Genomic DNA, 70,591 nt, shown 5'->3' with positions numbered 1-70,591 from the left:
AGATTACCAAGAGAGAAAGACAAAGGCTCCAGGAACAGATGGGTGGATGGAGGAAGACACGGCAGGGTAATTAAAACAGCCCAGGGCGAAGAGTGGGATAGCAGTAGTCAATAAAGTGTTATACACCAAAGCAAGTCAAAAGAGGAGATCTTACACTTAATGAGGAAGTGGCCATTTCATACATCAGTTAATGTCATTTAATTTGACTGAGATAGGTAAGAGGTCAACAAACAAAATGGACACAGGTTCACAGGTTCTAGTTCCTTCTAGAAGACAGGAACTTGACAGTGCAGAACAGATTGCTTCTTCAAGCTGCCAGAAGCAGAGGAAGAGGAAATTGAGGTGTCCTCTGGAAAGACAGACAGGCCTTTGGGTGGTGTGGCTTCTATTTGCACACTGACAACAGAGACTTCTAGGAAGTGACATCTTCTTTATGTTCAGTTTAGCATGTATTTCCTAAGAGCCTACTTGTTCTTTCCGTTAGCTGTGTATTTTGTTTTTGCTGACAGCATGAATAAATGCTTTTAGGAAATACACACACACACAGAGAAAAAAATACTGCTTGAAAATATTAAACTCATTCTCCTGTATGTGCACTTGTAGACTAAGGTCAAAAGGACAGAAACATTCCTTATATTTGTAAAAAAAAAAAAAAAATACCTTTTCCATGTCTTTTGCTGCCAAAGCAGACAGAAAGAGCAAACACATGCAATTGTGGAAGTGTTAGCAGGAATTAGACTTCTTTCTGAAGAAGTAAGCAGTTTTACAGTTCTCCTCTAGAATTTTCTCAGCAGTTTTCACATAAGAAAACAAGGTCAGAAAAGATCAGGTTTTATTTCTTTTCTTCTTCAACTTTAATCGTTACACCATTCTTTTTCAATACCAGACAGATCTTTTTAAGAAGATGAGTTTGGCTGTATTTGTTCTCTCAAAGGCAGTCAGGAGCTGGTCCAATGTGGGACAGAGCAGAGCAAGACCCGGTGTAATTTGTAGCCGAAGTGTGACTGTTCCGGTTTTTGTGTACAACTGTTCTTGCTGAAATCAACTGGACTGTCATGAATTAAAGAAAAAAAAAAGGCAAAAAAAATGGCTTGAGGTCACATCCATTCTGGCAGTAGCTGATCTGAAAAAAGGGGCTTTGTGAACTGGTCTCCAGCCCCTAGCTGGCTGTCTGGCTGTGGGGGTCCTGCTACTAGAGTTTACTGCCCTTCCAGATATGCCAGGACAACTGCATGTGTAATTGGTACTTACCCTCATTCTGTCAGTATGATCTGAGTGTAAAAGGTGTTTCTGCTAAACTAGGTCATTTGACAGAACCGGGCTAGGGAGCGGCTCCATGTGAAGAAATGCCAAAAGACTGGAGGGGGTAATAATTTTTGGTATAGTGGAGAAAACAGCTCCAGGTGAGCTGCAGTAACAAATTTCTTATCCCAGGGCAGCTGCACCCAAGATGGTATACTGGGCTCAGGTGATCTAGAAGATAAACATACATGTAGACAATATATTTTTTTACTATCTTTTCTTCTTCTCTTGTGGTTTACCCTTGGGGCCAACATTAAACAGTACCCTTGTTTAAAGGGGTAATTGACCCTATGATGTTTGTGAATGGAAAGCTTTATGTACAGAGCCTAGCAGCACAGGCTGTGTAAGTATGAGCTATGTACAATGAACAGTGCAGTGCCCCCCAGGTATAGGAGAATCATGTGAAGACAGAGCCAGAATCATGCCAAACTAATGGGGAGACATCAGAGAGACATGAGAGCAATAAGAAGTGCAGCTAGCCGTGACAATAATCACTTCATTGAAACAAAAAGGTCTGTATTAGTATAGGCTGCATTAGTTTATTGAACACTTGTGTGATTAGATCAAATTAGATAAATGTTTGAAAAGAATATGCTTAGAGAGCAACTATCAGTCAGCCTGTGTTAAACCAGGATATTTCAAGCTGATTCTATCCTGTGTTCTGTTCTTGTCCAGAATTATGTGTATGAAGGAGGAAAAAGTACATCTTAAAAATCTGTGAACATGTCAAGATGAAAGAGGGCTGACAAATACTTTACAATTTTGATGATCATAACAAACTGGAGAGGTAGTTTGAAGTCAAACAATCAATTTAACAATGTCCAGTGCTTTGCCCTTCAGGAAAGTGTACAGAAAAGCAAAATACAGCACAGAATAACACTGCAGTAAAGATTCTGCCCGTCCTGAAGAGCCACAAACTGAAGGTGAGTGAGCAATACGATGCTGGTATATTAGCAGAAGTGCTGTCTGTCAGATCTGAGCAACAGTCCTCTCTGCTCTGCAGGAGTACTATGTTAGCTTTGAGTGTTATTTTTTTGACAAACACAGACAAACTGGAGAGTTTAGAAGGAAAGAACCAGAGTCTGGAAGCACGTCCCCCTGAGACAGGTTCAAAAGTTAAGTTTGCTTAGTCTAGAAAAGAGAAGACTGAAAAGAGATGTTGTGGTCCCTTCATATGGAGCAGATGTTTTAAAGATAGTGATCAGCTGGGTTTTTCTGTTCCATGCTATTGCTAAGACATCCCAAAGACATCCAATCCCATTTTTCCAGGTAAACTGAATACACAAAACTTTGTATCTCCCTTTGGAATATCTTTTTCCTCTGATCAGCATCTAACAATGCAGTCCCTCAGGAATCCATCTTCTGGCAGCTACTGCTAACTAAGGAGAGTTTTCTGTCCTTTATCCCTGTAGTTATAAAACCTTGAAATGATTTACCAGTTTAGTATTATTTTTAGTAAGATTCCAAATACTTCCAAGTGAAAAGGATGCAAAAAAACCTTTATATAACTTGTCACAAGTGATTTGACACAATTCACAGTTAAGATGTTCTTGTTTTCATCAGCTTTCATGTGTTTCTTTATTTGAAGCAATACTATTGGGTTGTGTCCATGAAACATCATTAAAAAGGGATGTTAATGAGAAGAGCACCAGAGCATTTGAGTCATGGCTAAAAAGAGAAAGAACATACTTTTCAAATAAAATAAATTTCACTGGAAATGTGTGACATTAAGTCATAACTGTGATGAAAAATATGGTCAAAGGAAACAAAACCCTAGAATGCAACATCTGCTTTCCCTGTGCTGTCTGCCATTTCCCCTGAAAATTGTCTGATGGAGCACTTGCAGGAGAAGATAATGCAAGAATTTTTTGTCCTCTTGTATTTGGAGACCATTCCTAGTGCTGTGGAGTATGATGGAGATTGCTTGGAGTAAGAAACTGAATTCGGAAAATCGATGGTTATGGACTGTACCGAAGGAATGACTCAGAAATGCATTTCTTCCTTCTAATTGTGTTATGTAGGAAATTCCTCCATGTGCCACGTCATGCCATGGTGTGGAGGACTCTGCTCACAGAGAAGATGGAGGAACAGTTTGGTGACTGTAATGTGCAAATCACTACTTCTTCTGGTAAGAGAATCAGGAAGGATTTTTTTTTGGTGCTAATTATTTTTAAAATATCATAAATGATAAAATGTAACTTTTCATTGGATAGGTATTATGTAAATATATCCGGAGTCTGCTGTTACAGGCACAGAAAAGACTATTATCAGGGAAAAAATATCAGTGATATCTATAGGGAAAAAATGCTCTTCAGAAATTGGAATTCCATTATTACAAAAATATCTGAAATAAACCACATTCTCAGACTTTAAATTCTGAAATGTGCACTAAAATGAACCATAATAGTTTTTTGTTAGGGGAAAGAAGTTACCACAAAAGTCTTTTGGATTCTGGAAAATTCCATATATGGGCAAAAAAGTTTTATGTAGTAGAATAGCTTGGTGATGTTCAGTTATATTAAAGCTGCTCTTAAGGACAGTTAAGGACATGTGATTTTAATTTTTTCAGTTTATCACCCCTCCTCCTCAGTGTATGAAATTGTTAACATTCTATTTGCCTGTTTAAGTTACTGCTGCTTCACTGTTTTACCTTAACCAAAGAACAGAAGGCAGGAGGTCTGAATCCCCATCTCACAGCTCAGTCACAAGACTAAGAGTTGAGACCAGAGTGGGAGTCACAGATCCGCACTACTGCAAACAGCAAAACTTTTTCTGAGACCAGCATCCAAAAAAGATTTTAAATTAAAAACAAACAATGGTTTTATGTTTTTAAGTGCAAATCTTACTGAAAAATAGGAGTAATCTACTGCAACACTGTGAAAGGGGGACAATTTATCCTAAAGGCAATGGTTTGGAAAATATCTTAATCCTAGATATGTCACTTGGGTTAATAAATGACATTTATTAACCCCCAAAATGACATATATGAGCTCTGTGAAAAGAACACAGGAAAGATCCAAATTTAATCGAATGTATGCACACCTACCACTTTTCATGATGTGAGATAACAAAATATGGTTGACTCAGCTATAAGTATGCTAAAACTTTTCAGCCAAGAGAAGTAGGGGTAAATCTGAGATGCAGATGAAATATGAGACATGAGTTATCATTGGTATGTTTGTTCCAAAGAAGCAGAAAGCCCAATCTAGTTTTATTAGAGAAAAAAGGGAGAAAAAAATCACCCAGCATCTCACTTCTTTAGAAGGCCCAAGGATTCCTAGTAGGAGTCTGATGGTCATCTGATGTCAAGGCGTGAACATTGGTTTTAAGTTTTACCTAGAATTTGTAACCTGGGATACCAGCATCTGTAACTATGAGCATTGAAACTGGATGTCTCCTACATTTGACCAAATACAACCTGACTGTGTTTTACTCAAAAAACCTGCCTGGTAGTAGAGAACAAACTGAACCTGATTAATTTGAATACATTATCTCCACAGTTGCGGGTATGAAGAAATGGTGGCAAGAGGGGCACTTGGAGAGGACCTGCACCCTGGGACATGGGTGGGACAAGGTTGTCACTGTGCAGTGTGCTTCCAATCTACAAAAGGCCAGTAGGATTTCTGCTGTGAGTAAAGATTTTCTCATAGCAAACATGCATCTCTTCTGGAAGAAGCAGAAAAATACCTCGTAGATATGGGAAGAGCTCTTGGCACCATGAAGACTACTGGACTACATACTGTAGCGGCTGTACATGGAGCCATAATGGATATAGAAACAAGCCGAAACTGGCCTCCTTCTTTACATGAAATATCAGCCATTTTTCTTACCCTTCTAAAAAGATAACTATTTAAATAATAAGGCCACAAAAGTAGAAAAAATATCAAAAGCCAAGGCTTAGATTCAGTTTTCCTGCCATGTTCCAATTTGAATCAGTACTTCAGTTTTTTCACAGGTATTCTAATTTAATGTCAACTTTATTTTTTTATTTAACTTCACACATTAAATTTCTGAATATACATTTCTAAGCTTGCTTTACTGGACTGCTAAGAAGTCTACTGCTTTGGTGTATCAGTCCAGATAAAATTAATACAGCAGAAAACTGCACAAAAAAATTTTAATTCTCAAAGCTGAGATTCCTATATTTGCATGATTTTGTAACGAGAGCTGATAGCTCTTCACTTAATGTGGTCCTATGGAAATCTATTAGGCCTTGAATTCAAATGATATATTTTGAACCCTGGATGTAAATGGGTGGCTTTCATACAATTTGATTTTCAAATTAGTTGGGAGTTTGCAAAGTTAGTAAATACTCTACAGTGACTAGAGTTGATTTAATGTACACTAAATGTAAACAAACCCAGACATTTTACAGAAAGGCCAGTGCTGTATCACAAGTTAGATGGGTTTTCCTAGAGCAGCTGGTACAAGTAAATGGTGTAGATGTGTTACAGGTTGTGAAATATTTTTCTTAAAATATCATCTCTTTCTCCTTCCCCAGTTCTTGTATTTTCATTTACCTTTTGTTTCTCACTCTTTTTTACTCTCTTCTCCTTTTAAAAATTCTGATTAGCTTTTTCTTAGATTTTATTTTCTTAAATTTTGATTTTTTTAAATTTTGGTTTTCATTTTGATTTCATTTTGATTTCATTTTGATTTTTAGTTTTCCTAAGTGAAATATAAGCCAAATGACACTGCAATTCCAGTTGAACTTTCCGACCACATTTTTTTCCAACAAACTCCAAATGAAGCAGAAACATCCATGCATTCACCTGGTGATAATCATTAAAGCACACTGAAATCAATTTACACTGGCTTAGAGTCCGGTTGAGTTCAGTCACACATCTTTAATTACGCTGCATAAGAGTGAAGCCAGTAAAACAGTCATTTAGTTTTGTATTTTACGCCGTAAATCCTGTTATCTAAGCCCAAGAAGTGTGAGCAGGGTATCTGCAGAATCAGTTTCTCCTCAGCACAGCGTGTTTCGCTGCTGCCATCTTCTGGCAAAAGGGACAATTCTTCTATAGTTTTGACTGCTTTCGAAATAATTAATCTTTTCTCTTTAACGGTAGCAGTGCAGGTTTTTGTTCATTTTGGCGTTAGATAATTTATCTGTAAGTTGTGCTGTCTCTTAGCCAGTTGTAATTCGTCCACAGAAAAAGATTTTAGAAGATATTGCAAATCTAAAATTTAGTATTTAAGAACAAATATCCTTTGTATTCCTGAACATTGTATTGCTACACAACATCATACATATACTATTAAATCTGGCTGTTCAAGAAATGTTTTTGCCAATATTGATGCTGCTCATATTTTACTTTTAGACAGCAAATAAATTACTCATGTCTAGGCCTGATTCTGTCTTTAAGTTCATATTTACTACACCTTCCCGTTTTAATATTTAAAAAAATATAAAAATATTTGCATCATTTTTTAAGCTCCTACATTTGTGGTCAAATAATGTGATGATGTTCTCTCAACCATCCTTCACCCCTACATAACCAGTATTTGAAAGCTATACAAAACTGCCTATTTTTCCCGAACTTTTTTTGTTATAGCACTTAAGCCCGTGGAGTTTGAGGTGCTCTGATGTCATATGAGTACATTTCAGCTGACTGAAACACTCTAAAATCCCATATAATTGCTGCAGATGAAGAGGAAGTGGCTATTACAGGAAGCAGAAGTGCTGGGTGCTCTGCAGGCAGCAGAGGTCCAAGCCAAGCCATAGCTCTGACCCCCTTTTTAGACTCTTCAGAGTAAGGATGCTATGCCAAGATTTCCTGAAAACATGAGATCTTGTAATAAGCACCCTTCTTAAACTAGGCTACAGAGTGACTTCACCAAACATACCTAAGGCCTTGGGGACTGACTGCTCTGAGAGTCCATGGCCACCATGAGAATGTGCTAAGAGAAAGTAACCTTCCTAAATGAAAATATCATTATTATATAAAAACAACAGCAGGGAGAGAAGGGGAGGAAGGTTAAAAATCAAAAAGCCATGTCTGAATATCAGCTGTTAATAGCCTCCAACCCCTGACGCTAAGCCTTCTCTCAGGACAGGGCTAAGCAAAGCAGCCGGACTCCCTGAGGTCCAGATGTTACATCTTAATTAATAAAATGACCAAAAGAGTGTTGTGAAATAATGTCAGGAATTGTTAAAGGAAGTGGTGAAGCTGACAGAATGAACCTAAAGAAGAAACACTGCAATTAAAACATGGAAAAACCAAGGCAAGGGATGACACCACAGAACCATCAAGCAGGGAAATACCAAGATAAGCGCACAGGAACAAAAGCTGCTAATTGAACAAAGGAGAGAAATACTTGAACTGTGAGTGAGCTTTCCTCAGCAACATAGTAAAAACAGGCCCTTGAGCAGGAAAAAGCTCCCTACCAAGAAAAGCCCCTTCCTCACTTAACTAGTACAGTTAAAACAGGGGATAGAGGCATGTTGTTAACCCATGAGGAACAAAGTGGTAAGAAACTAACCAGTGGTCATTGCATTAGAAGATGTATTCGTGTAGTCTGAAGTGAGTAAGTATGTAATTTGCCTGTGTGGCGTGCTAGCTTTGTGGAATTACCGCCTAGCACCCGTCTCTGCGCAGATATGGATTAAACAGATCTCTCAACTCTGTGCTTTTCGGCTCATTCCACAGCAGGTAAAAGAGCCCCGACTTTTGGGACAACACTGGTCTGACAGAACCTCCTTGGAATCTCTTCCAGTTTTTTTCTCCTGGGAAATCAGACACTGGTCAATCTGATTTTTGTTTTATTTTAGAATCCTTTGTGAACAGTGCTCCCGTGAGCTGATCCCTGACTGAATCTCTGCCTCAGGACAATGGTAGCTAGGTCTCCCTAAGTGCCACCCCGTCCCTCAGCCTCTCGTGGGGCTCTACGGCCCCGCCGGCGAGGACAGGCTGGTTATGTTTCTCCCCGCAAGAGCGAAGGAAGCAGAGGTGAGGGGACACGGCCCCCGCGGCCCCGGGTCCCGCCCCCACGGGCGCTGCCAGGGGCTCCGTCATCTTCAACCGCTGGGGCCCCTCGCAGACCGCCCCCAACCCCGCCGTGCCGCCGCCCCGGCCACACACCCCAGGGCGGCGCGGCTCGGCCCAGCCCAGCCCGGGCCAGCGGGGCCGGCAGGGCGCATGCACAGACGCGGAAGGGGTGCGGCGTGACGCCGCGGCCGCCATGGGGAGTGTGGGCATTGCCAGTGAGGGGGCGGGGCCAGTAGGGCGCACGCACAGACGAGAAAAGGGTGCGGCGTGACGCCGCGGCCGCCATGAGGAGTGTGGGCATTGCCAGTGCAGGGGCGGGGCCAGGAGAGCGCATGCGCAGGACGCGGGGGGGGGGGTGTGGAGCGACGCCGCGGCCGCCATGGCGGGTGAGGGCAGCCCGTTCGGGGGCGGGGCCGGCGCGGCGTGACGGTCTCAGGGCGGGAAGGCGCTTTCTTCCCCTCAGCCGCCGCCGCCGCCGCCGCTGCTATTTTGGAGGCGGCGCCGGTCGGGCAGGCGCTGCTGCCTCCTCTTCCTCCTCCTCTTCCTCCTCCCCTCCCCACCCTCCTCCCCGCCGGCCCCTGAGGAAGGCAGGGGCTCCCCGCTGAGCGCCCCCTCCCCGCGGCACCCCCCGCGCTGGGGACGGGAGTCCCCGAGTTCTCCCTGGTACCCCCGGACCCTCACGCACCCCCGTTCCCCCCCTCCGGGGACCCCCCTGACAGGGTGGGGAGAGGAACCCCCCCGCCCACTGGGATCCCCCCCACCAGAGGGTTTTTGGGGGCAGGACCCCTCGGGGACCCCAGGTGAGGGGTGCGCCCCCATTAGTGCCACTGCTGCCCCGTTAACTCGTTATTTTCGCTGGGGAGTACTGGGAGGCACTGGGATGTACTGGGGGGCACTGGGAGGGCTCTGACTCTCCCCCTGCCCCCCCGCCCCCCCCCGAACCAGCACCGAAACCCCCAGTTCTTGACATCCTGGTGGGGGGGCTGAGGTGAGCGGGGACTGGTGGGAACTGGGAGGGACTGGGGGAAGCACACAGCTATACTGGGAGGGACTGGGGGGAGCACATGACTATACTGGGAGGGACTGGGAGGAGGTTGGGCTGCACTGGGAGGGGTAGGCGTGGAACTGGGCTATACTGGGGGTCCCCAGGGATGTGCAGGGAGGGTGGAGTGGGGGTGTCACTGGTTCATGCTGGTGTGAACTGGGAGTGGCTCCTCTTCCTGCTCCCAGGGTGGTGGGCCAATTCCCTACCAAGAACGGATGGGGACGGCCCTGCAGGTACAGGACTGGGGGGCTCTATAGGGGCTGGGGGGGCTATAGAGGGGATATAGGGGCTGCGGGGGGCTGTAGAGGGGCTCTATAGGGCCTGGGGGGCCTCTAGGGGGGCTCTATAGGGTCTGTGGGTGCTCTATGGGGCATCTATAGGGGGGCTCTAGGGGTGCTAGGGGGGGGCTCTAGGGGCTGGAGGGCCTGGGGGGGGGCTCCTGGGGTCACATGTGGGTCTGTAGGGCCCCTATACAGCCCCTATAGATCCTGAGAGTGTCCCCCCACCCCCTCCCTCCTCCAGGTGGAACCCCCCAGCCAGCCGCCATGGGGGGACCCCAGGGTACAGCCCCCCCAACCCCCCCCGATCCCCTATGGGGAATTATGGGGATCTATAGGGTCCCTCACCCTCTTTTTTTCCTCTCCAGCGCTATAGGGGGGGCCCCCCTGACTCTGGGGCTGCACCCCAATGCCAGCAACAAGGTGGGGGGCTGCGCCTGCGCCTCCTGCACCTTCCTGAACCCCAGCCCCAGCGTCCTCTGCAGGGTCTGCGAGTGCCTCCACCTTGCCTGACGGCCCCCCCCCAACCCCCCAGGTCAGTTTAGGGGAGTCCCTGCCCTTCCTGGGGGGGTCCCTGATTTTTGGGGGTGATCCCAAGCCCTGACCCCCCACACCTTTTTTTTATCTCAGAGCTGGCAGTGCCCCCATTGCACCTTCCTCAGCCAGGGCTCGGGGTGTGTCTGTGACATCTGTCATCACTCTGGCGGGGGTTCCCTGACCCTCGAAACCCCCATGTCCCCCCAACACCCCCCAGCCTTTGGGGGGGTGACCGATCCTCCCCTCTGTCCTCACCCCTTCCCAGGAGGCCGATGGGCGGCGGCAGGAGCGGCTGTGGGAGGAGGGACAGTGCATGGTCACCCTGGTCAGGGTGAGCTTGGGGCAGGGCCTGGGGGCAGTCTAGAGGTGCCAGGGAGTTCGGGGGAGCGGGGGGTGTCTGGGGGTACCATGGGGGGTCTGGGGGGCTCTGGGGATCCTCAGGGGGTGCTGGGGGGGTCCTGGAGGGGTCTGGGGTTGATGGCGGGGGTCTGGGGGGGCTCTAGGGATCCTGGGAGTGTTCTGGGGGTGCCAGGAGGGGTCCTAGGGGGGGTCTGGGAGTTCTGGGTGGGGTGTGGAGGGGTCTGGATGGTCTGGGGGTCCTGGGGGAGTCTGGGGGTGTGGGGGTGCCAAGACACATTTGAAATTTCTGAATTTTGAAATTTGAAAACCTCAGAACTTTAGATTTGAATTTTCCAAATTCCAAATTTGAAATGTCTGGGGTTATGGAATGTTGGAATTTTGAATTTGAAAATGACAAATTTTGAAATGTCCACATCATGAATTGGACATTTCTGAAATTTGAAATTTCTGACTTTCAAAATTTGGAAATCTCTGAACTTTAGATTTGATTTTTCTGAATTCTAAATCTGAAAATGTCTGGGTTTTGGAATGTCGGCAGTTTGAATTTGAAAGTGCTGTATTTTGAGATATCAGAATGTTGAATTAAAAATATCTGAAATTTGAAATTTCCAAATTTCAAAATTTGGAAACCTCTGAACTGTAAATTTGAATTTTCCAAATTTTAAATTTCATATGTGGCATCACTGGAGAACAACGAACATGTTGTGAGCGATTCAGACCAAGGGGCCTCACTGTAACAGCAAGCTGCAGCTGTGTTCAAGGACACAAACAAGGCTGAGATGGCCTGAGAAACTACATTCCCGCCCAAGAGATAAAGATGTTGGAATGTCGAAAACAGGGGGTCTACCTGGGGGGAGAGCAGCGCGTGGACACCACACCGGGACCAATCACAGAGGGCAGAAGGGCGCGTGAACAGGCAGCTTTAGCCTATTAGCAATAAGATAGTGGCGCGTGAAGCCTGTGATAGAGTGTAAATTGCTGTGTAGCCTTTAATAAAGTGGCATCAACTTGATCACATTGGTCGTCTAAGTTGTGTCCGAGACTTCCGTGTCAGCATTCATATGCCCAGGTTTTGGAATGTTGGAATTTTGAATTGAAAATGCCAAATTTTGAACTGTCTGCATCTTGAATTTGAAATGTTTGAAACTTTTGAATTTTGAGATTTGGAAACCTCAGAACTGTAGATTTGAATTTTCCAAATTCCAGATTTCAAATGTCCAGGTTTTGGAATGTGGGAGTTTTGAATTTGAAATTGCTGGATTTTGAAATGTCCACATTTTGAATTTGAAATGTATGAAATTTCAGAAATTTGAAATTTCCAAATTTTGGAAACCTCCACACTGTAAATTTGAATTTTCTGAATGTTAAACTTGAAATGTGTGGGGTTTGGAATGTTGGAATTCCAAAGTAACTCTAAAATTCCCTTGGTATTCCTGAAGCCCAGCCTGGGGCCCCTTGGGCTGGGTGTGCAGCAGTGGCTCTGTTGCTCTGGGCAGGCGCAGGGGCTGACACCGGGCCAGCGCCCCCTGGGCCAGAGTGTTTCCGGCTGCACTTCCCCGTCCCACCCAGGAGCACACGGCCTGGGCCCTCGGCTGTGCCACCTGCGCCCGCCCCGACCCGGCCGACGAGGCCCAGCGCCTCTGCTGCTGCTGCACTCTCAGCACCCAGGGGGTGCCCCCTCCCCTGCCCCAGGGGGGAGTGTGTAGGACTCAGTGCCCGCCTCCCCACAGGGAGCTGGAACGTGGGTGGCTGGGGATCCTCGAGAAGAGACCTCCAGAGACAGGCCTGACTCTTCTCTGGTTTCCTTGCCCAGGGACGGTCTCCAGCCTTCCTTGTCACCCACCCCTCGCCTCCCTGGGGAGACTTCAGCTGGGCATGTGCATCTTCGCCATGTACATACTACATGTTTCTGCTGTGGACGGGGATGGGGAGGAAGGGGATGGCTGAGGGCCAGTGCGAGCCACAGGGAGATCAGGGGGTGTTCCCCAGCCAGCAGCTCGGGACTCCCACTTGGGCATTGAAGCCGGGTGCTGCTCATGCTGTGGCCGTTCTCAGGGAGAAGCTCGAGCCAAGCCCCTCAGCAGCTTCGCTCCCGCGCGTTTGCCAGAGGCCCAAACTTTGGCTGCAGTAGTACAAAGTGCCATGTAGCCAGACGCTGGGGCGCAGAGTCGTGCCTCCGCAGGGGAAGCGGTTTCCCCAGCTCGGGCAAGAGACCGCGCAGCTCCGTGAGGGCTCTGGGAGGACCCACAGACAAGGCTCCTGCCCTTCCCAGCCGTGCGGAGAGACACCCCAACGAGGGAGCTGTGTGATCACAAGCGAGAACAGCCCTGCTTTCTCAGCAAAAGAGAGAGCAAGGTCCACGCCAGAAAGCCTGCTGAAAAGCAGTCTTCATTTACTCCACCTCTTTACTTCCGGGATTATTTTCGTTCCCTTCCAGGAGGTGCTCCTGGAGCCCTCCCTCTGGGGAAGAGCTGCTGGCAGTGTTGAACAGTGTGGATGGAAATTGTGTTTCTCCTGGGCACTGCTCTATCAGCTCTCTGTCAGCAGCAGGCTTCCAAAACAGAGGCTTTTCAGCCTGAAAACAGAAATCCACCGGTGAAGGGCTTTGCTCAAGATTTGGCTCGTGGACAGACACAGGACTCCCTCTTTTTCAGGCAAAAGATGGCCTTGCAGAAGAAGAGGGGGTGTCAGCTTTCTGCTGGCCAGCTTTCCTTCCAGGCCAGTATGTGTGGAAACTCCCATGGCCCAAATGCTTCCTGAGTATGTCCTTGACCGGGACTTGCTTTTGGACTACCACTAAGACTGGAAGTCTCCAGCCATGCTGCTGCTCTGGCCACTGGTGCAAATGTCTTGCTCAGTCTGCAAGCCTGCAAGAGAAGGGTGTAGGTATTTCCAAGCCTGAACTGGGGGCTCCCAGAGGGGCTGTGCAGGGGACTGGTGGAGAGGTGCCTCTCCTAGTCCGTGCGGCCTGGTCTCGGTGCTCACCGAAGCAGCAAGGGGAAATGGGGAGCAGCTCTGGGGCACTGAGCACACCTGAAGAGCATGGCTGTGCAGTCCCCTCAAGCCTGGGGGATGGCTCCCGGTCCGAGGCCCGTCCTCTCTCTGCACCCCATGTTACCCCACCAGGTGCCCCAGCCCCAAAGCAACAGGGAGGAGACAAGGTGACTACAGACATCGCCAGCAGCCCCAGAAAATAACTGTCTCTTGGTGATGTGAATTGCAGCTGGTGTTTACTGCTGGACCTCGCTGCCAGTGTGGAGCACATGCACAAAGGGACTGGTGGAGGTCAGTGACTCTGGTGGGACAGGGACCTCCTGCAAGGGAGTGTAGCTGACAGTGGCTGGATAAATTACAGCCTCTCCCACTTCCCTGCAGGGTGACCAACAGAAGCAACAGCTTTTGCCGGCTCTTCCTGGGGAAGCCTCTCCTGGGAAGCCCCGGCAGCTCTGGTAGCAGATACTCTAACGAAGTGTTATTCCCCTTCAGGAGCTGATACGTGTGTCTCTAGCACACCTGGAGACCCTGCGGTAAGAGACGTGTCCTGAGCTGGAATTGGGTCTGTGCGGAAGCATCGGCTGCCCTTGTGCTCCCTGCACACATTTTCCTAACAGCTGGGCGCCTGTACCTCCCTCCTGCCTTTACACGTGCAGAGGAGGGAAAGCACATGTGTCTCCTCTCTGTTGAGCTCAGACGCTCCCCACATGGGATGGGCCACTCTGACAAGAACGGCTCTTCTCTTCCTGCAGCAATCCGTCCACTTTGTGGATCAAGGAAACCCAAAACTTGCAGCTTCTGCTGGAGGAGGTGGCTCAGCTGAGGGCGGAGATCAGCAGCATGCAGAAGGTGACCCTGCACTAACCAACCCCAATATATTCCAACATGCTTAAGTACCTACACAGCCATATTTTATAAAATATGTTCAGCTTCCTGAACAGAGTCTGAACTGACAGCGCAAAAATCACCCCCCTTGCTTTTTTTACCCTTTCATCAGGGTCTGATGATGTTATAGTAGGTCTGTAAGTTGACTAAAAAGGCATGTCCTCGGCTTCTTGGTCTCATCCCACACCTCTCCTTCTCAACACTGACTGCGGATCCCTCCTCTCCCAAATCCTCCTGTGCATATGAGGGGTGAGTTGCATTTGCCACTAACCAGTCACAAGGGACAGCTGGCATGTGAATTGTGTATCTCTAAATAAAACTTGTGAGGACACAGGAGTGAGGAGATGGGCAAACTCCATGTGAGGTGGGTTCTTCTGCTCTGTTTTTTCACCCAGAGGAGACCAACACTGTAACAAACTCTGATTTTGTTCGTCTCTGAAGATTGGGCAGCATCCCCATACCACCCTCACGAATTAGAGAAAGAATGGATTAGTATTTAAGTAGCAGGTAGAACCACATCTCTGCCTAAGAAAAGACACTTTCCAGTGGCTTAGCCTTGCTTGCTGAGCTTATCTGCCAGGCTGCACTGTCTGCCAGAGCAGGCAACGTGACTTCTAACAATGAGCTCCAGTCATGCAGTGAAGAGATTAATTCACATCAGTTATCATACCTATTGAAGCAACTCATTAAATCAGCCAGGTTGTGCCATCCAGCATACCTGATGGTCTTAATCTAATGTCTCACCCTGGCCCTGGGGTCATCAGTGGGCAGCTGTAACTATAAGTGATGGAAAAGACATTTTCCCAGGAGAGTGTCTGTTTCCTGGAACTCAGGCATCACTGATTATTTTCCCTGTGTTGCCCATTCCAATCTTTCCTTTCCAATCTTCTTATCCCCTAGAGGGCCTATGCAGCTTTTTAGTGACTTGAAATCAAGGTATGAAATCAGCAATATTCTGATTACAGGCAAGTTCTGGAGGTAACACCTGTGGGCTTATGACGACACCACGCTAGCACTGTATCGATCTATGGATCTGCTATTGTCTCTGCAAAGGTAGGAGCCGATTCATCTAAGAGGTCAGATTTTGTTTCCTTATTCCTGCAAAGCCTTGAATTGTGTTACACTTGGAAGACATAAGGACTTTCAGGAATGTCAAAGCAATTGTACGTGTTTTTCAGAAATTATAGACTTCTTTAAACATGAGTCTTTTCAAAGAAAATTGACGCACCAGGTACACATCTCTCAGCTAACAGAAAGCACATGGCGTACACCACATTTTAAGACTCCCATTTGGCTAGTTGGGCCATTCCTGCTGAGAAGCACCTTGGAGCATGAGTCACACCCTGACCTGCAAAGGACCGGTGAGTTTACTCACTGAGATGAGGAGTCTTTCCAGGCAGAGCACGCCACATGTGCATCTCCCATCTCTGTTCTTAGCACTCAGCCAAGGGTGCCCACAGGGTACCAACCTGCAGGACAAATTAGAGAGGCTTATTTTTTTTGGCTTTCCTCCGGTTTCCCTTCAGCTTCAAGGACTGGACTTGTACCACCATCTCATTTTGACGTGAGCTGCAGGCAGCTGTCAGATGGCAACACTGCTCACTAATACGTGAATGGGAATTGAGTCAGCAACTTGGGAAGCAAAGGTTTAGCTTCTGTAACTGTTCCTTTAAACCACCCAGTCCCTAGAACCCAGTGAGCTATTTTACCTTTAAAAATAATCATGTTCTGGGAAGGAAGAACACACACATCATCCCCTCCAGCAAGACAAACTTGTCTGATGCCAGTGCTTCACACCATTTCAAACACTGTGGTCAAGAGGCAGCACCCTGCTTCAAACAGCAGAAGTCACTTACCGACATACTCAGAGAGGAGCACAACAAAGAACAGACTGACCAGGTCATTGATTCCCTGCACACAGCCGCTGGCTGGGTGTCGAATGGCCCAGATAAACAGGATTCTTTCAAAGATCTAGGGAAGAATGAGGGAAAGCAGGTACCTGCCTTAGCCGTGCACAAAGGAAAGGCAGAAAAGCATAACTGCTAAGCTCAGGAAGCGGAGATCATGCACTGTCAGGCTTTTCTGCAGCAATACGGGTGAGATAAGAAGCATGCAAGTCCTAGGAGAGACTCTGGTATGATCCACAGATCCCCCACACAGGCCAGCCCACACTTCACCGAACAAAGCAGCCCAGGCTCCTCAAAGCCTCTGTTTGAAGAAGTGCAGATCCAGCTTTTCAAGATCCAGGTGGCTTAAGACCCTTCCACCCCTCGGGCAGGGCTGCCCATTAGCAGAGCAGCACACCTTGCTGAGTGTCACGTAAAAGCCAAGGCTGTTATCTGTTATCAGCACAGTTCTCCTGGCAAAACATCATGGGTCAGGATAGTTCCCAACAGAGCACCCTCCCCCCACAACCAGTGTGTTATTTCCAGACTGCCCCAGCCCCAGGACACCATGCTCTGACATATACACACACACACAGAGCTCGTTTCTAAAGAGGACAGATGCTCCTCACACCTCCTGGCCACCTCTCAAACCCCTCCCTGCCCATGTTTCTCACATCCTGCTTCACTGGAAAGAGGTTTCATAGCAAAACACAACTGATCTCCTCTGATTCAAACACCTTGAATTTGTCTCAAAACAAAAGTTTCAGGTCTTTTACCAGTTCTCAGCTACATCTCACCACAGAAGAGCTGATCTCATCACTCCTGAGTTCCAAGTCTGATTTCAGAAACGTGGGAAAAAGTTTCAGCAGGTATTCACATCAGGAGCTGTCAGCCAGGGAAGCTTCCCTGCAAGACCAACTCACTCATGGCAGTGCTGGTCTAACCCCACACACACCCCACGGCAAATGTGGGGCAGGAGCTTCGCTTCCCCTCTTACCTCCTGGATGAGCGGCTGCTGGAAGAGGGGGGATGAGCAGGTTGGTCCTTGGAATGTCGATGTGGATCTGGAAGAGAGGGTGGGTTACACACACCAGCTGTGCTTTCTAGGGGCACAGTAACTTCTCACAGGCTAACAGAGGGGAATCCACCCCTCAGTGTCCCCCCAGGCAAGAGCTGCACTTGCTGACAAGCGCAGTGAGGGCTGCAGATGACGGCTGCACTGAGAAAATCATCTACAGTTTAATCTCCAGTCTCCTCTGCTCAGGCGTGGGCAGGTGCCCTGAACTGGGAAAGAGGTGGGGTCTGAATTCTAGTTATTAGGTCAATTTAGGGAAGGCTTAAACTACTGCCTGTAAGAAGACAGACAGAAGCATGGTGTCCTGTCCCCAAGGAGAAGACTCCTGATAGCTACAGCTAGAGGAAGTCCTTGCATGACCTCAACTGCGCGGACAAGCGGCAGCAAGAGAGAGGAAAGGGACGTAACCAAGGCAGAAAACCAGGCAACGGGCAGCGGGCTCGTACCTGTCGGTAAGTGTCTTGATGGTGCTTCTTGTTCTGGGAATCGTAATCCTGCTGGATGAAGCTGAAGCACTCCTCCCGCTTGCGCTGTAAGGTCAGCTTTCACTGCTCCATGTCTGTGAGGAGCTAACCCTGTGGGAGGAAAAGCTGTGTCAGGGCAGAGCCTCTTCCCTCACCACAAACCATCCCCTGAAATCCTGCCGGTCAGCTGTGCACCTGGAAGCATCAGGCACAGAGACTCAGGAGCTGGGGAAAGAGCTTTCATGGGATTTGGCTTTCCCAGCCCCTGATGCCTTCACTGATCTTGGAGCAACCCACCTTCATGAGATTCAGTTTCCCAAAACAAGAGGGAACCACACGTTCCCAGTATCAGTCTGGGCTTTGTGCTCAAAGAGGATGTAGCAATTAGACTCCCCGACCAAAAAAACCCCTACAGCTCACCCGTACGCTGGGCACAAACACAAAATGAGCAAACCTGGTTACAGGACACAACGAAGGTCTAGCAGCACATGTCCCTGGCTCGGCACAGTCCCCCCAGACTCCTGCATCACAGCTCCGAGTACTCACTGAGAGGAGACGCCATGTCACAGGCCAGACCTCTCTGGGCACACCGGGCCAGCTGCATTTCCTCAGCTCATCTGCAAACGGACAGTGGTGGTAGTGGGTTAGATCCTAGGCATGTCCAGGCACCACTACACCCAGAAGAAGAGGCAAGCCCAGTCTGCTCCTGCAGGCTCTGGAGACACTCGAGCCTCCAGGAAGGCTCCACATTAGCAATGACAGGGGATGTGTGCCTGCAGCAAGGGGAGTAGAGACGTTTCCAGCTCAGTCTGGGCACAGGACTGGTGGTTGCAGGGGCTCCAATCCTCCAAAGCCTCAGTTCTCATGCAGAGCCCAACAGCCCTTAGTGATCACAACCATCATTTGTGAGATGGAGAAAGACTGGAAATGGACAGGCAGCTGGTGGAGGACATAACCATCTGCCAACAGAGCAGTTTATGCAACTATCCCACTTGGAGCAACTGCAGGTAGTCATTTCATCCACGCCAGAGAAGACCTGACTGCAACCTGAAGCAGGCAGCAGGCCCCCTCTGCCTTCCCCTTCCCACCCACAGGCACCCCCGTTTTGCCACACTCACCCAGGTCTGTGTTGTGGCTGGAAAGGAGCTGCCAAAACTTCTCCGGGCGGGTTTTCTCCCTCAGCGTCATGGGGGCAGCACCCAAAGCGTTTTGGTCAGAGATTCGGGTGACGAGTGGAATGACGGGCCGAAGGGGAAGGGATTGCTGCTTCTGAAGGGGGGTCCGCACACAGGCCTCCTCTTCAAGAAGCAGATGCTGCGGTGAGGTGGGGATGGAGTCTGCACCTCTCCAACCCCACCTCACTCTTCTGGCCACTGTCAGAGACCTGCCGCTGCAGATTCCACCCCTCTCTTCCCCAGTCCCAGCAAACAGAGCACCACTGGCCCACTCTGATGGATCAGCTGGTTCACAGGCATCTGTTGTGGCTCTTCCATCATTTCCCCCCCATTTCTCCTTCCCTTCCTTCCTCCTGCATCAGACACCTGGCTGCCAGGGGATCAGAATTCCCTCTTCCCATGGGAAGCCATGGGCAGAAGGGCACAGGAGGTGAGGCAGAAGGAGCTGTGGGAATCCCACAAGAACCAACCTTCAGATCTGTTCTGTTCACTGCTGATCTAAAGAGTGATCAAGCTAATTGCTAGCGCAGAGAGGAGGTGATGGGCTGCCAATGCCACCTGCAGGCAGCAGGGACCTGCTGGGTGACTTCCACAGCACAGGCAGCCGGCTGCCTGCGATGAGCAGGGCAAAGGGGAGAGACATACGACTCCTCCAGCTCTGCCTCCCCCCACCCTAGAGAAAACTGGTAGATTAACACCCAAAAAAAGCCCTGCGACCTGGGGGGAGAGGCATGTCAGAAGTTAGAGCCAGTCTGCACTTGCAGATGTTCCTGATACAGCTGCGATGGCTCCCAGCAGACAGGCTAGCCTGGTTCTTCTCTCAGGCACAGAAGGAGCCTTTGCATTTACCCTTCAGCTACAGGAGTCAAAGTTCACCACCTGAAGTGTCACAGAAAAGGGGGAACCTTCACCACTACACAGCACGAGATAGAGACAAGAAGGCAGTTCAGATCAGTTCTGCCTTTTCCTGCCTGGAGGGGTGCTGCGGTTCTCCAGCCTCCCAGCTGCTGGGCAGCTTTACCTCCCCTTCCCTTAATTCTTCAGTCTCCAAAGGGGAGCAGAGGGCTCAAACACCGTTGCTAAAAAATACGCCTGTCTCCTTTGATGTGGCTGGTATGATACGGATTTCTGGCCACAAAGGACACCAGCAGATAAGCTTTCCCCGCAAGCTTTCACAGAGCTCAAGGCAGCACCACACGCCGCTGCTGCCCTTCTCTGCTGGAACATCACAGTGCCAGAGGATGCTGGAGACCTCCACCCACTGCAGGACTGAGCAAAAAACCTGCAAAGCCTCGTGGCCTGCATCTCCGGAAGATAAACACTTACTTTTTTGGTGAGCTGGGGATCCAGCGGAGGATGCTGTGCTCCACAGACAGGTTGAATGCTGCAGAAAAGGGAAAGAAAAAAAAAAAAACAGTGCAAAAAGCCACTGAGCATCCACGAATAATCTCCTCAGCCTAGTCTGGGGTTGCACCTCTTGTCTGTGGTTGGGAGCTGAATACAGACCAAAAGCAGCTTCAATAATGGTTGTCTTCAAAGCCTTAGATCCAAAGTACCACATTCAGCTGAAGATTTGTTCTTTGCAGCAGCAAAGAGAAGCCTTGTTTAAACTCTTAGGCTCTCTCCAGCCTGAGCTGGGATTTGAGATCTGCTCTTTTCTGCACCACCGATTCACTCTGAGTGACCACGTGTCTCTGTCCCCCTGCCTTACACACTGATGTTCATTCTTTTTTCCTTCAAGGGGATTTCCAGTTTTGGGAATTCATGTTTCCAAGCCCTGCGGGACAGGGAAGGACTGCAGCCAGTGACACTGGGGCTCTTCTGCAACACACCTCAGGGACTGAACCCCACGCTGGCTCTCAGGTTTGCAGCCAATGCTACGGTACACGGTTTGACTCGGGTCCAAATCCCAGCTTAATCAACTACCTCCTATGTGGCCTGAAATAAGACATGTCTCCATCCCTCAGCTCCCCTCCTGGTGGAAAGTGACCCATGGGACAGGGAGCCTGAGGGCTGCAGGCATTACATGAGGAGCAACACCTCAGAGAAGAGCTCCTATACAAGTGCTCATCACTGGTTGTAGAGTGTCTGGATGCAAGACAGGAATCCTGAGCTATTACCTCCATTTGGGTAACTATTCACAGCCACCCCACCCTGAAAAACCATCTCTGGAAAACAATTCCTCCTCACCCCCTGGTACACAGCACAGTCCCACATCCCACAGCAGAGACAAGGGCCTGTTCAGAGCTGGCACACAAGGGACAGGCTCCTCTTGGGTCAACAGAGCTGGCCTGGTTTCCAGGAGCTGCAGATGGTGCTCAGCAGTAAAACGAGCAGATCCCAGCTGTGTAGAGGGGGATGGCAGCCTGGTGCAGCTGGAAAGCGTGCTGGGAACCAGTTGATGCAGGGGAGGCAGCAGCAACAGGCCCAGCTGGTAGGGAGAGATGCAGTTTCTGCCATAGTATCTGTAGTACCCTCGACGTCTGATCCTGCTCCTTTAGCTCACATCCTTGTACCCAACTACCAGCACATCCTACAGCTCCACACAGAGGTGCATTATCACATCCTACCTTTACAGCTGAGAAAATTGAGTGATCCCACCAAATGATGCTCAGTAACTTTATTTACCCACTCTTGTCTGTTTTTCCCTGACACAGCTCGGCTAGATGAATCTGCTGTCTCCCAGCTTAACTCCCTCTCTGCAGCTGTCTTCGCTCAACTTCTGCATGGACAGAAAGCTCAGGGCAGGAACTACCTCTCAGCAAACACACCACTCCTTAGTCAGGAGCTGAGACCTAGGCTGACTCTGTGCTCCCAAACCGACTGGATGAGTCCCCAGTCCTGTCTCAGTTTAAGCTTTTCAGGACAGGCATTTTTTGTTACCCGTATGTTCAGTGTCTGGTACAACGGCTGCAGTATCTGCGTTACAACGCTCACAAGGAGATCGTCCCAGGGTGTAGGTTACTGACACTGCACATCCATGAAACCTCAGTGCCACTTTGGACACAGAACATATTTATTCCTAGCAGATTCTGTTTCTCCCCTTTTAAAACAGCATTTAAATACCTCCCACTGGAGCCTGGCTGCCCATCTCTTTAAAGAACAGGAAATAAAAAACCCATTGCACAGAGGATAAGACACTAGACCAACCTGTCAATGCATCCCCAGGAAATTACTGGGGTGAGAAATCCCAATGCAAAAACCACAGGCCAGTACTGGAAATGTGAAACAATATTACTAGCTCTGCCACCTTAAACTGCAGGGAAAAAGCACCACCTAAAAGCTAATACAACTAAGTGACCAAATACACCAAGTGTCATGGAAAAGGAAGCTAAGACAGTCTCCAAATCTTTACAAAGCCTCCCTCTGTCATCTTGTCAGGGCAAAGAAAGGAGAGAGCCAAGAATCAAAGCTCAGACAAAAAAGAAGAAAGGGAGCTTCACATCCAGCGACCATGGATGCAGCACATCCCACCTCCACCTTCCGTGGTTGTGTTGCCCAAGACCTGTCGGTAGCCATCTCTGGGAAGGACGGGCACGCAGGGGATTTCAAGGTGGTAGCAAGACTCCTGGACAGCAGCCAGTTAGGAGCAGGGGAGAACTTTGCCAAAAACTTGACGTTGGAGTGTATTGCCTAGGCAGTACCAGCTGCCTCCCAGACCGGTTCACCCAATTTGAGCTTTCCAAGCCGAAGCCTGAAGTCGTCCACTGCAGAAGAGAGATGCTGTCTAAGACCACCAGCTGGGAGCAGGGCCATGACCTCCACGGGAGGGACAGGAGCAATCGGGAGACAAAACAACCCAGGGAGAGCACAACATTTGCTTCCCCCGTGAGCAGAAGAGGAGGAACACATAGCGCTCATTGCTTTCCCTTTGCTTGCCCCGGGTCTGGACTGTTCCACCAACCTGAGGGAGCCAGCGCAGTGACAAAGAACCGAGTGAAAGCACATTAGAAAGAGAGATTTGCTGGCCCAGCAGGATTTAGAGCCACCTAAGCATTTCAGACTGCGTCCGCACACCAGGAGGGGAAGGGCAGGGTTCAGATAAGGCAAATGAGAGCAACTGTGAGGAGCACCAGACAGGAACAGCACTTGTGAAAGCCTCCCCAGAGAGGTGGGTGCCCTGTCCCCATGGGAGCCTTGCTCCAGAGGCCTTGTAGGGAGCATCTCCTTCATCACCATCAGCCTCTTCTTCCTAAATACCACTTGAATCAGACATTTCACTTGTTTCTCCCATCCCCAGCTGGGTGCAGGTGCCTCGACAGGAACAGGGACATCACAGTCAGAGGAACCACAGCAGGGGAGGTGTAGACAGAGAGGCCCCACAGACCCTCGTATCGAGTAGAGGTGGACCAGGAGTGACACCCTGCAGAGAGGATAACAGAGGGGGCACACATGTTGGTAGGGGCACCTGTTTGGGACAGAGCTGCTGCCACCCAAGGCAACATCTCTAAGGGCTTCGGGAAGGGGTGAGATCTCTTCAGTATCTGTGGGAAGGAGGACAGTATAGCCCTGGCTCTGAGGCCACCCCAGGGGCACCTTCGAGGCCCTGACCCCCTCCACCCTGCTTCCCATGGGGCAGAGACTGCACACAGGGGTCCCCCCCAGGGCCTGCCCTGCCCTACAGATGAGGGGGCGATCCTGGCACTACCCTTGCCTTATACAAGGGCATTTCCTCCAGCAAAATTCCCCTGCCCCATAGCCTGGGGTGCCCGCGGCATCCCCCTTATTGCAGAGAAGAACCCCAGGGCCCCCAGCCAGCTCCCCTGGTATCCACCCCTGGTACCCCCCACCCTTGCAGGGGGTACCCCAGGGGCCACAGCCCCACAGCCAGGCAGGGTACTCCTGACAGCCCCTTCCCGAGGCAGAGGGGCTGCTCCAGCTCCCCTACCCAACGCCCCCCAGCTGGGGAGGGGAGCTGTGGCCCTTGCACCCCTTCCCCGGAGGAGGTGGGGCGGGTAGGGCCGGGCCAGGACGGACCCGCGCTCACCTGCCTGGCAGCTTGGCGCTCTGGTTCCAGAACTGCCTGCCGCTCTCGGCCGCCGTGGCAGAAGGGAGGGGGGGCCCGGCTGGCCAGCGAGCCCACCGGCCGGCTGGCCGGGCCCCGCAGGCCGCCTCACCGCCACCCTCCTGCAGCCCCCGGCGACGCCATCTTGGATCCGGGCGGAGAGAGCGCCGCCATTGGCCGCTGTCGAGCAAGGTGCTGTGGATCAGCCAATGGCGAGCGGGTGGGGGGGTGACGTCAGAGAAGGGGCGGGGTCTGCGGGGCTGGAGGGAGCTGCGTGAGGCGGAAGAGACCATGGAGGGGGGGGCAGGGCGGGGGGAGCAGCCCGCATGGAGCGGGGCATGACAGCGGGGCTGAGACGGCAGTGCCTGCGTGGGCTGGGGGGACCCTGAGGAGGGGAGGGCCGGTCGGGTTAAGGGGATGGGGAAGGGGAGACACCGCTCACGGTGTGGGTGGGGAGACGCCCAGCAAGCCCCTGGGCGAAACCATCGGGAGAGGGCGGGAGGAAGCGGGTTAAACCACCCGCAGGGCTACAGGAGGGAGCGGGCGGAGAGAGCCGGGCGGGGGTGGGACACGGCACTGAGGGGAGGCAGCACCCGTCTGGGTCCCTGCGGCACCCCGGGGTGGCTCCGCTGGCACCCGCGGCTGTCATGATCCCCTCAACGGTTCAAAGCCCTTTGGGGCCATTTCCAGCCCCCAGCCAAGCCCCGGTGCCAAAATGTCCCCTCCTAACGACAACCAGGGGAAAGGAGGAGCCGCCATTATGGGGCAAGCCATGAGGCACAAGCAGTCACTTCCTGAATAAACGGGGATAAACTGTTTTAAGACTTTGTCCGGAAACACCCTGCTAGAGCAGCAGGAGAGTGACCCTCCACCCTGGCAAGGGAAGGTGGCTCATCGTCTCCACGCTGCCCTCATCCTGCTCCTCTCCCCAAAAGGAGAGAAAACCCCCCCAGAGGATGGGGGAAAAGGGCTGAAACCCAAGTCCTTGGCATCCTCAGCTGTGCTTCGATTGCCGTCAGGTCTCAGCTGGTGATGGCAGAAGCCAACCTGGGCCCAACTGAGCCAAATTTATGTGTTTGGGGGGATCTACACACACCCATGCACACACATAGGGATGCTACAGCGAGTGATTACTACAAGTAGTAGCCTGGCACCGAGATCACGGCTGTTGTGGCACACCTGTGCCGCACGGGTGGCAGCACGGGGGCGGTTTCTGTTGGGGTCAGTGCTGATGGCTTGCGAGGCCACATGCGTGTGCTGGGGCCCTGGCCCTGCCTACCTGTTTCAGGGAGCTGGAGGAAGAGGAAGACTTTTGGCAGGGGCTGACCTGAAATGACATTTTGCCGCTTCTGTTTGTCTCACAGCTTTTGAAGCGGGGTGAAATCTCTGTCCCTGCAACCTTTCAAATGCACGTGCATGCCTGTGTGTCATTTCAGGTTCACTGAAGCGGCTGCTTCAATGTGAAACAGGAGCAGCTGTTCCATTTTTTGGGTTGCTTAACCCTCTCCTAACTGTAATAAACACAGAGATTAAGGACACAGAAATATTACCCTGGAGAAAGGGGACCAAAAGCTTGGAAAAGGATGAAAGAATCACACCGATTATTCCTTTAAAAAATACGTTTCCTTAGCTGAAGCTGCTAAATTTGACTCAACTTTACACACTGGAAGGTTTTGCGGTTGTTGTTTGGTTGTTTGGTTTTTTTACGGTGACTAAAGTGGTTTTTTCCTCATAAAAACCCCCACCAACTCTCAGGCCGAGTGATGCAGTTTCGACGTGTCACGCAGGCAGGGTTAGCGCAGATCCCACTCTCAGGAAGGTCGGTATAAACCCCAAAACATGAGACTCTGGTCTGGAGCGGGGCTACAGGTGCCTGAAACCAGCACCTGGCCGCCCCCACTGTCACAGCACGGGGTCTATTTTTCAGAGGAGGGCTGGGAAGGGACAGGTTTCACCACGGGTTCATGCTGAGGGGGGTGCAGGGCTTTAGTCTCGACTCCTGGAGGACTAAATCCCCTGCCTGGGGGATGTGGGGCCATCAGGGGTTTAAAGCTGGGAGATCCTCTGCGGCTGGTCCCAGCCTAAGGAGGGGTAGGACAGGGAAAGGCAGGTGAGCTCAAGCTCCACCACTAAAGATCTCCAGCAAGTTGGGGCACCGTGCCTCAGTTTCCCCACCTGCCCTGTGGAGGTGGTGCTGTTGCCACACAGGTCGTCGGCAAAAAGCCTTTGGAGACCGACTTCCACTGGGATTCATTACTGGGGAGCTGAGTTACGGGACACCTGGTTTGCTGATAATTCACCCCATCCTAAGGCAGGTGTTTAAAATAGCTCCTGTGCCTCACTGTGCTGAGAAGGGCCAAAGGGTTTCAGACGCCGCCTCGGGGCAGCTGGATGTTTTCCTTGCGGCAGGATGTGAGGTGAGATGCCACCTCTAAGACTCCAGCTCTTCGGGTCCCTGCGGCGAGCCCCCACTCCCCAAGGGATTTTTCTCCTCGGTGCTCATCTGCATTGTTCCAGCCGTGGTAGGGGTTTGGCTGTTGCTCATCTCTCAGTCCCAGACAGGGACATGCAAAACACAACCCTTGCTGTTGCTGTGGCTGCAGGCTGCCCTGGCCAGTCCCTTCTGCATCACCAAGCACCTTTGCTGGGGATGGATGGGTAGAGGAATACACAGGTGTGATGAGTTCTGGCCCTTTGCAAGTCCTCAGCCATCGATGGGACTCTGGTGCTCCCAGAACGGGAGGTCCAACAGTCTGAAATCTCATCCTGCTTCTGCTTCATCATTTTTTTTCTGCTTTCCGAAATGTGGGTCCTTCCCCTGCTGACAGCAGGGAGCAATAAAAAGTTGTGAACTAGAGGTGGGAGTGTGATGCTGGCTCCAAATCGCTTCCTGCTGGAAATCTCCTGCATCTTCATCCTCTCCTATCACAGCTGACAGCCCCAAATGGAAGCGAACATTTCTCTGTCGAGGAGAAATGAGGGATGAAAAGGCCTTTTCCTTTCCCCCAGCTCCTGTGCCACAATGCGATGATGTGGAGGGGAGCAACGGGCATCGGCTGCCCATCTTCAGGTCTCCCGTCACACCTACTGTGGTCCTGTCCCCGTGGCAGAGGTCTGGGACATGAATCTGGTGGCTCCCAGCCCCATGAAGGCATTACTGCACAGGAAGGCGGGCGCACAGGGATCAAACACGCACCGATCCTTTCCCAACACCCAAACCTTGGATACACCCCGTCACCTTGGCAGGACAAAACAGTACCCGGGCAGCGGGATCTTCCCAGGGGACACGATGGCACGGTTCCCCTCCTGCAGCACCAGCCTGGCAGGGACAAAATGATCAGCAACAGGCAGAAACAAAGTGACTATCAGCACCCCAGCCCCACACTCGAGCTGCTCAGCCTTTCTGCGGCGAGTTTTCTAAGGAACACCGCAGCAGTCAGCGAGTGTTTATGGGCAGGGGGGGCTGAGCTCAGCCCGCAGCCGGGGCAGCTGCCAGAGCGTTTCGGTGGTGCTGAGGGGGGACGGCGGCCACCTGAGGGGCTCAGGCTCCTTGTGGTAGCAGGCAGCGTGGTGGGGAGGTTTGCTTTGTGTAAGAGCAGTTTCCTGGATGGTCCGGGGAAAAAGCGAGCGAGAGAGGAGGTTAAATACAAACCACATCTCAAAACAGCGCTAAACTTTGAAGGCTGTGAAGCTGCGCTTCCTGCTTGTAGCAGCCCTGAGGAGATGAAAGATGCAGCTGAGTTTAAAAAAAAAAAAAAAGGCAAACCAGACAGAGTTAACGCTTTCTGCTGAAGGAAGAGGCACAGCAGTAACACAGCACACCAGGTCACCCCACGAGACTGGGACGTGGCTCCAGGACCCCCCTTTCTCTCGCACAGCAGCCCCCCGGCTCCGACAGCGGTGCTGGCAAGCCCGGGGTGAGCCAGGGAGAGGGACCATTGCCTGGGCACGGCGGGGGGCGGGGGGTGTGTGTGTGGGGGGGTGTGGGGGTGTGTTTAAGCAAGAGAGCCCTGGGGCAAGAAAAGGAAAGGATGGTCCTGTTGTCTGAGATGTGGGGGACTTGCAAAGTAACCTGCAGAAGGGGAAACGTGCCCCTTCCTTGGGGCAGACACAGCCCAGCATGCGCAGCGCAGCAGGTGGGCCATGAGGTCAAGCAGGAACAGGGTTCAAAATTCAGCACATTAATTTAAAAAAAAAAAAATCCCAAGTGAAAACAAAAACCAAAACCAACACCCCCAAAAGCCAAAGCACTGTAGAGCTGGGAAGTGGGGTTTGACAGTTTGGAGGGTAAAAGCTCGAGCGAAGCGTTACCGCCGCTGACTGATAGCGACCGACTTCTCATAATCCCAAGATCAACTTCCTCTCACTCTGCGTTCGCTGCAGCCGAGCTGGAGGTGGGCACAGCCCGCTTGCAGCTTTCTTCACCCCCCAGCACCTGGCACCCAAGACCCGCTGTGCACCAACAGAGCCAGAGCAACAGGATCTGCCTAACAAAAATTTAATTTGGCTGGCAACACCCGGCCTTTCACAAGGTCGCTTTGATGGTTGTTTCCTTGCTGTCCCCAGCACACGCTTCGCACCAGCCTGCGGGTGAACGGAAACGCAAAGGGCTCCACAGCCCTTCGATCCCTCCCAGACCTGCCAGGAGCTGTCGGCCCTGGAAACACCCCGCCGAGGGATGGGTCCAGTCTTCCCCGTGGTGCTGTCGGCTGGCTGGTCCTGGCTGACATGGCTCAGTGAGCCTTTGGGCGAGGCCTTCGGAGTTAGTCTCAGCTGGAGACAAACGGGTGGTCCCCACAGTAGCCCTGCAGTAGCCATGCCACGGTGTGGCCACCGGTACCCGGCATGCTCGCAGCATCCTTCATCCCACCCCACAGTAACGGGATGTCTCCATCACATCAAGTGGTTTGTTTTTATTTAAAACCGCATTAATACAAAATTTCTGAATTCCCCTGTACAATATGAACTATCAAGAAAAAACCTGCCAGCTAAAACATATAAAGACTTGACAGCGCAGACAGCCCGGAGCAGCTCCCCCCTCCCCAGCCCCAAACAAGACACCCGCAGGGAAAAACAAAACACCTGGCAAGGGAACAACAGCAACCAGAACTCTGTACAGAGAGAGCTGGGGAGCAGGCAGCCGCTCTGCACCCCGCCAGACAGAAACACTGCAGGTGGGGATGGACAGGGGGCAGACACAGAGGGAAGGCCTGAACAGAAAAGTGGGGGATCAACAGCTGTGGGAGCAAGGCATGGGTGGGAAACCCACGCAAATTATAAATAAATAAATAAGTTACCCTGCCGGCTAGAACTCTCTCTTTAAAAAACAAATCTATGAAAATAAATCAAAAACAAAAACTGGAAAAAAGAAAAAAAGGTAAAACGTTATCACTATTAACAACTATACATCAAAATTCGCTCCTGTATAACTGAACACATTTACAGCTCTGTTGGTTTGCATCATTTGTGCGTTCGTGAGGGCACTGAGAAGCAAAGAAACCCAGAAAATCCAGGCGAGGTGGAGGCACGGGAGGTGAGGGATCACCTGCTTGGCTCCCAGGTGTCTTCTGACCTTTTTCTTTTTGAAAGGGGGAAAGGAAGTATATACCCAGGCGAGTCTTGGAAAAGCAGCAGTGTAGGAAAATCCAAGTATTTCCTCCAGCACAGCCCAGATCTCAGCTGAAGGCACTCGAGCATGGTGACAGCGGAGGAAGCAGCCATTCGGCCACAGTAACTGCCCTTCCCCCAAGTTTTTCCCCCGTTGAAGCTTCTCTTGCAATAAGGTCTCCGATCCTCTCACCGTCCTGAATTCAGGTGGTCAGGAAGATGTTTGGGAGGCACCAAAACCAGATGGTTTGCAGTAAGGTCTCCTCTCTCCACCAATAACAGAACCAAAACCAACAAACAAAAAAAAAATTACTGGCAAGACCAGCAAATGAGACAGGGTCATTCAGATGGAGCCCAGGACAGCTGGGTTGGATGGTGGCCACCAGCACTTGGAAGATCAGGTCTCCAGCCCAGCTTTGGGGCAGGATGTGCGTGTTCCCAATGATCCCTGCTCAGTGCTACGGTGGTGAGGAAGCCTGGTCTTTGCTTCTTATGGCCAGGACATGCCTGGAGCTGTTATGTGCCAGGGTCCCGGGCCAAACCATGCGGGTGGGGTGTCTGCCATCTCCTAGGGCAGGTGAATGCCTCGCAGCCAGGAGTGGTTGAAAATGTCCTCCAGAGATGGTCTGTCTGAAGGCCGCGAGGACAAACACCACCTGATGAGATACTGGCACTCTGGGGAGAGAAACCAGACACCGCCGGTCAGAGAAGGCTCCTGTCCACCTTCCGCCACTGTCCGCAGTGCGCAGGACATGCTGGGTGTGCTCAGAGCTATCCCTAAACCTCCTGATCCAGGAGCTGTTTTGGAGGAGAGCAGGATGGCAGGACAGGTGCCACATCTCCCAGCTAACCACAGGAGATCACCCTCCTCACGTGCCACCTCCCCCAGCTAACCACGGGAGATCACCCTCCTCCACAGTCGTAAGAGCAGGGATGCTTGTGCGCCCGGTGCCATCTCACAAACCCGTTGCCCACCATGAAGCCGGGTACCCACCGAGGGAGATCGGCTGGCGGAAGAAGAGCTGGCCCCTGACGATGTCCTCATCCTGCTCAAAGGGGACGTCCCCGCAGACCATGTCATAGAGCAGGATGCCCAGGGACCAGACTGTTGCTGAACGGCCGTGGTAGCGGTGGTAGAGGACCCACTCTGGTGGGCTGTACTCTCGTGTTCCTACGGGAGACAGGCGGAGCTCGTCAGGCGGATGCTGCCTGCTCCCCGATCCTCACCTGAGTGTCCTTGGGGACACGGGGGCTGCACCAGTGGTGGGGGGGGACGATGCACGGTGTGACCCGCCACCCCCTCGCCAACACGGGACTCTTGTTTACAAACTTTGGGTTGTAAAAAAAAGCTGCTGGTGCCGGAAGAGGGCAGCACGGGCCCGGGGAAGGCCCGACCGTTACATGCAAAAAAAAAAAAAAAAAAAAAGAGGGAAAAAAAAGAAAAAAAACCCCACAGGTGGGAAAAAACCACGCCTTTTCCCCCTGCCTTAGCCAAAACCAAAAATTTAAAAAAAGCCAAGGCAAACAAGGGGAGTAGAGCAGCCCAAGGCCTTCCATGCCTGCAAACCAAACCGGCCAGCATACAGGTTTTGCAAACTCCCCCTGCCCCGCTACACCCACAGGTTTCCACCCTCTCGGGCCTCGCCTTATCTCCCACCCTGTGACGCCCCGGTTTCTCCTGGTAGCCCCGGTCACTCACCAGCTCACCCCACACTGCGACACGTTCCCGGGCCACATGTTTGATGGCCACCTGCAAGCCAAGGGGAGCGACAGGCTGAGCCTCCTCCTCCTTCTCCTCCTCCTCCTCCTCCCCTCCTCCCTTCCGCCCTGCCAGCCCCGCCACCGTCCCTGCCATCAGAGAGGCGGATGCCCGAGTAAACCGATCCGTAGCCGCCGCTCCCCAGTAGCTGCCCCTCCTGGTACAGGTCCTCCAGCCGCACCTTCTCCTTCCCTGCGGGCCAGACCGGGCCGTCACCGCCCCGCCCCGGCCGCCCCCCTGCCCCCCGCCAAACCGAGCCCAGCCAAACCGGCCCGTCCCGCTCTGACCTGGCGGTGGTTTGGCCGCGTGTAGCTCCCCGCCGCTCCCGAGACGTAGATGGGCCGGGAGGGGATCTTCGGGAGCTACACCGCAGCCCCCTCGCCCGATTCTGGGGCCAGGTGAGGCACCTCCCAAACCGGACCGGGCACCGGTGTCTCGGCGCCGGCGATCGGGCTGCCGAGCGGCTGAAGGCGGGCGGGGGAGCCTGGGGAGAAGGAGGCGGAGACGGAGGAGACGGAGGCGGCGGCGGGGCGGGGCGGGGAGGGAGCGGCCTCGGCACAGCAGCCCCCGGCCGGCCCCGGGGGGGGCGGGGGCCAGAGCCGGGCTGGGCAGAGCCGGGGGGCGGTGCTGCCATGCCAGGCCCAGCCGCGCCGGCCCATCCAGTGGCGCCACCGCCAATAGGGCGAGAGCCGCGGGGCGGGGACGAGGCGGTGGGGCCCGGCACGGCGGGAAGGGGAAGGGGCCAGAGGCGCGCGGGGGGGGGGGGGTCGGGGGCAAGAAACGCCGGGAGAGCCAAACTGCTGCTGTCAGCCATCGCTTGTCCTCTGCCCGACTGCCCGGCCGTGGCCCCGCTGCCCAGGGAGCCCTGACGCATTCTGCGGTTGCCACGGCTCGCAGGATGCAAACTTGGGGGGGGGGGGGGGAGGGGCGGGGGGGCACGGGCAGGCTCGGCCCGGCCCTGCCACCAGCCCGGGATTTGGCCCACAGGCACGCTGCCCGCTCGCCCCGACCGGCTGCTCTCTCTGCCGGGCCGGCAGAACTGGCTGGCTGGCAGCCACGGAGCTCCTCTTCCTCCGGCATCTGCGCCAAGATCCCCATGTTTTGGTGGCTTGTTCTTCACTTTAGTGTTTTTTTCCTGCAATCCCACAACTTCCCGGTGGACCCCATCCCGTCCTCCCGCCCCGCGCTGCCGTTACTTCACCACCAGCAAACTGCTGCCTGAACTTGTCCCTGCTCTAGTAAAAGTGGCAACTCCAGCTGAAGACTCTTGACTAACAATCCTGTTTAAATTTTTTTTCTCCTCCTTTTTTTTTTTTTCCTCAGAAGTCACTGTCTGAGATGCTTCCCCGAGTTCCAGAAATAAGATAAATAATTTCCTGGGTGGGGGTCTCAGATGACTGGAGAGGAGGGTGCTCAGAGCCACCACAGCACGGAGAAGACTGGCACATCGGGGCCAGAAAGAGGACAGGAAAAATCGATGCGACACGCAGAGAGCTTTGGGGCACGTGCGCACACACACACTGCCTGCAGACACACGTGGGTACAAAGAGAAGGTGCGATGCACACCCGCAGCATGCGCACAACCGCACTGCGAGACACACATCTGGAACACAGAGCGCAACGTGCGGTGTTCACCCCCCCCCCCCCGAGCGTGCGCACACACACCCCCCACATGTGCACACGCTGCAGCATGCGGGATGTACCCACCCGCACGCCCCGCACACACGCACCTCGTGTGCACCCACCCCTGCGCCCACCCGTGAGCTCACAGCGTGCACCCAGCGATGCGCGCGCTCGCAGAACGCCCCTCCCACGGGGACACACGCAAACTGTGCACTCCTCTCTCTGCTGCAGGTTTTCCAGCAGTTTCTTGGGGTTTTCCCCCCCCTGCTTCTTAAATACCTTCTCCCAGAGGCACGACCACCATCGCTGATGGGCTCAGCCTTGGCCAGCAGCGGGGCTGACTTGGGGCCAGGGAAGCTCCTAGCAGCTTCTCACAGGAGCCACCCCTGTAGCTCCTCACCTGCTACCAAAACGCCCCACGCCAACCCAACCCAATGCCCAAGCTGCATTTCCCCTATTACCCCACTATTAAGGGATGCTAGTGCTAAAAGGAGAGGTTTCTTTGAATATATAATATTTAATATATCGTAGAAAAACATGTAAAAAAGCAAACGTGCTGAATTTATAAATCTTTTCTTCTTCTCTAAGCAGAACATAGGTCCTGTCCCTGGAAACTAACTAACTAAATTTAAAATATATGTATAATTCACATTCCTTCCTTTAAAAGTAAAAACATAAATAGTGTATATTTCTTCATGGGGGAAACTCATGCACTAGAGACTGCTGATGTGTCCTTTAAAGATACAGCAAGCAGTTCTTGTGGCGGTGTTTTTTTCTCCCCCTGGTGTTTCTGTAAATCATCTGACAATGAAGCTGGTCAAAGCCATTGTAGATGTCTCTATCTCTAGAAAATCTTGTCCCTTGGGAGTGCCAGCAGCATGGGGGAAGCATCCTCCTAAATTCTGTGTGGGCTTTGAGGGGTGTCTGGCCCTTAGACGAGAGATGCCAGACTGCTCCAGTCGCTCCCATCTGCTGGCAAAGAGGCGTCGCTGAGGTCAAACAACTGCTCGATGTTGACAGAGTTGGAGAGGTCATCTTCTGTCTCTTCATCCCAGGGATGCGGCAGCAGGGAAGTGGCCATCAAAGTTTCAAACTCGAGGTTGTTCTGGTTGGATTTGGTGAGGACCTGCTCCTGCCTCTGGGCACAGTCCATGTGCTGCCCATCTGCTGTCAAGCCCAGGTTGACTTTCGTGGGGTTGTTTGGAGGCGTGAGCTCCAGATCCTCAAAAAGGGAGAATTCCCCATTCTGAATGGTGTCAAAGATGGCTTCCAGTCCAAGTCCCCTTCCAGCCATCCCAGCTCAGGCTGCTCACCCTGACTCAGCAAGGCAGAGCTGGAAAGCCGCTGGAAAGCCGAGGCGCCTTCGCCACTTGCTGGAGCGAGGGCTGCTTGCGCTTGTGCCCTGCTGGATTGGAGTTCAGGTTGCCAGTCACTTCTTCAAACTCTTCCAGCAGCTGCTGCAACTCCACGCTGACACTGAGGATGTTCTTGGAGGCGGGAGCCGAAGCAGCTGGGCTGGCGATACACTGTGCTTCTGGCTGGGCTCTTTCGGTGAAGGCCGGGTGGAGCTGCACAGGGGTCATTCTCCGCTTTTTGGAGGCACCATTCTTGAGCTGGTTGGTGCATTGGGGGCCCAGCTTCCAAAACCCACCTTTCCCTGGCTTGCCCTTCTCCCGAGGCACCCTGATGAAGCGCTTGTTCAAGGACAGGTTGTGCCGGATGGAATTCTAGACCCAAAAGAGAAAAAAACCAAGGCTGAATGCTTGTCTGCTACTGCAGCCACTATCTGTGTGCAGAGGCTGGTGGAAAAGGCCATTTTCAGCAAGGACCTTTGGGAAAAAGAAAGCAGAAACAGCAACGTCAAGCCATCCCGGGCTACGTGCCCAGCAGAAAGTCCCCTGCCCCGAGTCACTGGCAGAATTTTCTTGCCTCTTGTCTAGTCCAGCCAGAGGTGACAGAGCCAAGGGGGTCCAGCGAGGACTTGTCAACCAAGAGGAACTTTGGGGCAACTATCCTTGGCTGTAACTTGTGACCATGGGCCTTGGATCACGCAGAGCACTGGCAGGACCCAGCCAGACTTGCTCAGGAATGGAGCTAAGCTGGAGGAGGGCAGCTCCTCCTTCGTGGCTAAGGAAGGAGAGGAGGGTCTTTACCCTGCTGTGGCCAGGACCCCATTACAAGTGGCAACACATGGCAGCACCACGGCAGATGGCATCATCATCAGGAACACAGATAACCCTGCAAACAATCCAGGCTGTGGTAACTCCAGATTTACAGTTTCACAAAGTTTTACAAGGGTCAGAGACTTGCAAACTGAATTCGCTGCTCCCCATCTGCCCTCCCCACACCAAACTTCATTCAGCCTGAGCTGCCCTCCATTATCACCCGGTCGGAGAACATATTTATCATTCCTGCCTGCAAGAATCCTGTGAACCCTCTGCATCCCTGCAGAGAGGGATTGAAAACATTCTTTCTTTTTGGAAGGCACCCCTTTAAAACCATTGTGATCCTCCAGCCATGAGTTTGCAGGAGAAAGTCAACCCGCTGGCACGCAGCTCGTCCTCCTTTTTTTTTCTAAAGTGCATCTTTAATCAGGGTCCTGTGTTGCCCTGGATGAGCAAAAGAAGTGGAAAGCAACAGTGTCGGACCAAAACAAAGGGAGAGGGGCTATGTCAGCTGCTGAAAGACAGAGAGGGTTGATGCTTGTCTAGACCCTCTAGCAACTGCAGTGATGATTTTGGGTACAAAAAGCATGAAAGCTGCTTCTGAGAGTGACCTGGATCCTTAATGAAACCTGTTGTTGCTACTGCAGGAATCCTCCCTGGTGTGTTCTTGGTTTACAGAACAACAAACACAAGCCTTGAAACAGTGAAAATGTAAGCCAGCTCTGTTGTGGTTTAGGCCCAGCTGGCAACTAAACACCTCACGGCCGCTGGTGGGTCTAGACCAGGACAGAGAGGGCTCAGTCACCACTTCTAGTGCGAGGAAAAACAGACTTGACTCGGGGAAAAAACATCAAATCAGAGTAGGGATAGGAGAAATCAACCTGGATCTTAAGAACACCTTCCCTCCACTCCTCCCTTCTTCCCGGGCTTAGCTCTACTCCTGATTTGCTGACCCTCCTTCCCACCCGTGGCGCGGGGGGGCAGGGATGGGGGGTTGTGGTCAGTTCCTGGCCCCTTGTCTCTGCCGCTGGGGAGGACTCCTCACAGTCTGCCCGTGCTCCAGCCGTGGGTCCCCACGGGGTCACAGCCTCTTTTGGGCATCCCCCTGCTCGAGCGTGGGGTCCCCCCCAGGCTGCAGGTGGGCACCTGAAGTGCTAAGGCTTGGACAATAGGGCCAAGCCAGAGTTGACCTATAGATGAATCCTGTATATCTTATAACTGATAACCATTGTGCTAACAGGTATTACACTAAGTTATAACAAACCACCTACTCTGATGTAAAAGGTGGAACTGTTGAAGCCTGAGCAACTGAAACTGTTAATTCAGTATGTAATCATTAATGAAATATGCATGGAGGATGTAGCTATGATGAATGTATCTTTCCCTTCCTTTGTATATGAGTAGAGTAACAAAGTCATGCAGGCAGGTGTCTGTCTCCAAGACCTGATGTGATGAATGTATCTTTCCCTTCCTTTGTATATGAGTAGAGTAACAGAGTTGTGGAGGCAGGTGCCTGTCCTCGAGGCCTGATGTGAGACCCTGCGCATAATCCAATCCGATAAGCAGAGAAATTCCCTTAGTTTCTTCCTTGAGCCCTGGCCAGGCTCTGGGGGGAACCTAATGTGAAATTTAAACCAGATATTTCCGCTTAAAACAAAGGTGCCAGCTATTCTGGCTTGCTGATTTTTGGGTATATAAGGCGGGACCCGCTCACAGCGACTTTGGAAGCCTCACCTACGGGTGGACGCACCGCGTAGGATTTCCCACTTGCCGGGACAGGCTCTGCAAATCCTCGCTGTAACCGGGGCTCCCCAGCGTCTGCGGATCTGGATGATGGTAAAGTATGCAAGTGGTGATGGATCTTTCTTAATCACTATTCTCTCTCTCAGGTAATAATGATTTGATGCATTACCCTATATTTTCCTATTTGTTTAAGTGCACTATTCTGTCTTTTCTTACTGTATGTTTTCCGTATTATTCTGTTATATTATTTTGTTATTTCTAGTAAAATACACCTGCTCTTTTCACTCTGGTGTCTGAGTTTAATTGATATCCCTGATCAGCAGAACAGCACCTGCCCCACTGTTACCCTCCCTGGGTGCGGGGCACAGCTGCCTCCCCATGGGCTGCCCCACGGGCTGCAGGGGAACCTCTGCTCTGGGCCTGGAGCACCTCCTGCCCCTCCTTCTGCCCCGACCTTGGGGTCTGCAGAGTTGTTGCTCCCACACATTCTCACTCCTCTCCCCAGCTGAACTTGCCATTGTGCAGCAGCTTTTTCCGCTTCTTAAACACGTTACCCCAGAGGCGCTACCACCGTCGCTGATGGGCTCAGCCTTGGCCAGTGGTGGGTCCCTCTTGGAGCCGCTGGCCTTGGCCTTGGCTCTGTCGGACACGGGGAAGCTTCCAGCAGCTTCTCGCAGAAGCCTCCTCTGTAGCCCCCCCGCTGCCAAAACCTTGCCACGCAAACCCCGTACAGCATGTCAGGAGACGGCAAACAGCAGAAGAAAATTAATGTATTCTTTCAGAGGGTCTCTGGAGATCTACTCCAAAGGACATGCACTAATGCTTTATCTTAAAGTATTGCACCACTGAAACTTCCCTGCCGTGGTCCCAGAACTGAAGGAGAAGGCTGCTAGTTTCTACAGAGCTCCCTGGGTCTCATCTCTTCGTTATGCTTTGAACAATAACCCAATGCCAGAATGTGGAGAAAAACGGACTCAAAATTAAATGCTCAAAGGGAAAATATAGCTTCTTGACAACTCCGTGCCAAATTAATTTCTGGTTTAAATCAATAGAATTCCCTCAAGAATAAATTAAATTCAAGTAACAAAGTTAGAATCATTAGAGCTACTGTGACTACAAGATTTACCTAAGAAACAAACACTTTTTTTACCTTGAGAAGTGCTGGGAGTTCATATTTATGTTGTGCTTGAAGAAGAAGCTGCAATACTTTTCTGGCTATTCACTAGACCATAGCAAGCATCTAAATATACAGTGAAAATACATTTTTGGCATAACTCCATGAAACAGATGGTCAGCGACTCCAGACAAACATCTTCCAGATACAAGTCCACATAGAGATAGCAAAAATATCCCCTCGCTTTCCATTTTTATCAGTTTTCTGTCAGAATTTGGTAACAAGTTGTGGCATTTAAAGCAATTTAAAAGACCCTTAAAATTAAAATAAATGTTCTGATTAAGAAAAATGTTGGTGTCTGATGTATCTTTGTTCACCTAAAAGTTCTTAACTCAGGAAAATTTAAATAGCTATTTCTCTAAAACATTCATTAGCAGTGTGACTTATTAGAATCTGCTAATCTTTCAGACACCCAAACATTTTATTTTGTGTGATTCTATTTTTAACTCTGACTTGAGGTAACTGAGGAAAAGCCAAGGAACCAAATACATTTGCAAATCTGTATTAAATCTGCAATTAACAAGGTTAAGAGGTTTATTATTTTAATTGCAGAGTTATCCAGAGAGACTCATCGTACCAGCTACTGTACAGACATTGCTGAAAGACATTATCTTGACTCTGAAGAGTTGTCAAGTATGTTAAAAAAATCAAACAGGCCTTGTTGAATGTATATGGCTATTATTACTTATTTGGATGGCCAGGGAGTGATTGCAGAAACTACTGTCATTAAACTCACTGGGTCAGTTATGACAGTGGGTATCACTCAAGGGAAGTGCAGCAGGGCCAGGTTCTGTGGACAGGAGCCCACGCAAGAGCCTTCTGTCACATTTTATTATTGGCTTTTGCCTTATAATTCTTCTGCCACTTTCAATAAACTGCCTTTCCATAAGCTCACCCCTATCTGGCCAGCCCCGCTGGGGCAGTGTGGGAGGCTGAGGGCACACAGGAACGGCTCTCAGGCTTTTTTGCCCACGTTAGGGAGTTCAGAGCTATCAGCAAACTAGTCACCGGTCAGAGGTCATGACTGATCCCAACCCAGGTCTCTAAAGAGTCACAAATTTTTTTGAGGGCTGACTGCTCCTTAATGGAAAGCTGTTCAAGATGATCAGTATTTTTAAAAACTGCAGAGATGCTGAGCTAACAATGAGCTTGCCTTGTATTTATGTCACAGTCTCTTGAATCAAGGGCAGGAGGCCTCTGCAGGACAAAAAGCCGCCTGCCTTTTAACAGTCATCCTCGGTATCCTAGCCAAGCCTGGAGCAGTCAGGCTTTTTACTATTTAGAAACAAATAAAATGCAAGTTAAGTAATAAGCGGTTCTTGGAATTGTGTATCTAAGACTGGCTCATTTGAAGGACATTATCTAAACCAGTATTTCTACAAATGCTAACGATTCAGACTGTAGAAGGGCACCACTGACCTCTTTTCAAAGTGCACAATTAAGTAAGTTTATATTAAGCATACACGCAGGTATGGAAACAGGCACTAAGACTACAACATTTAAAAGCACAATAAGCATTTGGCTAATTGGGTTTATCACTCCCACAGATACATGCTTTACTGGTCACAGTAATAAACACCATCTGCTCTTTTCTAACTGGTAGTGACCTACCAACCTTTTCTAACCTGGAGAGTTTGGAATGTAAAAGGAAGATCTAAAGGAGTTGTAATACACTGGGATTTCCAATATCTTACTCTTACTGAGCTGAAGATGATTTCAAAGTAGGTGAAAGATTTCTCTTTGCCAGACGCTATATTTGCAAAGTTAAGTTCTAAGTCAACAAGAACCAGGATAAGTCAGGGTTGAATACCCAGCAATAAAATGAATGATCTTTCCCATGTATGTTAGTGATACTGGACTAGTAAAATTATAGCCTAAAACTCAAATTTCTTTTCAGTCAAGGAAATGATAAGAACAGCTAATTTGGACCCAGTATGTTATTGAACTGATTTAGCATGCGTGCATATAGTATCTAATTTTGTAGACAGCATTGTATTAAATCAAAAATGGTTTCTATTAATCTAACTAATGTCTTTTGCTATTGAAGTAATTATACTTACAGCAGCATTTATATATCAATTTACATATACTGAGCCCTACGCAACATTAATTTTACTCTCAAGTCACGTTCATAATCAAAGCAAAGCATTACTTTAAATTGACTGACATATGCAAACTCACAGAGCTCTCTGGAAATTAAACCAGCAAGCAAAAGCACTCAAAAACACTTTACAAAATTCTGGTTCTTCCCCCTCCCACCATACATTTTCTATACTTTTTTTTTGTTCTTTATTACTAAGGACAAATGCAAGAAAATACAATCTTTCTTCCTTAGACCTCATTACCTCCTACTTTTTCTACACTTAAGAGAGGAAAACCAAATATCTTTCAAGATTTTTTAATGAGGACTTGGCTGATCTGAAGTGGTAATGCAACAAAATGTGTTAAGAGGAGCAAAGCGTTCCAGAACAACATTGTCAAGGTGAAAACAATACTGTGTTAATGCAAAAACCCCAACTGGTGGGTGCTCATTCTGTTCCCAAGGTGCACAGATAGGACATCTCTCTGATTCATACCGAAATTTCAACTGTGTTGCAAGTGAAAACTGTACAAATTTAAGACAACAGATACTGTCCTCCACTTGTCTGTTCAATCAAATGTGGCAGGACAGAACACAAACTCAGACAATGCAAAATAAATACTGTTGGATATATTGCCACTGCTCATCAGCTTATTCTCAAAAGCCACACACTGCAGCACTCTGTTCCAAGAGCAGACTGCACACTAACTCAATAGACTCTTTTTCTTAGCTTTTTTGCTCACTGTGAGGAGCTTATGGAAGAAAAACTAACCAGCATTAACTTGGTATCTGGCACAGACAGGTTTCCATCACATATCGGCACATAAAGATCCTCTCCGTTCACAGAACTGAACTGCCCTGGCTTGCTCTGCAGCATGAAACCAGAGGGGCTGGGGAGCCTCCTCCTCCACAGGACACGGGGGTGACTGCAGCAGTAGTAACCAGCACAGCAGATTCCTGAATTTAGATTTAACACTGCTGATTGCATAAACAAGCTTAACGTATATATATAATCACTCTGTAATTGAATATAAACGTAACAGATTTGCTAACTGTGAAGAATCAATCACTGTGTTAAATATGCATACAAGGAATGTGATTTTTTCCCCATTATCAGTATGTGTCAGTGTTTATAATTTGCCAAGTTGATAGCCCATAGTACTCACTAATTGTCATTTAGAATACCTACTCAGTCTCATCACAAAACTAGAAATTGGAGAGTTTTATAACATTTGAGTGTCAAAGCATCTAAAAACCTGAGACTGCTTCGCTGATGGCCTCCCTCTACAAGTGACATAACTGGGCTTCAGAGAGTTAATGTAAGACTGAAAAAAGTACTTTCAGGGCAACACCTCGAAAGAAGAATAAGACGCACTGTATGTGACAAATGAGCTGGCAAGCACGAGCTGGAAGGCCTAAGTGCCTTTGAGTAACACAGGCTACAAGATCTAACAGTAGCTAGGAAGTGCTGACATTGCAGTCCAGCAACTGTGAACAAACTGTGCTAGCATGCTCCCACCTGATAAAATAGTAAATGATCTGCTTTTTTCACTTGCACCCTTTTTTCTTATCCCCGCACTCCAGGCTAAGATCTGATTCTCACTTAAAAGAATATTATAGAAGTAATATTGAATTCTGCTCTAACACAAGATTAAGAAATGCCTCAGCTATATTTAATAACTATCTAGTTTTAGTAACTATCTAGTTTATCTAATATTTATTCCATTGTAATTATCCTGCTACAGCACATCTACTGTCTTCAAGAAGGATGAATGTGTTTGCAAAATATGTGTTAAAGATATCAACCAATGCAAAAACAGGGCAGTGAATGTTTTCCAGTCACACTGTCAAGCCAGTACGTCCCCAGCTCCAGCTGTTCGAGGAAGCCAGGAGTTCTCTCCTGGAAGGGTTAAGGTGACACAGTCAGCCATACCAAAGTAACTCCCGTGCTATCTAAGCAGATAGTTCAGCCTTTGAAACTCACTTGCATGTAGGCATCTGACTCAGCTGGGCAGCTGGTGTCTATGGCTAAAGAATTTCAAGCACATCACTCCATGCAATGCTGCTGTCTGCCCTGAACCTCGGTCACTCAGGGGAGGCTGCTGGAAATCTCCAGCTTAGCTGCCTCATTCATTAACTGCATGAACTTTGGTATTTCACACAGATTTATGAAATTCATAAATTCCAGGTCTGGAGCTAGGTGTTCAATGCCCAGATCCTGCATGGACAGAAGAGCAACATCTAGACCTCTTGGGAACCTGTGTCTCACAGCACTCTTCTATGTTCCTCTAGGAAATCACTGAGTCAAGTTCCTTCATGGAGTTATAAATGGTGAAGTGTTTTGATTTCCAGCTCTCAAGCATTTATACCATGATGGGTCCCTTACATTTGTCTCTCTGCAAATGCTGTAACCACTGAAATGAACTAAAGAAAAACCACAACTGCCATGACCAACAAAAAAAAAAAAAAAAAGTGAAACAATAAGCAAAATTAGCTTTCAACAGACACTGGGGAAAAATGTAAGTGTAACTCTATGTGGAACATTATATTCTGTGGAAATCTCAAAAGTCCTTTGAAGTTCTGAATTTAATCAACACCACATCTGTCTTAGATCATTTAGATCATGGCAAAGTAGAGCAAACAATTGGATACATTCTTAAAGGTAAAAGCTGTGGATTTGTTCCTGGGAATGTTTTTCCACTGCAAATTTATTTACAAAACAATCCTATTCCCCTTAAAATGTAATATATCTGTAAATAACATTGCACCAAAATAAGCACAGACCAGTGCACTTCAACCTGCAACAATGAAATCAGTGGGCAGCTACTGATTGATGTCATCTTCTCCATTTCCAGTGCTGCACAGTGACACGGACAGCCTAGGAAATGTACTCTCACACTGAAGCACCATCCACAAACTCATAATTAAAACTATGTTTTCATCATTAGATTCAGATTAAAAACTGCCTTATGAAAAGCTTATTTAAAAGCCAGCACATAACTTTCATTTTAAACATCTAAATTTGTAAATATTTGCCTCAGATGACAACTTTCATCTTTGCCAGGTTTTTCTTATGACATGTAACATCCTGTTTTATTTATAATCACACCAGCAAATGGGTATTTCTGAACATTTTTAATAGTATAATTTCCAGGCTAAGGTTTGTCAAGTGCTTGTAGATGTAGAGTATGGATATTACATGCTGTTTGGGTATTCTTAGGCTTGTCCATCCCACACTTAGAATAACAGAAAGTAGCTTTCTCATTAATCTTTAGCAAATGCAGAACAAATGAACTCCAAGTGTGCCAGCAAACACAGATGCCCAAATCCTAGAACAGCTTTCAGCTGCTCAGTTCCAGCTTCCCAGCTGTCAACCTCAAACTTTACTATTCTCTAAGAAATACCAGAGAATATTTATCACATGGAAGTTTCTGATTTAGTACATCCACACAGAAAAAGTACTATGAGAAAAAAAATGAAATGACAGGAAAAATGACTGTGAAAAATAACAGTAATAAATTAGGAAAAGGATTGTTCTATGGAAATCCTATTTCTGAATCATGGAAGTATGGGGGAAGAAAAAAAAAAGAACTGAAATATGCTATCTTGGATGTCAGTTTGCAGACTACAGTGGGAAAGAGGACAATTTATTACTTATTATTATTTATAACCACAGAATGTTTTGGGTTGGAAGGGACCTTAAAGATCATCTAGTCCAACGCCCTGCCATGGGCACAGACATCTTTCACCAGACCAGGTTGCTCAAAGCCCCATCTGACCTGGCCTCAAACCCATCCAGGGATGGGGCATCCACAGCTTCTCTGGGAAACCTGTTCCAGTGTCTCACCAACCTCATGTAAAAAAAATGTACGCTCCTTCTATCGAATCTGAACATACTCCTTCAGTTTTAAACTGCTGCCCTCTGTTCTGGAACTACAGGCCCTGGTAAAACATCTCTCCACCTTTCTTAAAACCTCCCTTTATATACAGAAAGGCCGCTCTAAGGTCTCCCCGGAGCCTTCTCTTCTCCAGCTGAACCCCCCCAACTCTCTCAGTCTGTCCTCAGAGGGGAGGTGCTCCAGCCCCTCGATCATCTTTGCGGCCTCTTCTGGATCCACTTGAGCAGGTCCATGTCTTTCTTACACTGGGAGCCCCAGAGCTAGACCCAGCACTGCAGGGGGGTCTCACAAGAGTGGAATAGAGGGGGAGAATCCCCTCCCTCGACCTGCTGGCCATGCTTCTTGTTTTGCAGCCCAGGAGATGATTGTTTTCCTGGGCTGCAAGTGCACGCTGCCAGCTCATGTCCAATGTTTCGTCCACCAATATCCCAAAGTCCCTCTGCACAGGGCTGCTCTCAACCCATTCATCCCCCAGTCTGTACTGATATTGCCTCAACCCAGGTGCAGGACCTTGCACTTGGCATAATGCCTGATGCACATGTGAAACTATATAATTGTTTGCTAAACTGAGACAGAATTTTTATGAACACCTTCAAAAAAAAATAGCAAAGTAGAGATTTTGTAAAGAAACACCTAATACGGGAAGTTTTTTATTTTTGAAGTTAGACTTTGGCAGGGGGGGAAATATTTAAGGTAGCTGTAATCAAAATTCATTCAAAATAAGAACTTGTCTCATATGACATGAATACCACAATGATACCTGTAATATATTCACATTTACTCTTGAGCTCAGGAAAGTAACAAAACACCCTCAAAGCAAAAACCCATAACATTCAAGTGTGGCTCAATTTACTTCCCTTGATAAACTGCATTGTGAGCTAGCAAAGTATTTAAAAGTACAGATTAAATCTACCTTGTGTTATTCTGACTTTAAAAAGAATGAAAACTTGTATGAAATACTGCACCATGGAAACGGGTTCAAACATTTAAATTCAGACAGAAAACTAGTTTTAGCAAAGCAGGAAAAATCACTCTCAACAGTGTGATTGAAGTTTAGCATTTTGCTCTACAGCTCAATTTTTCTTAAAAAAAACCCACACCAAACCACAGTAATGTTAAACTCTGTTCCCAGTGTCTGTGCAGCCTGAACAGAATCCCCAGAAAGCTGTCAGCGATGGGCAGAGCTGCTTGGCACAGCAATGTCCGTACAGCAGCCATTGAACTCCGCAGCCCTGATGCAGGTTTTAGCACAGTCTTTCTTCATGCACAAACCCCATCAATGCTGCTAAAACATCCAGTTGTGAGCTTCTTCCTTTTGGCACTGAAGTGACATCTGACAAGTCTGACACAACAGACACTTGATAACCAGCTTTTCACTGACTTTTGTTCTCGGGAATTTTAGTGGCATCTTTTAGAAAAGGTTTTTCCTATTAGTTTTACCAGACAGCTTCAGGTTTTCTTTTCTGTGCCTTCTGTTCTGAGCTAAGCAACATCTGAGCTCATTTTTACCTGACATTTATTATCCTCTTAAATAGTGTCATACTTAATACCACCACTCTGATAGAACTCAGTGCTTTCTATAGTGCAAGGAGAATATCAAACAATTTCAAAGTAGGTTTTTTCCCCATAAAATGTCAGTGAGGTCACAGCCCCCAAAACCCACCTTCGGAAGCTTCTGACATTTTTAACAGTTTTCATTTAACTCAAGAAAAGGAAAGAAAACACAAAGCTGCTGGAAATGATGAAGAATACTACACTCTGGTTATATTTTTCTACACTGTTTAAAAGAAGATCTACAGTGTAGAACAATGTGAATATTACCTAAAGATGAAAACCAGGTTTTTCAACAATAGAAAGACTAACCGTCATCAGGTAAGAGAGAAACTGAAATTCGCATCTGGGGACAGATGCTCAGAAGACTGAAGACTTAGTATTAGGTTTCAGTGAAACAGCTTGAATTTGGCACATAAAAAAATCCATCCTCTTTGGACTGTAGCTACGAGAAGGTGCTCTATGGAGAAGCCACAGCTCACACCGGAGGAGACCAGAGGTTAAGTAAAAACACCATGGAACTCACATACTGCAGCAAGCAACCCGAAGTACAACACATCCGTCAGTGTCTCCCAGGAAGATCCATTTTTATGAGGCTGAGGACAATAAAATTTAGATAAACTACACAAATCCCCAAAGATTTGGAACATCCCTGGAAAGAGTTGGAGAGCTGGGTTAAGACTCAAGAAGCAAATGTAGGATGTTCAGGAGAAAAATTAACACCGTAAATTGAACGGAGATCACTAAGAAAGAGACAACTAAGCTGTGTGCCCCACAAGACAAATGGAAAGGTACAAAGGTGCCTTGGGACAGTGAACTGTGTAACAAAATCAGACCTCATCCAACCCTCTGAAGCAACCAATGCTGACCCCTCCTGCCCAAAGCACACAACAGGCAAATCGAAACACGGAGTAACGAGAAAAGAAAACGTGTAGTAAACAATCTCCATTTTCCAAGTACTGTAGAATAAACATGACCAAAGTGGCCACGCAACACCTTGGAGAATACTGAAATAGCCCACCTACAACAGGGTAAGAGCCAACGGCTTCTGTATTCTGGGTGTAATAAAAACAAAGTGTTACTACATGTAAACAGGATTCCACAGGAGACAGAAATATCAAACTAGAAGTTCTCATGGCAATCTGGGCTAAAAGTAACCATAAATCAGTCTGGAAAGTTCTGGCAGTTACAATTCTTCAGAATTTGAGGAAAAAGAGTGGTGCAAAATCGATAAAGAACGTGGTTTCACATAAAACAGGGACTCCTACTGCCAGTGTTACTGAGGAGAAGAATGCTTATCACAAGATAGCTGGCAGAATAATTTTTCACCTGCTATATTAAGGTAAAGCATTAATTCCAAGCACTTTGAGGACTTCAGGTAAAGCCCTTTGTACAAAAGAAAATTTTTATTCATGTTTCCAAGAGCATATTTTTTTGAGAAATTGAGATAAAAGGCATACATGAACATCACCATGATTACATACTATGAAATATCCGTTGAAATTTATCAAACTTATATTGGTATTGAGGAAACCACGAAGGCTTGTAGCCCATGTCAAAAATAAAGTCAAACGGAAGGAAAACACCCTTATTGCTGTCATATGAAAAATCACCACTCAGAAATGCCTTGGGCAAAATTCTGATTATGTTGATTGAGGAGGGGGTGAAAGGGGCAAGGAAAAAAAATCAAACCATAAAGCTGTAAGACTTTGTCAGGTTTTTTCCTAAATGACTGTTCTCCCTTTCCTGAAATAACATAATGAGAAGATGCTACTATGATAATATGACCCTGCATATCAATTCTATTAGTTTATTAAACTGCTGTATCTGATATAGGATGTTCTGCAGTAAGCCACAGTCAGTGGTGTTGTTAAGTAATGTATAGGGAAGTATGACTTAAGATAGATCTCAAATATTCAGTATCTCCAACTTAAAAAAAGTGAAAAAATATGTTAAAATAAAAATACGCCTCTTAAAATGGTTCTGAAGTTCGATTCTGATCCACAGCCAATACTGTGAAAGAGTGGTACAAATCATGAGGAAAACGTCAGCAGGTAACAATCCAACAAAAACTGTTAGCAGTAAGGCTCACACGGGCAGAAACCAAGGCAGGAATCTATCCCCCAGGATGTAATTTATCTCAGAAACGTGAACAAACACCACCACCTGGTTTGGCATGCTAGATGGGGTCCATGTTTCAGTTCAGTCAGACTGGTTAAGTCTGTCCTTAAGGCACAGCTCTGGTCTCCACCCAGCTCAGGGCTGGGACAAGAGCACAACACGCAGCGTCACTTCTCTCTAGGCCAAATTCTTGTTTTCTTGAGACACAAGCAAAAGCCTGTGAGAGGGAAGAGCACAGCACTGTGCTCCAACAGGCAGGCTGCCCTACACAGCCCAGGGCAATCAAACTGTGGCGCTCACACCGGCACACACCTGTCTCACAAACAAGGTGCAAGCAGCACGTGTCTACACGTGTCAGTGCCAGCAACAGGACCACAAACATTTCACCTGAAATTGCAGTTAGGCCACATATTTCATGTCTCTGAGAGCTAGAGTAGTCTGCTAAGCAATCTGGGGGGAAAAATAATCTTATTGCATTGTATCTTTTCCTAATTTTCACTCCACTTCTTGGTTTTAAACCAGCAAATGAACCTGAATTACCCTTTAACGAGTAATATTGCAAGTGCTAAAGACAGCCAGAAAAGCCCTACCATAAATAAATTGTAATATAGCCTTCCAACGGGTTATAAAATGGGCATTTTAATACATTTATTACATAAGATGAGAGAATTAACATTAATTGAAACTTAAATGACCAATCAGAGTCACACCAATTGTTTCTTTCACTGTGCAAACCCCTAAGATGCAGGAGCTGGCATAACAACCTCACCTCAGAACTGCCAATCGAGTCTGCTTTTTAATCCACTACTTTATGCCATCTTTTTACTATTTGTAGTTTGAAGCCGGTTTTATCACCTCCAAAATTTTTGTTTCAGTTTATGGATAGCACAGAAGCAGCTTTAAAGACCCAGGGCAGTGTGCTGCTTGTGCCTTGGTGCTCACACCATGGTGAAGGTTGCTGCTCTCAGCAGCTGCAGACTGAGGAATTTCTGTTCATCCCTCAGTGGTGAGGGGTAAATAGCTCCCGATTCCAGTGTGCACCTGACACAGGTCAACCTGCAGGACGCAGACCTACATATTAAAAACACAAGTAATTTGTTTTTAAAATAGGTTAAGTACACCAAAACACACAAACAAACAAAATAATCAAGCAAACAAAAAAAACATTAATGGGGAAAAACATCAGGTTTTACCTTTACAAGTAAATCCAGTGGCATCAATTGACACCGTGTTTCTGGAACGCCTGTCACTGTGTGCCCTTCTGCAGCTTCACACAGCAGCAGGTCTCTTCTCAACCTCAGGTTCTACCAACGGACATGAAAAATCACAGCACTTCCCACGCAGAGCAGAGGCTCCAGGCTCTCATCTCTGAAGCAAAACCCTTCAAACCTACACTGACGCATTTTATACAAAGTCTACCAGCAATCCAAAAAGCTCAGTACACCATAAAAACAACACCTGGCTGCTATTGTTACCGATGTAGCTGGTCATGGATTATAAAGAACAGAAACGCAGGGTCTGGGAGCATCGCTTCATCGTGGGTATATCCCAGAAATACACGGTCACAGAGACCCTTGCACCACTGTCCTGTGTTTCTCCTGCACCAAAAATAATTCTGCCAGTTCTATACATTTCCTTCCTATATATACCCGGCAGCAACCAGGGCATTAACTCTTGCTTCCTCAAGTAGTTACACTCTTACCTTGATTAAAGTGTTTTAACAGCCATCCCATGTCAGACTCTAACCCCAATCTCTAGACAGCTTGGCAGATGGTGTTCTGAAGGGTAATGCCGGGTATCTGGTGTGAGTCTGACATCAGCATTCCCTAGAGACAACTCCCCTGCAGCTTTTAAAAATCCACTAAAATATACATAGTCCAGTTATAATGAGAAGGGACGAGAAAACTAATCCTTTATTCAATCTCACTATTGCCCAAAATGCAATTTCCACATGGACTTGGTGCCTAGAAACACCTATTTTATTCTCATTTTTTTTAACCTTACTTTGCACGCTTTCGATTTTGTCCTTCGTGCATTTTCTCCCTTTCCCATGAACACGTACAGGCTCTCCGTAGACACCCCCCCCACCACCCCGGGGAAAAGATGGAACTGCAAGGTGCCAAAAACATCCCTCTAGGAAATAAAGGCTTTGTTTATAGTATGTTTATTAGAAAAACAACTATAAAAAGCAGCACAGCTGCCTCTTCAGCAGCAAGGCAGCTACGCCCAAAAGTGTACCAAACATGTTGGTATTTGTACTGAACTTCCACGCCATCGAACCAAAGCATCTACCAAAACCTGGGCTCAGGATCTTCATTCACAATCCATAGAACATCTCTTCAGGAAAGGCAATATCAAGACTGCTGACAGAGGAGGACACTGACTGCTGGCACTGGAAGTTTTAATTAGTTCTGATTTTCCATAAGACTTTGGAAATGATTCCCCACCTCTGGGTGTGAGTTTATTTGAAGTTGTGACTCTCTCAGAGCCTGACCAGACGTTGCTTTGCCTTACTCTCGTTTAAGGGCTGGACAGGCTGTTTGGATTTACACATCATTTTTACTACTTCTCTTTGACACGAGGTTCCCAGTTTCACTGGGATTTTTAAAACGAGTATCCCACCTCCCAGTTCCCGGATGGCACTGCTGCAAGAGCTGGAGTGCTGCCCCGCCAGGCCCCGCTCAGTGACCGCACGGAGCAGTTATGAACAGACCGAGCGGTTTATAAACTCTGTGAAGAATCTCCAGCGGAGCGAGTCCCTCCAAAGGGCGGGCAGCAGAGGCAGTTCCCGTCAGTGCCGGAGTGCTCCCGGCCGTCTGTCCGCGATCCCCGCCAGCACCCCGCGGGGATCCCCCGCTCGGATGAACCCGTGTCCCGGACCGAGCGGCCGCCCCCAGCCCCGCCCGGCCCCGCGCGGTCCCTCCAGCAGCGCCGCCCTGAGGCCCCGCGGCGGCACCGCGCAGCGCCGAGCGCTTCAGCGCGGACACCGAGACGCGGCGAGCGGAGCCAGCAGCCGGCAGCGGCCTCTGCGGGAACGGAGCCGCGGCACGGGCAGCGCTGCCCGCGGCCCCGACCGAGCGTGGCGGAGGCGGCGCGTCCCCAGCGCACAGCCGCGGGCGGGCGCTGCCCGGAGCGGCCCCGAGGGCGGGCGCGGACCCCGCTCAGACCGGCCCCCTCGGCGCGGAGCCCGGCGCCGGCCCCGCGCGTCGCTCCGCGCCCCCCCGCGCCCGCGCACGGACCAGCCGCCCCCCCCCCCGGCGCGCGCGAGCGCAGCCTGACCGTGGGGCAGGAGGCGCCGGGGGAGCCCCGGAGCGATCCGGGCTGTCCCTGTCTGCCGCCAGCTCGGGCACGGCCGGCCGCTGCTCCGCCGCCTCGGGGCCGCGGCACGCCGGGACGGGCTGCGCGGGCGGGGCCGGCTCCCTCCGCGCAGGCGCCCGCCCCCCGCCCCGCGCGCCGCAGCTACCCCGCCCCGCGCCCCCCCGCCCGTCCCGCGGGCGTGTGTGTCTGCGTGTCGGGGGGCGGGAGCACGCGCGGTCCGGGTGTGCGTGCGCGTGTGTGACTGTGTCAGGGGGTCGCTGGGTGTCTGCGCGGGACTGTGCCTACGCGTGGGGGGGCTGTGGGAGCGCGGACGGGGGCTGCGGTGGGTGAGAAAGTGCGTGTGCGACAGCGCGAGAGGGGTGCGGGGCCGTGTGGGGTCTGTGGGGGTGCTGGCGTCGGGGTTTGGGTGCTGCCGCGCCCACGGGAGCGCGCACGGGGGTCGCGCCCCTGTGCCTGCGTGTGCGCGCGTGTCTCAGTGTGTGCCTGCGAGGGTGCGTGCACGTGCCCGGCCCCGGTGCCCGTGTGCCTCCGCCCCTGCGCGACTGTGCCGCTGCGCCTGCGGCAGGGGGGGGCGGCTGCGTCTCCCGGGGCCGGTCGCGCGTGGCCGTGGCCGTGTCTCGGCTCCGGGCGGGGCCGGGACTCCGCGGGCGGGGGCGCGTCCGCACGGTCCCCGCGCCGCTGCCGCCGGGCGCTCTCCAGGGTGCTGAAGCGGCGCTGCCCGCGCTGCCCTAATTAAATGAATTTAATGAGAACTTAGCTCTAAGTACACATATCCTATAGGTGATATTTATCCGGGATTTCCCCCAACAGACAATTTCGCAGCCCGGTTTGATTGGGAGAGTAAACAAAACGTGCTTCACTCACCTTCAGCCGTTAAAACTTCATTTGTGGGACCTCAAGAGCAAACGCTCTAACACAGAACACAGCGCGTTGTGCTCAGTCACGTTGTGAAATTCCTTCTTAGTACTCACCACTGAGACTACTAACTTAGTATTTATCTAATGACAGAGTTGCTGCAATAACACATCTGTAAATCGCCTGCTACAGTTCATCTCCAGTTCCCGAGCCATCCCTACCCTGCATCTCTGTCGTGCTGCCTGTCTCCATCCCTGCCCCCGCTGAGACGGCAGGGTGAGGGTTGTTGCTTGTGGGAGACATCGGCCTGTCAGCCCTGCGCAGCCCCTGAGAAGCAGCAAGGCTTTGATGAGAAACAGGCCTGGGGAGAAAGATCAGAAACTGCCGAGTTGTGCCGAGGTGGCAGGGAAAAACAACGGACAGCTGCAACACTGAGCCGTGGGAAAGCACTGAACTGTGAGAAGTTACTGCCGTGTGAACAGTGCGTGAACGAGAAGGTGATTGGTCTGCACAGTGCGTGTTAGAGTGGTCTGATGCTGATAGGAGAAAAGGTTGATAACTGTCTAATTGCTGATTTGCTAATTATGAAGTAACAGCTTTGGCGAGAGCATAAGTATGTACTATTGTAATAATAAAGGGTCTTTCCCTCTGCACTTCCATGGAGAGTCCATGCCTCAGTTGCCACACATGGTGCCCCGTGTAGCGGGCGGTAAGTGTGACCAGCTTGGATCACTCTGGTGGCAAACCCCTCAGAACTTTGGAGCTGCTGAAAGGAAGCAGGAGCCGGCATCAATCACCGCTGCAGGGTGAGCAAGGTGAGCTGTGGGGAAGTGATGGGGAGTTTAATATCCTTGGAAGAAAATTCAGTGTTTTCACTGATGGAAAGACTGTTAGTTCAAAATAAGGTCCATATTAACCCGCATGTCTTGAAGAGACTTTTACAGTGGGTAGTAGCAGAAGTACCGGGAGTTGATGCGGTTACTATATTCACTGTTCTGATATGGGATGGAGCAGCAGTAAGACTGTGGGACTATGCAGCACGAGGGAATCAGGTTGCGGCAGAACTCTTACCGACAAGAACTCTTTTTGAGATAACAAAAAGACAAAATAATGAACGCGGCCAGTCTGTTATCACAGAGGAGGAGGACACAGAGGGCGAGGACGCATATTTTGAACCCTGGCAGCAAGATTTATATGCTGGGTCTCTAGGCTGTGATAATCTTTTAGACCCTGACACTGTAAATCTTAAAGAGAACCTGTCCTGTGTCCTCCCTTAGCTGGGGATGATCCGTGGGTAAAAGCGAGGCAAGAAGCCTTGGCGCAAGGGGATATGGACATGGCGAGAAAGGTTGTTGCTCCTGTAATCTATGAGCTGGGATGTCAGCCACGTTGGGAAGGACTGCAATTTTCTGTTACTAAAGAACGACAGAAAAGCGTTAATGAGGACGGGCTTCAAAACTCACTTCACAACAGGTAAACTGGAGGCAATCACTCATGGGTATCAATTGGTCCCGTGGGATTGGCTGGCACTTTTAAAAACGGTACTAACTCTGGCACAGTATTCTATCTGGAAAACCGAGTGTGTGAATCTCTGTACTCAGCATTCGCACCCCCCGACCTGCAAGCGTGGGGTTGGCGGTGGCGGCCTCGGGCGTCCCCGAGCACCCCCCGCTGCGGGGTGACCGCCTGCAGCTGAGCCCGGCACCACGTCCCCGGCATCCCTCCGCCCATCCCGCCTCCCCCGAACACCAAAAGCGGCAGTTTTTACAGAAGGTGTTGACACTTGTCTGTCAACACCAGATAATCAATAAGCATGGCTTTATATATTCTTAATGCTGGTTTGATGTTTGTAGTATTTGTCATTTTATGTTGTGTGAGTAATAAGTGTAAGGGGCCCCTTTGTGTGGGTGTGTGACTGTTCTGCGGGTGTGAGGCACAGCCCAGCTGCAGCTGCGGAGTGCGGAGTTCTCTGACCCGCAGTTCTGTTATCCTGCGAGGGAAGCGGCCGGAGAGGAACGAAGCGCAGGGCAGACTCTGTACCAGTGGGGGGGTAGTGCAGGATCAGTGAACATTCCTTAGTACAGAGGCCCCTAGTGCCCGCCCGCTGGGTCATCGGTGCTGCCTGTTCGTTCGGACCCAGTGTTTTAAGTGTCATAGGTGAAATATCTCCTCTAGCGGGAGGCAGTAATTCTGTTAATTGTTGTCTTGAATTTAGGTGCATACTCTGTGGGGAGAGTGCACCCTTGTACCATCTGCCTGAGGGGGATATTGTCAGAAGATCATCTACGTCCTTACAGGGGTTGTTCATTTTACCAGGGGTCATAGATGCCGATTATGAAGGGGAAATCAGAACTATGGCCTGGACCCTTGTACCCCCATGTTCAGTAACAAAAGGGTCAAAAATTGCTCAGCTTGTTTATTTTACTGCAGCTCCCCCTAATAGTATGCCGAGAAGCATAGTATGAATAGTATGCTGAGTGACTCAGGATTTGGATCAGCAGGTACTCCTCAAATATTTTGGGCTCAGACAGGGACACAAGGTCGACCTCTGATAAAATGAACCCTCACCAAAGCAGAAGAATCTGTTGAACTGACAGGCATTTTAGATACTGGTGCGGATATCTGCGAGCATATTGGCTGTTAGCTCGGGTAACTCAAGGGCTTTTCGGGGTTGGTGGTCATGCTGTAACATTTCAAAGCAAAGATCTCATTCATGTAAGGGGCCCAGAAAACTGGGTAGCAAATATTTGTCCATTTATATTGGAAACCCCTATTACATCATGGGGTCGTGACGGTATGGCTCGATGGGGAACTCAAATTGGATCAAATTTGTCTTAATCGCCACTACAGCACAACCCACCCCTAAACCCACCTTGAAACTAACCTGGAAAACAGAATCACCTGTGTGGGTGGGTCGGTGGCCCTTGCCAATGGAAAAGTTGAGCCACCTTAATGATTTAGTTCAGGAACAATTAAGTGCAGGACATATTGTACCTACCACCAGTCCTTGGAACTCCCCAGTGTTTGTTATTTTAAAGAAAAGTGGTAAATGGTGACTTTTACATGATCTCCGACACATTAATGATGCCATGGAGGATACGGGTACATTACAGCCAGGAATGCCCTCCCCAACAATGATTCCCTGAAACTGGCATCTTGTAATAATTGATCTAAAGGATTGATTTTTTTTTACCATTCCCTTGCATCCAGACGATGCACCCAAATTTGCCTTCTCTGTTCCCAGTATTAATGTTAGTGAACCTGCAAGACGGTACCACTGGGTTGTTTTACCATAAGGCATAAAAAAGTCCCATGATGTGTCAGTGGTTTGTTGCAAAGGCTTTGAGCCCTGTTAGAACGCAGGTCCCCCAGGCTGTTATATATCATTATATGGATGACATCCTTAGAGCAGCAGAAACACAGGAGATCATGGAAAAGCCTCTTGCTTTAACCAAAGACTCAGTATCTCGAGTGGGGTTACAAATAGCACCTGAAAAGGTACAGAGATCATCACCGTGGCAGTACCTGGAGTGGAGAATTTGTGAACAGGCCATTGTCCCACAGCAGGTTAAACTTAAAACTGATGTTAAGACTTTAAATGATTTACAGAAACTATTGGGAGCCATAAATTGAATACAGCCGTTGTTGGGCCTAACTAATGATGACCTGCATAGCTTGTTTGGTATTTTGTGAGGCGATCCTTCACTGACATCACCCAGAGTGCTTACAGAGAAAGCGAAACAAGATCTCCACCGTGTGGCTAACACCATGTCCTGGTTTAGCCAGGATAGGGTTAAGTTTCCCCAGCAGTGGGGGGAAGCTCTAGCCGGGTTATTCATATACCATGCTGACGTCATGTCCTGGCGCCAAAGCGCGGCAGCGCGAGAGAGTCGGTTAACACGTGTGTTATGCCATCGCTCTGTTCTCACTGCTGTATTGGTAGATATCTTGCTCTGTTCATTGTTATCACTGTTACTGTTATTGTTATTGTTGTTGTTTGTTCTGTTGCTGTTGCACTGTTGTATTAAACCTCTCCTTATCTCAGCCCCGGGGCTTTGTATTTCCCTCCCTTTATGGGGGAGGGGCAGCGGCTGCGTGGTCTCAGACCCCAGCAGGGGCTAAACCACCACAACTTTTGGCGCCCAACGTGGGGCAACGAGAGGGCTGAGATAAGGACAAAAGGAGAAGGTGTGTTAGAGCAATCTGTTAGGTGTAATTTTTCTGTTTCTGTTTGCATTGTTTGATAAGGAACATTTGCAGTGCTGGCCAACTTGCTTGCGTGGTGGGGCTGGATTAATCCTTATATCCACTGTGCATTCCCAGTGCTGGTGTTTGTTATCAGTGGAAAATGTGTCAAAGGTTTTGTTTTGCTGTACTGGCTGCAGACTGCTTATAATGTGCTTATATCACTGCTTGTGGGGGTGAACTGGTACCTGTTTGCTGCCTGGGCTTTTGTTAGGGGTCTCACCCCCTCTATGGGTGAGCCAGGGGAAGAGATCCTCTCGGTTTTTGAGAGTTTTAGCTATCCTTGGAGCATCCAGGCCACTGTGTTCATGGCACAATGCTTTCTGAATGTCTGCCAGATCTTGTTTTGGGCCATGCGGTACTTCTCCAATAATGGCACCACCCGGAAACCTGCCCCGAGGGCAGGTAGTTATAAATGGCAAGGTGTGTGGGAAAAGATGGGCAAGTGCCTGAGTCAGTGGTCACCCCCAATGCTTTGGGATTTCACTCCCGAACAAATGCAGAGCCCTGATAAACTGGTGGAGTGTTTGGAAAAGGTGTGCTGCCAATGTGACAAACCCTGAGAGACACAACTCGCTGCGATGTGCTGGGGGCTTGCCCATGCCTACCGTGTCATCTTTAACACTGTTCACTGCCCTCAAGGGGGAGAAGGGGCTGCAGGGTCTGAAAGTGAACCTGCTGGTACAGCAGCTGGGCCAGGGGGACAGGCAGTGCCAGTACCAGTTGCCTCCACCAGCACAGCAGCTGAGCCAGAGGGACAAGCAGTACCAATATCAGTCGCCCCGACACAGAAAACCAAATATTCCAAAAAATCCCCTCGCAGTGTACAGGGTGGTGATGAACCAGGCCCATCACGAGAGCAGGAGGAAGAGCCGGAGGTAACCATCCGATCTCTATCCCTGAGTGAGTTACGAGATATGCGGAAGGATTTCGGCCACCTTCCAAGCGAGCAAATTTGCACCTGGCTGCCCTGATGCTGGGGTAGTGGAGGTGCTGGTTTGGAATTGGAGGGGAGAGAGGCCAAGCAGCTGGGACCTTTAGCCAAGCAGGCTGGTATTGACAAGGCAATAGGGAAACAGGCTCAAACCCTCAGCCTTTGGAGGCGACTCCTGCTCGGTGTGAGGGAGAGGTACCCCTACAAGGATGATGCTCTATGTCGGTTAGGCAAGTGGACCAACATGGAGAAAGGCATTCAAAACCTCAGGGAAATGGCTGCGTTTGACATGGTCTGTGGTGATCTGAATGATGAGCGGTCACCAATGGATCCAGATCAGGCCCCTTGCACACAGTTGATGTGGCGGAAGTTCCTGCAAAGTGGACCAGAGGCACATTCCAAAGTACATTCCAGACTCAGAGAGTGGATGAAGTGATTGGCCAGCTCTGGCAATATGAGGGAAGTCTCCCTTCCTCCCAACATGCTTTGGTTTCAGCTGTAGAGGAACTGTCTCAGAGCTCCAAAAAATGGAAGAGGACATGTCCTACATTCCACCTGCATGGACAGATGTCTCAGCTATTAGAAGCAGGCGCTTCCCCACCCAAGAGAAGGACAGTGGAAGGCACACACCACAGGGCACCCTGTGTTCTTCCTCCGCGACCATGGGGAAAACGAGGAGGTGGCATGGACAGCCCACTTCTGCCCTAGCTGCACGAGTACAGCAGCTGAAAGGGAAGACCACCATGAAAGGGGAGTCTTCCAAGAGAGATGCAGCTCCAGTGTCCAGTTGGAAATCCCCCAGACAGAATAGAATGGCCAACATTATGCTTGACCCTCTTGAGGGGACCAGTGAGTCATTCTTGCAGGAGTCACTCTTAGATCAAGTGAGTGATGGTGAGCAGGATTAGAGGGGCCCTGCCTCCAGCCAGGTGGAGGAAAGGGATAATCGGATTTACTGGAAGGTGTGGATCTGATAGCCTGGCACATCAGAACCACAAGAATATAAGGCCTTGGTAGACACTGGCGCACAGTGCACCCTGATGCCATCAAGCCACAGTGGGGTTGAACCCATCTGCATCTCTGGAGTGACAGGGGGATCCCAACAGCTGACCCTATTAGAGGCTGAAGTAAACTTGACTGGGAAGGACTGGCATAAGCACCCCATTGTGACTGGCCCAGATGCCCTGTGATCCTAGGTATAGATTACCTCAGGAGAGGGTACTTTAAAGACCCAAAAGGGTACCGGTGGGCCTTTGGTATAGCTGCCCTGGAGGAGGTTGAGCAATTGTCCACCTTACCCGGCCTCTCAGAGGACCCCTCGGTGGTGGGGTTGCTTAAGGTTGAAGAGCAGTGAGTGCCAATTGCTACCAAGACAGTGCACCGGCGGCAGTACCGCACTAACCGAGATTCCCTGGTCCCCATCCATCAGCTGATCCGTTGACTAGAAAGCCAGAAGGTGATCAGCAAGACTCATTCACCTTTCAACAGCCTATATGGCCAGTGAGAAAACCTAGTGGCGAATGGAGACTGACCGTGGACTACCGTGGCCTGAATGAAGTTATGCCAGCGATGAGTGCTGCAGTGCCAGACATGCTAGAGCTCCAGTATGAGCTGGAGTCGAAGGCAGCCAAGTGGTACGCCACAACTGACATCGCTAACGCGTTCTTCTCCATCCCAATAGCACCAGAGTGCAGGCCACAGTTTGCGTTCACTTGGAGGGGTATCCAGTACACCTGGAATTGATTGCCCCAGGGGTGGAAACACAGCTCCACCATTTGCCATAGACTGGTCCATACTGCACTGGAGAAAGGTGGGGCTCCAGAACACCTGCAGTTCATTGATGATATCATTGTATGGGGGGACACAGCTGAGGAAGTCTTTGAGAAAGGAAAGAGCTGTGGAGACCCCCCTGGGGTGGTGTGGGGGCAGCTGTGGAGGCTGCCTGCATGTGACAGTGGGGTCTGTGCAGGGGGAGCTCCGAGGGTCCCTGTGCGTGGCAGGGGAAGCTGTGGCAGTTGTTTGTGTGTGACAGGTCTGGGGGGAGGGTGCCGTGGGGCGTGGGGAGCTGGGGCTGTGTGTGGCAGAGGGGATGGCGTGGGGGGAAGCTGGGGGGTTTGGGGCAAGGGGAGGTGTGGGGGACCTCCCTGTGTGGCCCTGGGGTCAGCGCCTGCTGGGGTGTCAGGGTGAGGCCTCCCCTCATGCCTGTGCCTTAGCAGAAGAGGGCAGGGCATATGGGAGGACATAGTTCAGTCTGGAGGTGAAAACCCCACAGCCAGCCCTCCTCAGTGAGTAGAAAAGGATCCAATGTCCCTTTGATTTCAGTGCCCGGAGAGTGCAGCTTCTGCAGGAGGACGTGGTTCAGGAAGAGGTTGAGAGCGTGAGGATGGGGAGAGGATCTCAGCTTGGGGTCGCTACCTTTGTCGGTGTGGGAAGGGAAGTCTTGGGGCTGAAACTGTGTGAAAAACCTGTCAAGAAAACTACCAGGCAACGTGTTCTTGTAGAATTCTCCCAGTAATCCTGATGTTCACTATTTCACCGTTGAATCATTGTACCAGTGAGGAGGTAGTAATGTATACGTGAAGTATTTGTCCCAGAAAGCAAATTATTTATGTTCCCCTCTAGTGAAGAATGATGTGACAAGTTTTTAAGTGAGTGGCAGGAAGGAGCAGTAGCATATTTTGGTGACAGGACTAGAAGAAAAAGTCACCAGAGTTATTTCTTTCACATCTGGTATTAACTTTTAGATGTACCGAAACCCCAGGAGGTGGCTCTATAGATAAAAAACATTTCAGGTGGCTTTCTTGGAGGAGTCTAAGGCTGCTACCTGGGATCTCAGGTCCCTGAAGCAGGGCTCAAGACAGTGTGGGACATGTCTGTGAGGAATCTTGGGCAGATCCCAGAGAAGAGAGTGTCCTTTGAGGGAGAAAAAACCTCTTGGGTATCTTCCTTGGAGGAGTCTGGGGCTGCTACCCAGGATTAGGCCTCCCCAAAGGAGAGGTGGAAAGACTCCAGGACATGCCTGGGAGGAGTCTCGGGTGGATCGTGGAGCAAAAATCTTCCTTTAGAGGAGAAAACACAACTCGGGTATGTTCCTCTGTGCTAGTTTGTTCTTGAGTGGACAGGGAACAAAGTGATCTATACAACGGATGAATTTGATCAAATACGCGAGTACTAGTGTAGCCATTCTGCAAACATAATATCATTCCTTCTAACTGAGCTTATTCAGTAATCTTCTGGGATATGACAGTGCATGCAGTTCTTGCAGTGAACTTTTGAAACTCTGAAGTTGTTCCGTAGGCTGATGATTTAATATTTTGTCTTGAAAAGGTTCTGCTTTTTGATGGCTCTTGCAACTACATTGACCCACAGACATTCCAGTCTCATCAGCGCTGCCAGTTGCTTTTGAGCAACCTTAGCACAGACTTGAATTTTTTTCCAACAGAAGCACAAGAGCTTACTGAAAAAGGTTTGTAATAGCATTGCTAAACCTTTGGTATGTTTTATTAATATTTAGAATGATGCTTGGGTTGTAATTGTGGAAAAAAGAGCTTTTGTCGTTGTTGATGACTGGAAGACAGTCAAATTTAGCTGGGAGAAGGGGCTTAAATCTGAGAAGTTGGGAATACCACTTAATATGCATAAGTTCAGGAAAACTGTTGTGGAGTTCATGCAAGTGGGTAGGGGAGGCTGCATTCAGCAAGAAGCTGTGTAAGCAGCTGGGTTGAAATGACAGCAACTGAGTGCAGTAATGCTGAAAACCATTCTTTTTCATTCTTGTGGTGCTAGGGCCTGAATAATAGGCCCTGAAACAAAGTTGACCTCTAGATGAACCTCACAACCAAACGTTATCCATTATTAGTATCTGCTAATTAGTAAAATCTGCATTACCATTAGTGTTAATTATTAGTATCTGATCATTAATGAAATATGAATGCTCACTAGTGGCAGATGCAGCCTGGACAGAATATAATCAGTAGTGAGGATGAAATGTCATGAGAATGTACCCAACTTCCCTTGTTCAGCCTTGTTCAAGGCTGAGAACCCAAGTGTTTGGCCTTGTTAGAAACTCCCTTGGTTCTCCCTGCCGAGCCCTGGCCAGGCTCTGGGTGGAATCCAACAGGAGGATGAAACCAGATGTTTCTGCTCAAAGAAAAGTGCAAGTCTTTCTGACTTGCTGATTTTTGGGTATATAAGGCTGGACCCGCTCACAGCGACTCTGGATGCCTCAGCTATGACGCAGCGCGTAGGATTTCCCACTCGCCGGGAAAGGCTCAGCAAATCCTCGCTGCACCCGGGGCTGCCCAGCGCCTGCAGGTCTGGATGGTGGGAATGGGTGCAAGTGGGGATGGATCTTCCTTAATCACTATCCTCCCCATCGTGTAGTAATGATTAGGTGCATTACCTTGCTTATTCTTATTTTTCTGTAATTAACTGTATGTAGTAATGATTAAGTGTACTATTCTGTATTTTTCTTATTGCTCATTTTCTGTATTATTTGGTTATATCTTTTAATTATTAACAGTAAAATAAATCTACTCTTTTTACTCTGGTGTCTGAATTTAATTGGCAACCTCAATCAGCAGAGCAATTCTTAGCTAGCAATTTATAATTGCGTGCAAATATTGTATTGCAAATTGCTAAAAAATATAAAGGAAGCATAAATGAGTAACTTCTGAAGTAAGTAAATTGGGTTTCTATAGCTTTTTGTGTTATTAGTTGCCCTTGCACTATTGAGGGGAAAAAAAAAGAATATCCCTTTGCTGTAGTAAAAGCCTCTGTTATGTGAAAAAGACATGTCTTATTCATGAGTGTATTTAAAAGTTCAGGCTTTATTTTTTTTATTTTAGCCTTCAGTGAATGTGGCTCTTTATAGGGATTGCTTTTTGTTTTGGTGGTGGTTGTGGGTTTTTTCTTCAAATAAGGAAGTGATACAGAGTGAAAAATGGAAAGAGAAAGATTTCTACTGTGTTATTTTTATACTTTCTGTTTAAGATGATGAAGGGAGTTTTGTCAAAATTAAAGGAATTGCATAACAAAAATCATCTTATGCCTTTTTTCAGGTTTTACAGACTTGACAAATCAGCAGGTGGTAACTGACCTCATTTCTTGGTATGCACAAGTGGTCACCTGGTTCTGTCGACCCAGTCTCCTTCCAGAGGGTGTAGGTAAGCCTAAACTGTAACCCATTTGTGACAAGGAGACTCTCCAGTAAGTGATTCCTATGAACACATGCTCAGCCCTGTTTCTGTAAATATTTCATCGATAACAAGTCGTGTTGGTTCAGTTGCAGCGTGTGTTGAAATTCTGTTCGTGAAACTGAGACTACTGTGTTTTTTCAAATAGCGTAGAGCAATGCAAGCAGTTTCTTTCCTGGATGCTTTTTAGAAAGAACAGTATGCCTCTGACTTCAAGGAGTTGCTTGTGTCCACAGCTTGAAATACTTGTAATTTCAAACACATTACTATTAAACAAGAAATACTGTTTGTTTCTACAGTAAAAGCATTACCTACATGTTTTGAACTTTTTATTTATTGCTTGAGGAAGAAACACACCTTGGAAAAACTTCTTTATTTGGATAGATTAGAAATTCAGTTGTCGGCCTTAATTGTCTTACAAATGCTCATGCGACATGTTTAAAAACCTTCCCTTTGAGAATTGTTGGGATTTTTTTATAGCGAACTTCAGCTTACACTACATATTCTGAATGCTACATCAACTTGAAATGGCACTTGAGACAAGAAGGAATTGAGTCTGGTGTCTTACATCCCTTTTAGCAAAGGCAGAAACAGGACTGGCTTCTTTCAAAATTGGAGTCTTGCCTGTGCTTGAGGCTTAGCTTGTACAATCTTCTGTCTTTTTAGTCCAAAATTTTAGTTTAAAAATGTGATGTTACTTCTTTAACTTGCGTTTACTTTATTGCCTATAGATGATGACATGCATTTGTCTAGACCGTTCTACAATTATCCTCTGATTCAGAGCTGCTATACTGGTCATCGACAGAAGCTTGAGCATTTATCGAGGTAAGCTAGAACACTTCCACTGCAAATTCAGGAGTGGAAGGGAATGGCTTTTATATCAACAGTTGTGTTTGCTACGCTTAATGCGTGTGCTGGCAGTACTCTTGACTTCAGCAATGCCTGTGTTCTGTTGAACGCAGAGGTTACTTTCCTGTGTGCAATGTTTATATATACCTCTGCTTAGTGCTCTTGGTTGGTATCCTCATTTTTTTGTAGCATACTTAATTCATTGGTTTGTCTGTGTAATTTGTTACTATTGAAAAAGATCATGTGATTAGGATAGGATCAGTGATCTCCAGTTCAGCAAAGCACGGTGTTCACGGAACAGTTGCTCTGGACACAGAAGAAAGCGTATTTTTTTAAAAAGATAATCTCTGTTATTAACTAGTAATAGATGGTCATAACTGTATTGGCCTAAATCTCCTACTCACGAGTACATTTGTGTGATTTAATAAGATAGTGAGAGTTACATGTAGTTGGCACATCAAGCACTCTACTGGGTCTTGGCTAAAAGTCACTGCCTACTGTAAAAAAATCTTATCCAAAAAAACACAAGGTAGGGAAGAATGAATGCATAATAGCTAGGTAATGCCCTGCTTATTCACTGAAATACCATAAATCAGTTTAGTCTGGAGGGATTGGAAAGTACTTAACTATTAACCAGAAAACCACCACCACCAAACCCCTCAAGATAATAAGGCAAATGCTTAGCTTGTCAGAGTTCAGTGTCATCAATATTTTCTTCCGTACCAAAGATTAAAAAATACATTTTCACAAATATGCTGGGAAAAAACCTCTTGATGTTCAGAAAAATCTGGAAATAACGAATAAAGATTAGAACAATATATTTAGAGATATACTTAAAACTCAATGTTTGGTAAAATCTGGAAGTGATGCACCCAGCAGACCCACGGCCTGGGGCTTGAGTGCCATGACACAGGAGATGTGGAAGAGACAGGTCTGCTCCTGCAGAGCTGCGGAGGGAGAAGTAGAAAACACTGGGGGGCTGAGAAGGAGCCCACATGTCCCCTGCCATGGGCAGCCCACCCAGCCCATGCCGGCCGCTGGCATGAGCAGGTTGTGGATGGGGTGGAAGTGCTTGGTGAGCCAGAGAGCTAAGATGATGTTGGGGAGGAGGAAGAAAGAGCAGCATCCCATGCTGAAGCTGGCGGCGTTCTGCAAGAAGAGAGTGTGTGGATCCCCGCTGGGCTGTGCTGGGAGAAGCAGCCCCCAGGGTCTGGGGGGGCATGGGGAGCCTTGCAGTGGCTGTTCCCAGTGGTGTGGCGGAGTCAGGGCTGCTGTCAACCCCAGCTGCCCCTAATTTGTGCCAGTCTGCCCGAGCCAGTGCTTTTGGCCAAGAGATCAATCCAAGCTTTCACTGCAACCCAGCCCCCAGAAGGGGGGCTTTGCAGTCCATGGGGCTTTTCTTCAGAAGCCTCTGTTGTCTTCCCCATGCTGCTCGGTGCCCCACTGGCCGTGCTGGGGCATGTCCCTGCTACTGCCCCAACCTGACGCCCCAGGCAGCAGCAGCCCACTCCGTACCTCATGGTCTGGCAGCGGCTCAGCCTTGCTGCCTCCCCTGCCAGCTGTGCGTTGGCCTTGTTCCCCAAGGAGCCTTTTGAGGCCCCTTGGCGTCTTCTCTAGGGGGCTCTTTCTCCTCGCCACCTCTGGGCAAAGGCAGGCTCCTCGCTCAGCTCAGCTTTTCAGGGCCCAGTCAGGCATCTTGATGTAGACTTCCAAAGTCATCTCGGACACTGCCTGGTTCGCTTCCTGAACTTCATGGGAAAGCCATGAACGACCACAGAAAAGAACCACGGCAGCGGGCAGTTCAGCGTGGCTGGTAAGCGCCTGCAGAGGCAAACGGTCAGTGTCAGAAATGCAAGGCCAGCCTTGCTTATGGTAGCTGGGTCCTTTCCACAGGGTGCGGTCCTTCAGAAACAGACTGCTCTAGTGTGGGTCCTCCTGCTCCCGTGTGGGCAGCTCTCCGTGGGGCTAGCACCGTCGCTGATGGGCTCAACTTTGGCCAACGGTCTGTCTAGGAGCTGGCTGCAGCTTGCTCTGCTGGATGTGGGGGAAGCTTCTGGCATCTTCTCACAGAAGCACCCTGTGGAAAGGACCCAGGCTGGAGCAGTTTGTGAGGAAGGGCTCACGCTGGAGAAGTTCAGAGATGACTGTCTCTCGTGGGTGGGACTTCACGCTGGAACAGGGGAAGAGTGTGAGGACTCCTTCCCCTGAGGAGGAAGGAGGCAAACTGACCACAGCCCCCATTGCCCTGTAGCCTGCCCCTACCCCGGTACCAAAACCTGGTCACATAAACCCAATGCAGGGAAAAAGAAGCAGCTGATCCAGCTGAGCTGAGTGGGGACTATGAGCTGCCTGGGTCATGGCCTCAATGCCACCCACAGCCTCCCTGTGCCACATGGCAAATGCATTTGTGACTATTGCCTATCCCCAAGGCCACCAACTCACACCTGTGTACCTGCTGCTCTTCCAGGAGCTTCTGCGATGCGCATGGTGATTTGGGGGCTGATCTGTTGGGCTGCAACTGCTCCATCCCTGACGCGCAGCTAGTCTGGAGGATTGTGTCACAGGTGGAGTTCTGTCTCTCTGACAAGAACCTGGCCAAGGATCCTTTCCTCCGGAAGAACAAGATGGGCTTCATCAGCCTCAAACTGCTGATGTCCTTCAAGAAGGTAGGCAGCCCATGGCGCTGGCCAGCTGGGGTGGGAATTGGCCTTCATGTGGAGGATGTCGGAGTGTCGGGGTGTGCTCTGGCTGTCTCTGGTGGAGTGTACTGGGAGGTCCAGGCTCTACTCAGGCTGTCTGTGTCCCGGTGAAGTGCTGATGGTGCAGAGCTGGGCTCTGCTCTTTGCGTTCAATGTGCTGCAGCAGTTCTCCAGCCAGGGAGGGTGGCTGGGGAAGTGGTGAACAGTTTTCAAACCAACCCCAGGGCTGGATTCACCTCTTCTGCCCATGGTACTCCCAGGCTCCTTTGGGAGAGATCATTCCTCAACCAAACTCTGCAGGAAGGTGCTGGTGGTGTGACGTACGGGAAAGCTGCAGCTTGTTGTCGCGGTCCAGGGGGGACTGGGGACCTTCTGCAAACCCCAGAGATGCTCATGTGAAAGGGGGATATTGCCTTGCCGTGACTTCAGGTTGATGAGGTTGCAGCCTGCCTAAAGGACGGGTTTAGAGTGGTCCCTGCCGGGGGAGACTCACAGGGACATGGTGGCCCCCTCTCTCCCGTTGGTGATATACCTGATGCGCGACTACTGGCTCACGCTCTGTGCCCTGCAGTGCTCAGAGCTGCTGGAGGTGAAGGAGGAGCGCGCCAAATGGAGGTGGACAGGGTTGAAGAAGCACCTCTGAGGAGCTCGGGAGCAGGCAACTGCCCTGTGTCAGGCGTCAAGCGAGCGGGGCAGAAGGGGGCTTGGCTGAGCAGGGACCTGCTCGCTGAGCTGCAGAGGAAAAAGGAATTGCACCATCTCTGGGAGCAAGGTCAGGCTTGGCAGGAAGACGGCAGAGCTGTCACAGGGACACGGTGGTCCCCTCTCTCCCATTGGTGAAATACCTGATGCGCGACTGGTGGCTCACGCTCTGTGCCCTGCAGTTCTCGGAGCTGCTGGAGGTGAAGAAGGAGGGCACCAAATTGAGGTGGTGAGTCCCTGTCCTCACGTTCCTGCTGAGCATCCCCCTCAGCAAAATGCTGCTGGCCTGGGATCTGGTGCCGCAGGAGCAGGACATGCTGCTGCTGCTCCAGAAGAACTTCCCTGAGACCATCACGAGGATGTTCAGCCCCTTCAGCACCATCGCCTCCATCTGAACCCTGTGGCTGGGCCACAAGCTGCCTTCGGATGTGCAGAAATACACGTCGTGCTTCCCTGAGCTGCTGAGCAAGTGCTGTGCGCTGGAGGAGTACGAGAGTATGGAGGGCAGCCGCGGGGCCTTTAAGGACCTCGGCTGCCAAAGCCACCCGGGTGGTGAGAGCTTCAGGGTGGTCCAGCTCTGCAGGAAGGGCTCCAAGAAAAAACGTGGGGCCAAGAGGGAGGCAGTGGAGGAGCTAGTGGACCAGCTGGGTTGGAAGGTGCAGGCAGCAGCTGTGACCTTCTTCTGCAGCATTGGAGACTCCCTGCTCTGCAGCTCTCCAAAGATGGACAGTGCCCCAACATCACTGTCCCCCCTCCTGAACAAGGACTCCTCGGTGGCCACCTGGCCCAGCAGTGATTTCAAGCCCAGCAACTCGGGCAGTGCCTTCACCAGATCGCTCCTCACCAGCAAAGTCTTCCCTGCGCTCGGGACAGGCTTGGGCACCGGCAGCTGCTATGGCCTCTGCTCCAGCACCGAAAGCCACCGCTGCTGTGGCTGGGGGAGTGGGGCGAGTGCCGGGGTACCCTGGAACAGCAGCCCCTCTCCTGATGCCAGACCTCCTCCTGGAAATCCCCTGGCAGCGAGGCAGGAGCCTGAGCCCCCTTGGCCTGTGAGGGAGGGGGCTTTGCCGGCCCAAAGGCCTGATGGCACCAAGAGCTTCTGCAGCAGCACTGGGAGAGGAGTTCATCCTCTGGCACTGAGGTCCCTTTACGTTGGGTTCTAGGCTTTGCTTTTCTTTTGTCCCTCTGTTGAGCACAGTAACTCTCTGTGGCCCCTGAGAGATGCAGGCAATGGCTGCGGGGGTCAAAGAAACATCTGCACGGAGCCATCAGCAGCCCTGAGTGAGGGAGAAGGAGCCGTGCTGGGGTGGTGGGACCCTACAGGGGCACCCACTGAGCCAGTCCCCATTGCCAACGTCCCCTGGCTCTGTGCCAGGCACGTGGGGAGCTCGTGGCCGGGGCGATGCCTGCGGGGTGAGCTGCTATGCCAAAGGGACGGGGTTGCAAATCGGGAGGAGACTGTCTTGTGGGAGTGCAAACAGGAGAGATGGCCCCAAGTATTTGGTAAATACTCTGGCTGTGGGCTGTACTGGGCACACATCAGCCAGGCGAGGGCAGGGACACTCGCCCAGGCTTGCTGAACCCCCGTTATGATGTTTCCCCACAGTTGTGGTCGTGCCAGTGGTGTTGATGTCAGCAGATGGCTCCTCGCTGTGCCCGTAACCAGGGATGGAGGTTGGCAGAACCGACGGGGCTGAGGTACCGATCTCCTTGATGGTTCTAAGGCTGGAGGTGTTGCTCCGCAGGCAGGGCAGGCAAGGGAAGGGCTGGCAGGCGATGTGAGGGAGAGGTGTGATGCTGCAGGCCTGACAGTCAGTGAGGACGTAGTTGGGAGCATTGGGGTGAGGATGAGGGGGATGGAAAACAAAGCAGATGTCCTAGTGGGTGTCTCCTGCCGCTCGCCCAGCTTGGAGTCTGGTGCAGAGCTGGGGGATGTTGGGGATGGGGGCTGGCATGGTGGGTGCTCCCAGAGGGTGCCCCCAGCTCAGCGCCTGCCCGGGGTGCAGACCGGATCCCCCACCCCAGCGGCATCACTGGGACTGCCCTAAGGAAGGGGCTCAGCCCCTGACCCACCTGCGGTGCTGGGGGACTGCCCCGACAGGGACCTCATCCTGTACCGTGGGCCAGCCAGCCCCGGGGAGCTGAGGCTGCTTCCCGCAGGCACTGTGGCCTGTGCTGGCCCCAGGGTGTTGAGCTCGAGCGGGAAATGGGCAGTGAAGAGAGATGAAGTTTCCAGGCGCTTTCTGGCTGGTGCAGTGATCAGCGTCTCCATCCGCAACTGCACGTTCACCTGCAATGCCGTCTGCAGGCGTGTCTGCACCCGGAGTGGGATCTGCCAAAGCACCTCCACCTGCAGTGGTACCTGCGCAGGAATGCAAAGCGCAACAGCATCTACGGTGTGGTGCAGGCAGTAGTGTCTGAGGGAAAATAGTGTCTGCAACAGTGTCTGCCCCTGCAGTGGCATCGGCAGGGGTGTCTGCGTCCGCAGTGACATCTGCAAGGGTTCCTGCAATGGCCGTGGCAGCTGTGGGGGCATCTGCCGTGGTGTCCCCATCTTCAGTCGGGTGTTCACCTGCAGTGCTCGCTGTTGGTGTTTGCTCCTGGAATGACATCTGCAGTGGGGTCTGCGGTGGTACCTGTCTGCAGCTGAATTGGCTTCCGAGGGACCTGCAGCTGGTTTGGCGTCTGTAACGGCGTGTGCGTCTGCCGGGGTGTGTCAGTCTGCGATGGCGTCTGCGTCTGCCATGCTGTTAGCATTGGTTTCTGCATCTGCAGGGTTAGGAGGGATGGACCGTGTGTCTGCAAAGGTGTCTGCAAGGGTATTTCATTCTGCAGGGCCATCTGCAGTGGTATCTGCATCTGCAGTGGTATCTGCAGTGGTATCTGCATCTGCAGTGGTGGCATCTGTCGTGACCCGGACTGGAAGCCCAGAGAGTCACAACGGTTCAGTGATCCCCTCGGGTTAAATTAAGGTGAAACAACACCAGACAACCAGTTAAAATGTTTTATTGGCAGTAGAAAGCAATTTAGACTTGGAAAAGGATAATAAGCAACATGGTCTCTTATAAATCTCTGAGAAGGAAGGGAGGGGAAGGGGAAGGGGAAGGGGAAGGGGAAGGGAAAGGGAAAGGAAGAAAGAGAGTCAAAGCAATCCGGATCAGCACCCCTGGATCCAGCACTGTCTCAGGTCCAGTGATCTTGGGTGGTGGGTGCACACCCAGCAAAGTTTCTGTCCCCTTGTAAGTTCGTTTTATCAGCTGATTAGCATACTAGACGAGGAGGGGCAGGGATTCCACAAACTCATTTCCATGAGAGACGAGGATAAAGGTGGAGCGGGGGTTCCAGTTGAGTTGGTGAGTGGTCGTACTTGCCCTGCCCAGCTTTGGCTTTTCCTCTGTTCCCAGAGATTTTTGCTGACTTCACGCTTCTTATCGGTCACCCCAGAGGTGATCCCCTCTTACCAGTTCTTGTTACCACTTCAGCGGCGAAGGTGCGAAGTCATTAGCAGGGCAAGCACGGTGTCTGGCTTGCACAGCAGAGCCTCACAGTGTCGGGCTTAGGGGTACTTGTGCCTGAGGGGAGACACCTGGTTTCACTCAGTCCAGTTTCCCCCCTTCGAGGCTCATCTGAGGAGTTTGTCAGTGCAGCTGCAAGGGAGTGGGGGGTGCAGCCTTCGATATGCTCCCGCTTCCCTGGGGGACATTCCTTCGACTAATCCAAAGGCCACAGCTTGTCCTGGAGGCTTTCTGTGTCGATGAATGTTTGAGGCATCAATTCCTTCAGTTCCTTACAGCACCTGGGACGTGTTTATTGGTACACGTGGTGGAACTGGTACCTGTATGTGTAATTGTATCTGTACCTCCGACTGTATCTGTGTCAGCAATTGCATCTGAGTGTGTTCCAGTGCCCATATCTATAGCTCTTTCTCTGCCTGTGTAGAGAAAGAACAATGTGTAATTTTGCCCATCTCTGGAGTTGTACCAATGTCTGTCACTGTATTTGTATCCATCTCTATATCCTCATCCCTATCTCTGTCGGTGGCTGTTCGTGCAGCTACCTGTTAGTTACCTCTGC

The 70,591-nt window shown here is 50.0% G+C and overlaps 2 protein-coding genes and 2 pseudogenes across 2 annotated transcripts; 1 reads left to right on the top strand and 3 right to left on the bottom strand.

Moving 5' to 3' along the window:
* Positions 1-11,478: 11,478 nt before the first annotated feature.
* On the bottom strand, positions 11,479-24,291 carry LOC141918831 (uncharacterized). The gene is made up of 8 exons (XM_074813677.1): positions 23,981-24,291; positions 20,320-20,377; positions 18,937-19,132; positions 18,273-18,435; positions 17,801-17,929; positions 17,277-17,343; positions 15,769-17,185; positions 11,479-13,381 (listed from the first exon to the last, which is right to left on the bottom strand). The coding sequence occupies exons 1-5, from the start codon at positions 24,289-24,291 to the stop codon at positions 17,893-17,895; spliced, it is 765 nt and encodes a 254-aa protein (XP_074669778.1). The 3' UTR covers positions 11,479-13,381; positions 15,769-17,185; positions 17,277-17,343; positions 17,801-17,892.
* A 5,830-nt stretch (positions 24,292-30,121) lies between these two features.
* LOC141918829 (serine/threonine-protein kinase pim-1-like) lies at positions 30,122-32,023 on the bottom strand (annotated as a pseudogene).
* Positions 32,024-33,918: 1,895 nt separating this feature from the next.
* Positions 33,919-49,995, bottom strand: LOC141918828 (forkhead box protein J1-A-like). The gene is given in 6 exon segments (XM_074813675.1): positions 33,919-34,253; positions 34,256-34,343; positions 34,346-34,714; positions 48,914-49,024; positions 49,648-49,829; positions 49,959-49,995. Coding segments are annotated over 6 exon segments (1,122 nt in total).
* A 15,261-nt stretch (positions 49,996-65,256) lies between these two features.
* Positions 65,257-67,680, top strand: LOC141918827 (uncharacterized; annotated as a pseudogene).
* The last annotated feature ends 2,911 nt before the right edge of the window (positions 67,681-70,591 follow it).

This window comes from Strix aluco, chromosome Z (genome assembly GCF_031877795.1).
Source record: "Strix aluco isolate bStrAlu1 chromosome Z, bStrAlu1.hap1, whole genome shotgun sequence".
Classification (NCBI taxonomy): domain Eukaryota; kingdom Metazoa; phylum Chordata; class Aves; order Strigiformes; family Strigidae; genus Strix; species Strix aluco.
Note: the sequence above shows the minus strand (reverse complement) of the source record. Positions and strands in the feature narration are given on the sequence as shown.

Bases quoted from the DNA above. Each gene is read 5' to 3' on its own strand.
- LOC141918831 (XM_074813677.1), bottom strand. From the start codon at position 24,291: ATGGTCTCTTCCGCCTCACGCAGCTCCCTCCAGCCCCGCAGACCCCGC. The intron at 20,378-23,980 runs GTGAGCGCGGGT...CCTTTTCTGCAG, and splicing joins AGCGCCAAGCTGCCAGGCAG to CATTCAACCTGTCTGTGGAG. The intron at 17,930-18,272 runs GTTTGCTCATTT...TTCCTCCCACAG, and splicing joins TCGTTGTGTCCTGTAACCAG to GGTTAGCTCCTCACAGACAT.